This window comes from Oncorhynchus keta, unplaced genomic scaffold (assembly GCF_023373465.1).
Source record: "Oncorhynchus keta strain PuntledgeMale-10-30-2019 unplaced genomic scaffold, Oket_V2 Un_contig_20281_pilon_pilon, whole genome shotgun sequence".
NCBI lineage: Eukaryota > Metazoa > Chordata > Actinopteri > Salmoniformes > Salmonidae > Oncorhynchus > Oncorhynchus keta.
Genome location: NW_026281918.1, coordinates 1 through 57,098, shown reverse-complemented (window position 1 = coordinate 57,098; position 57,098 = coordinate 1). Strand labels below are relative to the sequence as shown.

The 57,098-nt window shown below is 46.8% G+C and overlaps 2 long non-coding RNA genes and 1 pseudogene across 38 annotated transcripts; 1 reads left to right on the top strand and 2 right to left on the bottom strand.

Annotated features, from left to right (window-relative positions):
• The first annotated feature begins 20,126 nt into the window (after window positions 1–20,126).
• Window positions 20,127–21,979, top strand: LOC127920692 (uncharacterized). 37 transcript variants are annotated; one of them, XR_008107043.1, is made up of 7 exons: window positions 20,617–20,641; window positions 20,700–20,839; window positions 20,890–20,927; window positions 20,966–21,288; window positions 21,385–21,422; window positions 21,546–21,566; window positions 21,760–21,839. It is a non-coding gene; the product is annotated as an uncharacterized LOC127920692 (long non-coding RNA). The 37 variants fall into 37 exon arrangements; XR_008107025.1 differs by having other exon boundaries at window positions 20,700–20,927; XR_008107048.1 differs by lacking the exons at window positions 20,617–20,641; window positions 20,700–20,839; window positions 20,890–20,927 and adding an exon at window positions 20,127–20,157 and having other exon boundaries at window positions 21,004–21,288.
• Window positions 21,980–26,626: 4,647 nt separating this feature from the next.
• Window positions 26,627–57,015, bottom strand: LOC127920691 (dual specificity protein phosphatase 16-like; annotated as a pseudogene).
• On the bottom strand, window positions 51,282–52,553 carry LOC127920694 (uncharacterized). Its single transcript, XR_008107052.1, has 3 exons — window positions 52,394–52,553; window positions 51,512–51,553; window positions 51,282–51,385 (listed from the first exon to the last, which is right to left on the bottom strand). It is a non-coding gene; the product is annotated as an uncharacterized LOC127920694 (long non-coding RNA).
• Window positions 57,016–57,098: the final 83 nt, after the last annotated feature.

Below are 57,098 nucleotides of genomic sequence, written 5' to 3'. Positions count from 1 at the left end.
CACAGCATGGTAGCACCACAACATGACAACACAGCATGGTAGCACCACAACATGACAACACAGCATGGTAGCAACACAACATGACAACACAGCATGGTAGCAACACATGACAACACAGCATGGTAGCAACACAACATGACAACACAGCATGGTAGCAACACAACATGACAACACAGCATGGTAGCAACACATGACAACACAGCATGGCAACAACACATCACAGCATGGTAGCAACACATGCACATGACAACATAGCATGGTAGCAACACATGACAACACATGACAACACAGCATGGTAGCAACACATGACAACATAGCATGGTAGCAACACATAACATAGCATGGTAGCAACACATGACAACACAGCATGGCAACAACACATGACAACACAGCATGGCAACAACACATGACAACACAGCATGGCAGCACCACAACATGGCAGCACCACAACATGGTAGCACCACAACATGGTAGCGTTACAACATGCAGCACCACAACATGGTACACAGCATGGTAGCATTACAACATGGCAGCAGCACAACATGGCAGCACCACAACATGGTAGCACCACAACATGGTAGCAGCACTACATGGCAGCACCACTACATGGCAGCAGCACTACATGGTAGCAGTACAACATGGCAGCACCACAATATGGCAGCACCACAACATGGCAGCACCACAACAACATGGTAGCAGCACTACATGGCAGCACCACAACATGGTAGCAGCACTACAGTGCAGCACCACTACATTGCAGCACCATCACATGGCAGCACCACAACATGGTAGCAGCCCTACAGTGCAGCACCACTACATTGCAGCACCACTACATGGCAGCACCACAACATGGCAGCACCACAACATGGTAGCAGCACTACAGGTGCAGCACCACAACATGGCAGCACCACAACATGGCAGCACCACAACATGGTAGCACCACAACATGGCAGCACCACTACATGGCAGCACCACTACATGGCAGCACCACTACATGGTAGCAGTGCAACATGGTAGCAGTGCAACATGGCAGCAACACAACATGGTAGCAGCACAACATGGCAGCACCACAACATGGTAGCACCACAACATGGCAGCACCACTACATGGCAGCACCACTACATGGTAGCAGTACAACATGGCAGCACCACTACATGGTAGCAGCACGAGCATCAAAGCAGCCCAGGACCTTGAAGGAACCCTTGAACACAGCGAAAGAGTAGCAGGACATTCTTAGTCACAATGTAATCTTGCAGTGTGTGTGCAAGGTGTCTGCCACACTGGAGAGGAACGGCTGCAGAAGGTAATGTGTTTTGGTCAGGGTGCAGCGGACAGCATAGAGGTCAAGTGAATGAGGAAGCAGAGACAGGGTGCAGCGGACAGCATAGAGTCAAGTGAATGAGGAAGCAGAGACAGGGTGCAGCGGACAGCATAGAGGTCAAGTGAATGAGGAAGCAGAGGGCAGGGTGCAGCGGACGGCATAGAGGTCAGAGTGAATGAGGAAGCAGAGAGACAGGGGGTGCGGACAGGGTCAGAGTAGAGGAGAGACAGGGTCACAGCAGGAGTGAATGAGGAAGCAGAGAGACAGGGTGCACAGCATGGACAGCATAGACAGGTCAGAATGAGGAAGCAGAGGAGCAGATGCAGCGGACAGCATAGAGGTCAAGTGAATGAGGAAGCGAGAGAGACAGGGTGCAGCGGACAGCATAGAGGTCAAGTGAATGAGGAAGCAGAGAGACAGGGTGCAGCGGACATAGAGGTCAAGTGAATGAGGAAGCAGAGGGACAGGGTGCAGCGGACAGCATAGAGGTCAGAGTGAATGAGGAAGCAGAGAGACAGGGTGCAGCGGACAGCATAGAGGTCAAGTGAATGAGGAAGCAGAGAGACAGGGGTGCAGCGGGCACAGCATGCAGCGGAGCATAGTCAAGTGAATGAGGAAGCAGAGAGACAGGGTGCAGCGGACAGCATAGAGGTCAAGTGAATGAGGAAGCAGAGAGACACAGCAGTGTGAATGTGGAAGCGAGACCATGTCTCAGAAGCGAGAGACAGTGATCTGAAGTGAATGAGGAAGCAGATGCAGCGGACAGCATAGAGTGTGACAGGTCTTGCTTCTAGAGTCGTTAAAGACCATGTTTGAGGAAGCATTCCCAAAGACTGGACAGAGGGGAGCGGACACAAGAATGTCCAGAGAGACGAGTATTGACTTTTCTCTTTAACACTTTGACTTGGACTCAGAATTGACCCACAATGCTTCAACAGCCCATATTCTACATGATTTAAAGCAGAGTATGCCTTTTGTCTTGAATTACTTAGGAAGCAGCAGGGTGCAGCGATCCAAATCAATTCAAAGTGTGTGAAAATATGTTGAAATGACATCCTAGCAGTTTGATTGACATTAGGAAGGAAGGGCTGGATCTCAAAGATATCAACGAGACCTCTGGTCCACCCCGCTATAAAACAGAGAACACCACGTCTACCAACCAGGGAACACCCTCCTACCAACCAGAGAACACCCTCCTACCAACCAGGGAACACGGACCCTCCAGAGAGACAGGGTACCAACCAGGAACACACCTCCTACCAACCAGGGAACACCCTCCTACCAACCAGGGAACACATAGAGGTCAAGTGAATCCTACCAACCAGGAGAACACCCTCCTACCAACCAGGAACACCCTCCTACCAACCAGAGACAGCAACACCCTCCTACCAACCAGGGAACACCCTCCTACCAACCAGGGAACACCCTCCTACCAACCAGAGAACACCCTCCTACCAACCAGACCAGGGAACACCCTCCTACCAACCAGGGAACACCCTCCTACCAACCAGGGAACACCCTCCTACCAACCAAATCAGGGAACACCCTCCTGCCAACCCAGGGAACACCCTCCTACCAACCAGGGAACACCCTCCTACCAACCAGGAACACCCTCCTACCAACCAGGGAACACCTCCTACCAACCAGGAACACCCTCCTACCAACCAGGAACACCCTCCTACCAACCAGGGAACACCCTCCTACCAACCAGGGAACACCCTCCTACCAACCAGGGAACACCCTCCTACCAACCAGGGAACACCCTCCTGCCAACCAGGGAACACCCTCCTGCCAACCAGCGAACACCCTCCTACCAACCAGGGAACACCCTCCTACCAACCAGGGAACACCCTCCTACCAACCAGGAACACCCTCCTACCAACCAGGGAACACCCTCCTGCCAACCAGCGAACACCCTCCTACCAACCAGGAACACCCTCCTACCAACCAGGGAACACCCTCCTACCAACCAGGGAACACCCTCCTACCAACCAGGGAACACCGTCCTACCAACCAGGGAACACCGTCCTACCAACCAGGGAACACCCTCCTACCAACCAGGGAACACCCTCCTGCCAACCAGGGGAACACCCTCCTACCAACCAGGGAACACCGGAACACAGTCCCTACCAACCAGGGAACACCGGAACACCCTCCTACCAACCAGGGAACACCGAACACCCTCCTACCAACCAGGGAACACCGGAACACAGTCCTACCAACCAGGGAACACCGGAACACCCTCCTACCAACCAGGGAACACCCTCCTACCAACCAGGGAACACCCTCCTACCAACCAGGGAACAGCCTCCAACCAGAGACACCCTCTACCAACCAGGGAACAGCCTCCTACCAACCAGGGAACACCCTCCTACCAACCAGGGAACACCCTCCTACCAACCAGGGAACACCGGAACACCGTCCTACCAACCAGGGAACACCGGAACACCGTCCTACCAACCAGGGAACACCGGAACACCCTCCTACCAACCAGGGAACACCGGGAACACCTCCTACCAACCAGGGAACACCGGAACACCGTCCTACCAACCAGGGAACACCGGAACACCCTCCTACCAACCAGGAACACCGGAACACCCTCCTACCAACCAGGGAACACCGGAACACCGTCCTACCAACCAGGAACACCGGAACACCCTCCACCAACCAGGGAACACCACCCTCCTACCAACCAGAACACCCTCCTACCAACCAGGAACACCGGAACACCCTCCTACCAACCAGGGAACACCGGAACACCGTCCTACCAACCAGGGAACACCGGAACACCCTCCTACCAACCAGGGAACACCCTCCTACCAACCAGGGAACACCCTCCTACCAACCAGGGAACACCCTCCTACCAACCAGGGAACACCCTCCCTACCAACCAGGAACACCCCTCCTACCAACCAGGGAACACCCACCTCCTACCAACCAGGAACACCCCGGAACACCCTCCTACCAACCAGGGAACACCGGAACACCCTCCTACCAACCAGGAACACCGGAACACCCTCCTACCAACCAGGGAACACCGGAACACCCTCCTACCAACCAGGGAACACCGAACACAGTCCTACCAACCAGGAACACCCACAGTCCTACCAACCAGGGAACACCGGAACACAGTCCTACCAACCAGGGAACACCGGAACACCCTCCTACCAACCAGGAACACCGGAACACCCTCCTACCAACCAGGGAACACCGAACACCCTCCTACCAACCAGGGAACACCGGAACACCTCCTACCAACCAGGGAACACCTTGGAACACCCTCCTACCAACCAGGAACACCGGAACACAGTCCTACCAACCAGGGAACACCCAGCCCTAGAACACAGTCCTACCAACCAGGAACACCGAACACCGTCCACCAACCAGGGAACACCGAACACCCTCCTACCAACCAGGAACACCCAGAACACAGTCCCCGAACCATAATAAAGGATGGCCAGCCCTGCCTCATCCGGCTGTGTTCACACAAAACACTACTAACCTATTAGAATCTCCAGTAAGGATCAACCATGATGATTCCCGATGCTTAATTGATTGATAATCAATAAAAGGGTATTTCATTGCACTAAGCTGTTTGATTCAGGAATAATAAATATATTTCATCTGATAGAGAACCCTTGGATAAGACTACCATCATTCATCACTGTGAATATATTTTACTACAACAGTTAACATTCTGACAGCTATTCTGAACAACCCTTTAGCATCCTAAGCACCTATAGCTATGACAGAGAACCCTTTAGTAATGAGTTCCCCAGCCCTAGTTACAGACAGCAGACAACCCTTTAGTAATGAGTTCCCCAGCCCTAGTTACATACAGCAGACAACCCTTTAGTAATGAGTTCCCCCCTAGCCCTAGACAACCCTTTGTGTGGGTTACAGACCCTTTAGCAGACAACACCCTTTAGTAATGAGTTCCCCAGCCCTAGTTACAGACAGCAGACAACCCTTTACATACAGCAAACCCTTTAGAGTTCCCCAGCCCTAGTTACATACAGCAGACAACCCTTTAGTAATGAGTTCCCCAGCCTTTAGTAATGAGTTCCCCAGCCCTAGTTACATACAGCAGACAACCCTTTAGTAATGAGTTTACAGACAGAGCAACCTAGTAATAGTTCATTACAGACAGACAACCCTTTAGTAATGAGTTCCCCAGCCCTAGTTACATACAGCAGACAACCCTTTAGTAATGAGTTCCCCAGCCCTAGTTACAGACAGCAGACAACCCTTCAGTAATGAGTTCCCCAGCCCTAGTTACATGCAACCCTTTAGTAATGAGTTCCCCAGCCCTAGTTACATACAGACAACCCTTTAGTAATGAGTTCCCCAGCCCTAGTTACATAGAGCAGACAACCCTTTAGTAATGAGTTCCCCAGCCCTAGTTACATACAGCAGACAACCCTTTAGTAATGAGTTCCCAGCCCTAGTTACAGACAGCAGACAACCCTTTAACCCTTTACATACAGCAGACAGCCCTGAATGAGTTCCCCAGCCCTAGTTACATACAGCAGACAACCCTTTAGTAATGAGTTCCCAGCCCTAGTTACAGACAGCAGACAACCCTTTAGTAATGAGTTCCCCAGCCTAGTTACATACAGCAGACAACCCTTTAACCCCAGCCCTAGTTACAGACAGCAGACAACCCTTTAATGAGTTCCCCAGCCCTAGTTTGTGTTTACAGCAGACAACCCTTTAGTAATGAGTTCCCCAGCCCTAGTAACATACAGCAGACAACCCTTTAGTAATGAGTTCCCCAGCCCTAGTTACATACAGCAGACAACCCTTTAGTAATAGTTCCCCAGCCTAGTTACAGACAGCAGACAACCCTTTAGTAATGAGTTCCCAGCCCTAGTTACAGACAGCAGACAACCCTTTAGTAATGAGTTCCCCAGCCCTAGTTACATACAGCAGACAACCCTTTAGTAATGAGTTCCCCAGCCCTAGTTACATACAGCAGACAGCCCTTTAGTAATGAGTTCCCCAGCCCTAGTTACATACAGCAGACAACCCTTTAGTAATGAGTTCCCAGCCCAGACAACCCTTTAGTTACATACATACAGCAGACAACCCTTTAGTAATGAGTTCCCCAGCCCTAGTTACAGACAGCAGACAACCCTTTAGTAATGAGTTCCCCAGCCCTAGTTACAGACAGCAGACAACCCTTTAGTAATGAGTTCCCCAGCCTAGTAACATAGCCCTAGTTACAGACAGCAGACAACCCTTTAGTAATGAGTTCCCCAGCCCTAGTTACATACAGCAGACAACCCTTTAGTAATGAGTTCCCCAGCCCTAGTTACAGACAGCAGACAACCCTTTAGTAATGAGTTCCCCAGCCCTAGTTACATACAGCAGACAACCCTTTAGTAATGAGTTCCCCAGCCCTAGTTACATACCCTTTAGCAGACCCCAACCAGCAGACAACCCTTAGTAATGAGTTCCCCAGCCCTAGTTACAGACAGCAGACAACCCTTTAGTAATGAGTTCCCCAGCCCTAGTTACATACAGCAGACAACCCTTTAGTAATGAGTTCCCCAGCCCTAGTTACAGTTACAGACAGCAGACAACCCTTTAGTAATGAGTTCCCCAGCCCTAGTTACAGACAGCAGACAACCCTTTAGTAATGAGTTCCCCAGCCCTAGTTACATACAGCAGACAACCCTTTAGTAATGAGTTCCCCAGCCCTAGTTACAGACAGCAGACAACCCTTTAGTAATGAGTAGTTACAGACCCAGTAATGAGTTTCCCAGCCCTAGTTACATACAGCAGACAACCCTTTAGTAAGTTACAGAGTTCCCCAGCCCTAGTTACATACAGCAGACAACCCTTTAGTAATGAGTTCCCAGCCTAGTTACAGACAGACAGACAACCCTTTAGTAATGAGTTCCCCAGCCCTAGTTACATACAGCAGACAACCTAGCAGACAACCCTTTAGTAATGAGTTCCCCAGCCCTAGTTACAGACAGGTGACAACCCTTTAGTAATGAGTTCCCTCAGCTACCTAGTTACAGACAGCAGACAACCCTTTAGTGGGAATAGTTACAGTTCCCCAGCCCTAGTTACATACAGCAGACAACCCTTTAGTAATGAGTTCCCACAGCCTAGTTACAGACAGCAGACAACCCTTTAGTAATGAGTTCCCCAGCCCTAGTTACATACAGCAGTACAACCCTTTACCTACAGTTATAATGAGTTCCCCAGCCCTAGTTACATACAGCAGACAACCCTTTAGTACAGGTTCCCCATCCTAGTTCCCCCCTTTAGCCCTAGTTACATACAGCAGACAACCCTTTAGTAATAGGTTCCCCAGCCCTAGTTACAGACAGCAGACAACCCTTTATTCCCCAGCCCTATGAGACAACCCTTTATACAGGTATCCCCAGCCCTATGCACCTTTATACATCCTCACTACCTACGTTATACAGGTATGCACCTCATCTACCTACGTTATACAGGTATGCACCTCATCTACCTACGTTGTACAGGTATGTACCTCATCTACCTACGTTATACAGGTATGCACCTCATCTACCTACGTTATACAGGTATGCACCTCATCTACCTCGTTATACAGGTATGCACCTCATCTACCTACGTTATACAGGTATGCACCTCATCTACCTACGTTATACAGGTATGCACCTCATCTACCTACGTTATACAGGTATGCACCTCATCTACCTACGTTATACAGGTATGTACCTCATCTACCTACTACCTATACAGGTATGCACCTCATCTACCTACGTTATACAGGTATGCACCTCATCTACCTACGTTATACAGGTATGCACCTCATCTACCTACATTATACAGGTATGCACCTACACCTACGTTATACAGGTATGCACCTCATCTACCTACGTTATACAGGTATGCACCTCATCTACCTACGTTATACAGGTAGCCCTCATCTACCTACGTTATACAGGTATGCACCTCCTCTACCTACGTTATACAGGTATGCACCTCATCTACCTACGTTATACAGGTATGCACCTCCTCTACCTACGTTATACAGGTATGCACGGTAGCTTTGACATCGGTTTTAACATCTGCGTTAAACTAGACATCTGGCCGATACCGATGTTGGCATTTTTTAGCTAATATCGTCGATTCCGATATGTTCACCGATATATCGTCCGATATGTTCACGATATATCGTCGATTCCGATATGTTCACGTTCGATATGTTCACCGTCCGATTCGATATGTTCACCGATATATCGTTCATCCCTAGTTAAGACACATTATGACATGGTTATAACCGTGTTATAGTGACGCTGCGTGGTGTCAAGTAGTGGGACTTTCTAATGCTTAGCCAATAATAACGCTACAAATCATCACATGGTTTGGCTATCAAATACAAATCACATGGTTTGGCTACAAATCATCACATGGTTTAGCTACAAATCAATGGTTTGGTTTCATGACAAATCATCACATGGTTTGGACAAATCATCACATGGTTTGGCTACAAATCATCACATGGTTTGGCTACAAATCATCACATGGTTTGGCTAAAATCATCACATGGTTTGGCTACAAATCATCACGCATGGTTTGGCTACAAATCATCATTTAAAATCATCACATGGTTTGGCTACAATCATCACATGGCGCATTTTGGCTACAAATCATCACATGATGGCGCATGGTTTGGCTACAAATCATCACATGGTGGTTAGATGGCGCATGGTTTGGCTACAAATCATCACATGGTTTGGCTACAAATCATCACACATGGTTTGGCTACAAATCATCACATGAGGCGCATGGTTTTGGCTACAAATCATCACATGGTTTGGCTACAAATCATCTCATGGTAGCATTTTTGGCTACAAATCATCACATGGTTTTGACAAATCATCATGGTTTGCTACAAATCATCATGATGGCGCATGTTTTGGCTACAAATCATCACAGGTTTACAAATCATCACATGGTTTGAGCAGGTCATCCTAGTGGTTTGAGCTACAAATCATCACATGGTTTGCTTCAAAATCATCACATGGTTTGGCTACAAATCACCACATGGTTTAGCTACAAATCATCACATGATGGCGCATTTTTGGCTACAAATCATCACATGGTTTAGCTACAAATCATCACATGGTTTGGCTACAAATCATCACATGGTTTGGCTACAAATCATCACATGGTAGCTACAAATCATCACATGATGGCGCATGGATTTGGCTACAAATCATCACATGATGGCGCAGGTTTGCTACAAATCATCACATGATGGCGCATGGTTTGGCTACAAATCATCACATGGTTTAACCAAATCATCACATGGTTTTGGCTACAAATCATCACATGATGGCGCATGGTTTGGCTACAAATCATCATGATGAATGGTTTGGCTACAAATCATCACATGGTTTGCTACAAATCATCACATGGTTTTTGGCTACAAATCATCTCATGATGCGCATGGTTTGGCTACAAATCATCACATGGTTTAACCAAATCATCACATGGTTTTGCTACAAATCATCACATGGTTTGGCTACAAATCATCTCATGATGGCGCATGGTTTGGCTACAAATCATCACATGGACTACAAATCATCACATGGTTTGGCTACAAATCATCACATGGTTTAGCCATCACATGGTTTGGCTACAAATCATCACATGGCGTTTTGGCTACAAATCATCACATGGTTTAGCTACAAATCATCAGGTTTAGCCAAATCATCACATGTGGTTTTGAAATCAGGTTTAGCTATCATCACATGGTTTGGCTACAAATCATCACATGTTTAAGCATCATCACATGGTTTAGTAAAATCATCACATGATGGCGCATGGTTTGGCAGGGTAGCATCACATGATGGCGCATGGTTTGGCTACAAATCATCACATGATGCGCATGGTTTAGCTACAAATCATCACATGATGGCGCATGGTTTGGCTACCATCACATGATGGCGCATGGTTTGGCTACAAATCATCACATGGTTTGGCTACAAATCATCACATTTGGCTACAAATCATGAAATAACCCAGCAGCCGACAAGTAGAAAAATAGAACTGAAATGAACATGACATTCATTTAAATATTGGGGATGGCAGGTAGCCTAGTGGTTAGGACTAGTAACCGAAAGGTTGTAAGTTCAAATCCCCCGAGCTGACAAGGTACAAAATCTGTCGTTCTGCCCCCCGAACAGGCAGTTAACCCACTGTTCCTAGGCCGTCATTGAAATAAGAATGTGTTCTTAACTGCCTTGCCTAGAGGTAAAATAAATTAATTATTTCAATAGGCTACTGTTTTTATTTTATTCAGTCATCTCGGATTGAATTTGAAGCATCTGTTTATACTTCACTTGTTTGCATTAATGGCAAAAACCTTGTCAACTTTGTTTGTTGAAGTTATCTGCGGTCACAGAGACACGGATAAACCGTGTGGTTCCATGTTCAGCAGAGATCTTCTGTGTTTAAAACATGCAGGAGAGGAAAAGCATCTAACGACGCTCTTACAGTAGCCTTTCAATAGGTGGGGAAACAGCTCAGAGATTGACCGATGTTCCTACGAAGATTCTAACGATTAACTTATTAGCCTTAAGACGCTTTTGGAAAAACCGGGCCCAGGTCGCTACGGTGCAACGGTCTAAGGCTACGGTCTATACGGGTACGGTGATCGAGTTCAATACAGCGCTTTGAATAATAGTAAGTCAACACGTTCAATTGAATGTCTTGTCAGCGATGCAGGCTATGGATAGGATTCATATTACCTGGTTTTGTAAATAATCAAAGGTGAATTCACCAATCGAGAGTCAATAGGTTACTGTTTTCATACACAGATAGGACCATATATATATATATATATATGGTGTTTATTTAGTGGGAAAAAGCGAGAGAAGTCTGCACTTACCTGCTGAAAATGTCTTCACAAACCCTCTGTATTAGCGCATGGCACAAGCAGACCCCTATTATTTCTGGGAAGAATACAATAGCCCCGAAGTAGAGTATTAGTTGACTTCTATCACCTTGGACGTCCGAGCGGCGCGTCGCCGTATCCAGACCGCCTCGTCCTCTGCGACGCACCTGGCGTCAAAAGGTCACGCACAGGCTGGCAAAAGTGGAAAGTCGCAGGACCGTAGAAAACAGCGTTTGAACTAAACGGTTACGGTACTTCCATTGCAAATGTGTGGTCTGTTTCATCAAACTAAGATCCGCCTTTACCTCCCTCCCTCTTCCCCTCTCTCTCTCCCCTCCCCTCTGGTCTGCAGGCACCGTTGCCGCTATGGCACCGACGCCCTCTACCGCAATCAGGCCGTTTACGCACGAGCCGTACCGTATTCGGATTGTGTGCAGCCCATGGACCTTGCTACAGGTCCTGAACCGGGAATGCGGAACCGTGGACCCACCGGGTGTGCAGGTTTTCCAGTGGAGGATGCTTAGTGGAGGAGGGTTTATAATAATGTCTGGGACGGAGTGGATGGAATCTAACTAAGAATGGTATTTGATACCATTCCACAAATTCCGCTCCAGCCATTACCAGGAGCCCGTCCTTCCCAATTAAGGTGCCACAAACCTCCTGTGGTTCCAACCCAACAACAAACATGTTCCAGCCAATGAAGAACTGACTGGCTGAATCAGGTGATCAGAAGAAATAGAATGGTTTTCGTTGAATCAACGTTGTTTTCACATCATCATTTCAATTAAATGTCGTTGAACCAACGATGAATAGACGTTGTCTTGACGTCTGTGCCCAGTGGACTAGATGAAACATGTCTCTACGGCTGCATTTACACAGGCAACTTCCCAATGAACGTTATGGGCCCAATTTCCCAGAAGCAATTTAATTTAATGTATCGCTAAATGTACCTTTATAGGAGAATCGTTTAATCTCTGCGCTGTTTCCTAAACCATCTTTATTAATGTTGCACTTGAAAACGCGCATCTGCCTCCACTTGTAGAACAGCTAAATGCGTCTTTAGATTTTTTTGTGTGCCGCGTCACTTTATACACAAAGCCTCCGATAAACATTGGTTTATCCGTCTCTCTGTGACCCCCAAAACTTCAGAACAAAGTTAACTACAAATACAATTTTGTCTTTGAACATACTAACACGTGACATAAACACAACGCTTCAAATTAAAACCGAGACGACTGCATTCAAATATATGTTCAACTAATTGACTTACCCTGGGTTACTCTGTCATTTGTTGCAATTTATTTCGTGTGTAGCAATGACGTGTCAAATCTGGGATTTAGTGATTTTTATTGGGGAGCCGAAAGATGAAAATAAACCACCTCGGTATTTTCGAACATAGGTGGTAATATCTCTCTAGGCGCAGATCCGTCTTCAGTTTATTTTCATTTGAACATTATTTAACTAGGCAAGTCAGTTAAGAACAAATTATTATTTACAATGACCACCTACCGGGGGGGAACAGTGGGTTTAACTGTCTTGTTCAGTAGCAGGACAGATTTATACCTCGTCAGCTCAGGGATTCGATCCAGCAACCTTTCGGGTTACTGACCCTCTAACCACTCGGCTACCTGCTGCCCCAAAATATTGTCTAATAATGATATTTATATTATGTATAATAATTATATAAGATTTGAATGGAGATGGCTGATCCGAGAGGAGCACTGGCTTTCTTTCAATCCTTTCCGTCTGGTCACATGATCCAATGGCGCCCTTGGCGACGGGTATTTACCCTTGGCAACGGGTAGTTCAGTCTGGACACATGACCCAATGGCGCCCTTAGCGACGGGTAGTTACCCTTAGCAACGGGTAGTTCAGTCTGGACACATGATCCAATGGCGCCCTTAGCGATGGGTAGTTACCCTTAGCAACGGGTAGTTCAGTCTGGACACATGATCCAATGGCGCCCTTAGCGACGGGTAGTTACCCTTTGCAACGGGTAGTTCAGTTTTTCACATTTGATTTGGCGCCCTTAGCGAAGTTTGAAATAGCAACAAATAGTTCAGTTGGACTTCATGATTGTGTCCCCTTAGTTGATTCTTCCAAAAATGGCAGTTTTCAGTCTTTACATGATTGAAGCCTTAGAATGTGGCAAAAGGTTGCAAAGTCTAGTTCAGTCTGGACACATGATCCAATGGCACCTGTACATAAATGAATAATGTTATTTGTCACATTCACATTTATAGATTTTGCTTTAGTTTAAATGGCTTGATAACCAACAAGTATCTAACTAACAATTCCTAAACTACTGTCTTAAACAGTGGCCATAAGGAGTTACATAAGGATATAGAATGAGTGATGGTACAGAGCAGCCATACAGTAGATGGTATTGGAGTGCAGTATATACATATGAGATGAGTATGTAAACAAAGTTTTAACCAGTCTGATTACATAAGGATGCAGTGATGATATAGAAGTATATACATATGAGATGAGGCCCACATAGTGGCATAGTTAAAGTGGCTAGTGATACACTGTGTTACATAAGGATGCAGTCGATGATGTAGAGTACAGTATATACATATGCATATCAGATGAATAATGTAGGGTAAACAACATTATATAAGGTAGCATTGTTTAAAGTGGCTAGTGATATATTTACATCACCATCAATTCCCATTATTAAAATGGCTGGAGTTGGGTCAGTGTCAATGACAGTGTGTTGTAGAGCCACTCACTGTTAGTGGTGGCTGTTTAACAGTCTGATGGCACTTAATAGAAGCTGTTTTTCAGTCTCTCCCAGCTTTGATGCACCTGTAGGACCTCCCTTCTGGATGATATCAACAGGCAGTGGTTGTGGTTGATGTCCTTGATGATCTTTATGGCCTTCCTGTAACAACGGGTGGTGTAGAGGTCCTGGAGGGCAGGTAGTTTGCCCCGGTGATGCGTTGTGCAGTCCTCACTACCCTCTGGAGAGCATCACAGTAGAGGGCGGAGCATCTCAGTATGAGCGGTGAACAGTTTGCCAGGATGGCTCGATTGTGCATCTGTAGAAGTTTGTCAGTGCTTTTGGTGACAAGTCCTCTTCAGCATCCTGAGGTAAAGGCGCTGCTGCGCATCTTCACGACGCTGTCAGTGTGAGTGGACCAATCAGTTTGTCTGTGATGTGTATGCCGAGGAACTTAAACTAGCTACCCTCTCCACTACTGTTCCTCATCGATGTGGATAGGGGTGTTCCCTCTGCTGTTTCACAGTAAATCATCTCCTTAGTTTTGCACGTTGAGTGTGAGGTTATTTTCCTGACATCACAGTAAGAGGGCCCTCACCTCCTCCCTGTAGGCCTTATCACAGTTGGTAATCAAGCCTACCACTGTTGTGTCATCCGCAAACTTGATGATTGAGTTGGAGGCGTGCGTGGCCACGCAGTAAGTGGGTCCTCACAGGGAGTACAGGAGAGGGCTCAGAGGCACCCTTGTGGGGCCCCCGTGCTGAGGATCAGCGGGGAGGAGATGTTGTGCCTACCCTCACCACCTAAGTAGAGGTCCACATCAGGAAGTCCAGTACCCAGTTGCACAGGGCGGGGTCGAGACCCAGGGTCACATCACAGTTGAGACCTTGGAGGGTACTCATAACTGTTTGAATGGGCTGTAGTCCCAGGGCATTCTCACATAGGTATTCCTCTTGTCCAGGTGGGTTAGGGCAGTTTGCAGTGTGGTTGAGATTGCATCGTCTGTAGACCTATTTGGGCAAGCAAATGGAGTGGGCTAAGTGTCAGGTAGGGTGGAGGTGATATGGTCCTTGACTAGTCTCTCAAAGCACTTCATGATGAGGAAGGAGTGCAACCATCGTTTATCATTACCTTAGCTTTTTGGGAACAGGAACAATGGTGGCCCTCTTGAAGCATGTGGGAACCCAGACTAGGGTTGATTGAATATGTCCGTAAACACACCGCCAGCTGGTAGCGCATGCTCTGAGGGCGCGGCTGGGGATGCCGTCTGGGCCTGCAGCCTTGCGAGGGTTAACACGTTTAAATGTCTTACTCACCTCGGCTGCAGTGAAGGAGAGACCGCATGTTTCCCATGCAGACCTGTCAGTGGCACTGTATTGTCCTCAGAGGCGGGCAAAAAGATTTAGTCTGCCTGGGAGCAAGACATCCTGGTCCGTGACTGGGCTGGATTTCATCTTGTAGTCCGTGATTGACTGTAGACCCTGCCACATGCTCTTGTGTCTGAGCCGTTGAATTGAGATTCCACTTTGTCTCTGTACTGACGCTTAGCTTGTTTAATAGCCTTGCGGAGGGAATAGCTGCACTGTTTGTATTCAGTCATGTTGCCAGACACCTTGCCCTGATTAAAAGCAGTGGTTCGCTTTCAGTTTCACCATGCTGCCATCAATCCACGGTTTCTGGTTAGGGGAAATGTTTTTATCGTTGACTATGGGAACGACATCTTCGACGCACGTTCTAATGAACTCGCACACCTTCAGCGTATTCGTCAATATTCCCATCTGACGCAAGGGCTAGGGTGTCCCAGTCCACGTGATGGAAGCAGTCTTGAGTGTAGAGTCAGCTTGGTCTGACCAGCGTTGGACAGACCATCGTGGGACCTCTTGTTTTAGTTTCTGCCTGTAGGCAGGGATCAGCAAAATGGAGTCGTGGTCAGCTTTTCCGAAACTGGGGGCGGGGCAGGGCCTTCATACCAAGTTAGAGTAACAATGATCCAACTTTTACCACCCCTGGTTGCGCTATCGATATGCTGATAAAAGTTAGACCAGTCTTGTTTTCAGTAGATTGGCTTTGTTAAAATCCCATCACAATGAATGCAGCCTCCGGATCAAATGTTTTCCAGTTTGCAACCAGAGTTAAATAAAGTTCGGGTTCAGAGCCATCATCATAACTGTAGAGGGCTAGAAGCAGGGTTCAACCATAGACCATGTCAACTGTAGAGGGCTAGAGGCAGGGTTCAACCATCAGACCATGTCAACTGTAGAGGGCTAGAGGCAGGGTTCAACCATAGACCTAACATAACTGTAGAGGGCTAGAGGCAGGGTTCATCCATAGACCATGTCAACTGTAGAGGGCTAGAGGCAGGGTTCAACCATCACCATGTCAACTGTAGAGGGCTAGAGGCAGGGTTCAACCATAGACCTAACATAACTGTAGAGGCTAGAGGCAGGGTTCAACCATAGACCATGTCAACTGTAGAGGGCTAGAGGCAGGGTTCAACCATCGACCTATCATAACTGTAGAGGGCTAGAGGCAGGGTTCAACCATAGACCTATCATAACTGTAGAGGGCTAGAGGCACCAACCATAGACCTAACATAACTGTAGAGGGCTAGAGGCAGGGTTCATCCATAGACCATGTCAACTGTAGAGGGCTAGAGGCAGGGTTCAACCATCACCATGTCAACTGTAGAGGGCTAGAGGCAGGGTTCAACCATAGACCTAACATAACTGTAGAGGCTAGAGGCAGGGTTCAACCATAGACCATATCATAACTGTAGAGGGCTAGAGGCAGGGTTCAACCATAGACCTATCATAACTGTAGAGGTCTAGAGGCAGGGTTCATCCATAGACCATGTCAACTGTAGAGGGCTAGAGGCAGGGTTCAACCATAGACCATCATAACTGTAGAGGGCTAGAGGCAGGGTTCATCCATAGACCATGTCAACTGTAGAGGGCTAGAGGCAGGGTTCAACCATAGACCATGTCAACTGTAGAGGGCTAGAGGCAGGGTTCAACCATAGACCTATTTTAACTGTAGAGGCTGGAGGCAGGGTTCAACCATAGACCTAACATAACTGTAGAGGGCTAGAGGCAGGGTTCAACCATAGACCATGTCAACTGTAGAGGGCTAGAGGCAGGGTTCAACCATAGACCATGTCATACTGTAGAGGGCTAGAGGCAGGGTTCAACCATAGACCTAACATAACTGTAGAGGCTAGAGGCAGGGTTCAACCATCACCTATCATAACTGTAGAGGGCTAGAGGCAGGGTTCAACCATAGACCTATCATAACTGTAGAGGGCTAGAGGCAGGGTTCAACCATAGACCTATCATAACTGTAGAGGGCTAGAGGCAGGGTTCAACCATAGACCTATCATAACTGTAGAGGGCTAGAGGCAGGGTTCAACCATAGACCTATCATAACTGTAGAGGGCTAGAGGCAGGGTTCAACCATAGACCTATCATAACTGTAGAGGGCTAGAGGCAGGGTTCAACCATAGACCTATCATAACTGTAGAGGGCTAGAGGCAGGGTTCAACCATAGACCATGTCAACTGTAGAGGGCTAGAGGCAGGGTTCAACCATAGACCATGTCAACTGTAGAGGGCTTGAGGCAGGGTTCAAATCCATAGACCATGTCAACTGTAGAGGGCTAGAGGCAGGGTTCAACCATAGACCTGTCAACTGTAGAGGGCTAGAGGCAGGGTTCAACCATAGACCATGTCAACTGTAGAGGGCTAGAGGCAGGGTTCAACCATAGACCATGTCAACTGTAGAGGGCTAGAGGCAGGGTTCAACCATAGACCATGTCAACTGTAGAGGGCTAGAGGCAGGGTTCAACCATAGACCATATCATAACTGTAGAGGGCTAGAGGCAGGGTTCAACCATAGACCTATCAACTGTAGAGGGCTAGAGGCAGGGTTCAACCATAGACCATGTCAAACTGTAGAGGGCTAGAGGCAGGTTCAACCATAGACCTATGTCAACTGTAGAGGGCTAGAGGCAGGGTTCAACCATAGACCATGTCAACTGTAGAGGGCTAGAGGCAGGGTTCAACCATAGACCAACTGTAGAGGGCAAGAGGCAGGGTTCAACCATAGACCAACTGTAGAGGGCTAGAGGCAGGGTTCAACCATAGACCTATCATAACTGTAGAGGGCTAGAGGCAGGGTTCAACCATAGACCATGTCAACTGTAGAGGGCTAGAGGCAGGGTTCAACCATAGACCATGTCAACTGTAGAGGGCTAGAGGCAGGGTTCAACCATAGACCTATCATAACTGTAGAGGGCTAGAGGCAGGGTTCAACCATCGACCTATCATAACTGTAGAGGGCTAGAGGCAGGGTTCAACCATAGACCATCATCAACTGTAGAGGTTAGAGGCAGGGTTCAACCATAGACCATGTCAACTGTAGAGGGCTAGAGGCAGGGTTCAACCATAGACCTATCATAACCATGAGGCAGGGTTCAACCATAGACCTATCATAACTGTAGAGGGCTAGAGGCAGGGTTCAACCATAGACCATGTCAACTGTAGAGGGCTAGAGGCAGGGTTCAACCATAGACCATGTCACTGTAGAGGGCTAGAGGCAGGGTTCAACCATAGACCATGTCAACTGTAGAGGGCTAGAGGCAGGGTTCAACCATAGACCAAACTGTAGAGGGCTAGAGGCAGGGTTCAACCATAGACCAACTGTAGAGGGCTAGAGGCAGGGTTCAACCATAGACCAACTGTAGAGGGCTAGAGGCAGGGTTCAACCATAGACCAACTGTAGAGGGCTAGAGGCAGGGTTCAACCATAGACCTATCACTGTAGAGGGCTAGAGGCAGGGTTCAACCATAGACCAACTGTAGAGGGCTAGAGGCAGGGTTCAACCATAGACCAACTGTAGAGGGCTAGAGGCAGGGTTCAACCATAGACCAACTGTAGAGGGCTAGAGGCAGGGTTCAACCATAGACCATGTAGAGGGCTAGAGGCAGGGTTCAACCATAGACCAACTGTAGAGGGCTAGAGGCAGGGTTCAACTATAGACCAACTGTAGAGGGCTAGAGGCAGGGTTCAACCATAGACCAACTGTAGAGGGCTAGAGGCAGGGTTCAACCATAGACCAACTGTAGAGGCTAGAGGCAGGGTTCAACCATAGACCAACTGTAGAGGGCTAGAGGCAGGGTTCAACCATAGACCAACTGTAGAGGGCTAGAGGCAGGGTTCAACCATAGACCAACTGTAGAGGGCTAGAGGCAGGGTTCAACCATATCCAACTGTAGAGGGCTAGAGGCAGGGTTCAACCATAGACCAACTGTAGAGGGCTAGAGGCAGGGTTCAACCATGCCTTCATACTGTAAGAGGCAGTTGTTCAACCATAGACCAACTGTAGGATGGCTAGAAGAAAACCATCCAACTGGAGGGCTAGAGGCAGGGTTCACACCATGTCACTGTAGAGGGCTAGAGGCAGGGTTCAACCATAGACCAACTGTAGAGGGCAGAGCGGGTTCAACCATTGACAAACACTGTGACTAGAGGCAGGGTTCAGCCCATAGACCTATCTAACTGTAGAAGGGCAGGGTTCAATCCATCACCTAAACTGTAGAGGGCTAGAGGCAGGGTTCAACCAAACCATCATAACTGTAGACTTCAGAGGCAGGGTTCAACCATAGACCATGTCACTGCTTAGGGCTAGCTTCAACCAAATGACCACATTGTCTGGGTAAGGGTTCAACCATAGACCATGTTCTGTAGACAGCAACAACCAAGACCCATAACTGTAGAGGGCTCATCTCAACCACAGACCACATGAGGGCTAGAACCTGGTTCAACCATAGACCACTGGTCTCAGGCAGGGTTCAGGTCTAGACCGGTCATGTCAACTGGTCTAGAGGCAGGGTTCAACCACTGGACCAAGGTCAGGGTTCAGGGCAGGGTTCAGGACCATAGACCAATTGTAGGGGCTCAGGTCAGGGTTCAACCACTGGTCTTAGGTCAGGGTTTCAGGGTTCAAATAGACCATCATAACTGTAGTCTAGAGGCAGGGTTCAACTGGGTAGACCATGTCAACTGTAGAGGGCTAGAGGCAGGGTTCAACCATAGACCAGGTTCACTGTCAGGGCTAGAGGCAGGGTTCAGGTCTGGGTCAGGACCACTGTAGAGGGCTAGGGCAGGGTTCAGGTCTGGGCAGGACCACTGGTAATCAGGTCAGGGTTCAGGTCTGGGTTCAACCACTGGACTCAGGTCAGGGTTCAGGTCTGGGTTCAGGACCACTGGTCTCAGGTCAGGGTTCAGGTAGACCAACTGTAGGTCAGGGTTCAACCATAGACCATGTCAACTGTAGAGGGCTCAGGTCAGGGTTCAGGACCAACTGTAGTCTCAGAGGTGCTGGGCTTCATACTGTAAGGGTTGTTCCAGGCCTGTACTGGTCTCAGGTTCCTGGACATTCATGTCTGGGATCAGGAATCACAGGTTAAAGTCAGCGTGTCAGGTTAGGTAAACCACATGGTCTACCTTTTTCAGGTTTAGGGTCAACATACATCTACTGCTTATCAGCTTCATCCAAATGACCACTTGTCTGTTGTAAAACAGGGTTCATTCTGGGTCACAGGACCAACAACCCCAGGTCAGGGTTCAGGTCTCTCACACCACTGGTCCAGGTCAGGGCTTCAGGTCAACCACTGGTCTCAGGTCAGGGTTCATGTCTGGACCACTGGTCTCAGGTCAGGGTTCAGGTCTGGGTCAGGACCACTGGTCTCAGGTCAGGGTCAGGACCACTGGTCTCAGGTCAGGGTTCAGGTCTGGGTCAGGACCACTGGTCTCAGGTCAGGGTTCAGGTCTGGGTCAGGACCACTGGTCTCAGGTCAGGGTTCAGGTCTGGGTCAGGACCACTGGTCTCAGGTCAGGGTTCAGGTCTGGGTCAGGACCACTGGTCTCAGGTCAGGGTTCAGGTCTGGGTCAGGACCACTGGTCTCAGGTCAGGGTTCAGGTCTGGGTCAGGACCACTGGTATCAGGTCAGGGTTCAGGTCTGGGTCAGGACCACTGGTCTCAGGTCAGGGTTCAGGTCTGGGTCAGGACCACTGGTCTCAGGTCAGGGTTCAGGTCTGGGTCAGGACCACTGGTCTCAGGTCAGGGTTCAGGTCTGGGTCAGGACCACTGGTCTCAGGTCTGGGTCAGGACCACTGGTCTCAGGTCAGGGTTCAGGTCAGGGTCAGGACCACTGGTCTCAGGTCAGGGTTCAGGTCTGGGTCAGGACCACTGGTCTCAGGTCAGGGTTCAGGTCAGGGTCAGGACCACTGGTCTCAGGTCAGGGTTCAGGTCAGGGTCAGGACCACTGGTCTCAGGTCAGGTTCAGGTCAGGGTCAGGACCACTGGTCTCAGGTCAGGGTTCAGGTCTGGGTCAGGACCACTGGTCTCAGGTCAGGGTTCACTGGTCTCAGGTCAGGGTTCAGGTCTGGGTCAGGACCACTGGTCTCAGGTCAGGTTCAGGTCTGGGTCAGGACCACTGGTCTCAGGTCAGGGTCAGGTCACCACTGGTCTCAGGTCCACTGGTCTGGTCTCAGGTCAGGGTTCAGGTCTGGGATGGGACCACTGGTCTCAGGTCAGGGTCAGGACCACTGGTCTCAGGTCAAGGTCTCAGGTCAGGGATCAGGACCACTGGTCTCAGGACAAGGTTCAGGTCTGGGATGGGACCACTGGTCTCAGGTCAGGTCAGGGTTCAGGTCTGGGTCAGGGCCACTGGTCAGGTCAGGGTTCAGGGGGTCAGGGACCACTGGTCTCAGGACAAGGTCAGGTCTGGGATCAGGACCACTGGTCTCAGGTCAGGGTTCAGGTCTGGGTCAGGACCACTGGTCTCAGGTCAGGGTTCAGGTCTGGGTCAGGACCACTGGTCCTCAGGTCAGGGTTACATCACTGGTCTCAGGAAGGTTCAGGTCATTACATCAGACCACTGGTCTCAGGTCAGGGTTCAGGTCTGGGTCAGGACCACTGGTCTCAGGTCAGGGCTTTACAGGGTCTCAGGTCTGGGTCAGGACCACTGGTCAGGTCAGGGGTTCATTAGGTCATCCACTGGTCCTTTCTGGTCACCACTGGTATCAGGTCATTGGTCTCACAGGGTCATTCCTTTACCACAGGTATCAGTCATTACATCATTCCTTTACCACAGGTATCAGTCATTACATCATTCCTTTACCACAGGTCAGTCATTACATCATTCCTTTACCACTGGTATCAGTCATTACATCATTCCTTTACCACAGGTATCAGTCATTACATCATTCCTTTACCACAGGTATCATCATTACATCATTCTTTACCACAGGTATCAGTCATTACATCATTCCTTTACCACAGGTATCAGTCATTACATCATTCCTTTACCACAGGTATCAGTCATTACATCATTCCTTTACCACAGGTATCAGTCATTACATCATTCCTTTACCACAGGTATCAGTCATTACATCATTCCTTTACCACAGGTATCAGTCATTACATCATTCCTTTACCACAGGTATCAGTCATTACATCATTCCTTTACCACAGGTATCAGTCATTACATCATTCCTTTACCACAGGTATCAGTCATTACATCATTCCTTTACCACAGGTATCAGTCATTACATCATTCCTTTACCACAGGTATCAGTCATTACATCATTCCTTTACCACAGGTATCAGTCATTACATCATTCCTTTACCACAGGTATCAGTCATTACATCATTCCTTTACCACAGGTATCAGTCATTACATCATTCCTTTACCACAGGTATCAGTCATTACATCATTCCTTTACCACAGGTATCAGTCATTACATCATTCCTTTACCACAGGTATCAGTCATTACATCATTCCTTTACCACAGGTATCAGTCATTACATCATTCCTTTACCACAGGTATCAGTCATTACATCATTCCTTTACCACAGGTATCAGTCATTACATCATTCCTTTACCACAGGTATCAGTCATTACATCATTCCTTTACCACAGGTATCAGTCATTACATCATTCCTTTACCACAGGTATCAGTCATTACATCATTCCTTTACCACAGGTATCAGTCATTACATCATTCCTTTACCACAGGTATCAGTCATTACATCATTCCTTTACCACAGGTATCAGTCATTACATCATTCCTTTACCACAGGTATCAGTCATTACATCATTCCTTTACCACAGGTATCAGTCATTACATCATTCCTTTACCACAGGTATCAGTCATTACATCATTCCTTTACCACAGGTATCAGTCATTACATCATTCCTTTACCACAGGTATCAGTCATTACATCATTCCTTTACCACAGGTATCAGTCATTACATCATTCCTTTACCACAGGTATCAGTCAAAACATCATTCAACCACAGGTTAAGTCATTATCATCATTTAGCCTTTAATCCACAGGTATCAGTCATTACATCATTTTTATTTCAGGTATCAGTCATTACATCATTCCTACAACCCTGGTATCAGCATTACATCATGCTCTACCACAGGTATCAGTCAACTGTTCCTTTACCACAGGTATCAGCTGTTCATTCCTTTACAGGTACTGTTTACGGGATTCTGTTCCACAGGTTCAGTCAACTGTTCGGTAGCTGTTCGGTATCTGTTCGGTACTCATTCCTTTACCACAGGTATCTGTTCATTACATCATTCCTTTACCACAGGAACTGTTCATTAGCTGTTCCTTTACCACAGGTATCTGTTCATTACTGTTCCTTTACCTGTTCAGGTATCTGTTCATTACTGTTCCTTAGCTGTTCAGGACTGTTCCTTTACCACTGTTCGGGAACTGTTCGGGAACTGTTACCACAGGTTCAGCTGTTTGGTATTCTGTTCGGTATCTGTTCATTAGCTGTTCCTGTTACCACAGGAGCTGTTCGGTATCAGCTGTTCGGAACTGTTCAGGATTACTGTTCAGTACCTGTTCAGTCATCTTTTCTTGCTGGTATCAAATAAGACCTGAGATTTACCACAGGTATCAGTCATTACAAGACAGAGGAACATTACACAACTCACCTCTAATAATGTATCATATTTAGCTGTTTGGAACTGATTTACTATCATGGATCTCTGATCCCGTTCTTCATAAGGCTTCGAACCTAAAGACCTGGGGTACTGACTTCATAAGGCTTCATAAACTGAGCTGTTAGAACTGTTCGGGCTGTTCGGGAGACTGTTCAGCTGTTCGGGAGCTGTTCGGGAACTGTTCATAAGGCTGTTCTTCATAGAGCTGTTCGGGAGCTGTTCATAGAGCTTCATAGCTTCATAAAGCTGTTCATAAGGTTCATAAAGTTCATAAAGGAACTGTTCATAAAGACTTCTTAAGGCTTCATAAATGTTCGGTAGCTGTTCATAGCTGTTCGGAAACTGTTCGGGAACTGTTCGGTAGCTGTTCGGGAACTGTTCGGGAACTGTCCGGTAGCTGTTCGGTAAAGCTGTTCATAACTGTTTGGGAACTGTTCATAGCTGTTCATAGCTGTTCGGGAACTGTTCGGAAACTGTTCGGTAGCTGTTCATAACTGTTTGGGAACTTCATAAGGCTGTTCATAAATGTTCGGGAACTGTTCATAAACTGCTTCATAGCTGTTCGGGAACTGTTAAGCTTCATCGGAACTGTTCGGGAACTGTTCCATAAAGCTGTTCGGGCTGTCATGGGAACTGTTCGGTATCTGTTCGGGAACTGTTCGGTAGCTGTTCATAACTGTTCGGTAGCTGTTCATAAACTGTTCGGTAGCTGTTCATAGCTGTTAAAGAACTGTTCGGGAGCTGTTAAAGGGAACTGTTCGGTAGCTGTCATAACTGCTCATAGCTGTCATAAAGAACTGTTCATAACTGTTCGGGAGGCTGTTCGGTAACTGTTCGGGAAAAGGCTGTTCATAACTGTTCAAAAGACTTCATAACTGTTCGGTAGCTGTTTGGGAACTGTTTCATAAGGTTCATAAAGATCTGTCATAAGGAACTGTTCGGTATCTGTCTCGTCATAGAACTGTTCATAACTGGCTTCATAAAGAACTGTTCATAGGCTTCATAGGAACTGTTAAAGCTGTTCATAAACTGTTCATAAGCTGTTCATAACTGTTAAGACTGTTCAGTTGTTCCAGCATCTTTTCTTGCTGCTCAAATAAGACCTGAGATTTGGTGTCAATCAGAAGAAGACAGAGGAACAGGAAAAGCCTCTAATTTGGATGTGTGAGGTATTGGATGATTTGACACAGGGCTATCAAGGCTTCATAAAGACTTCATAAGGCTTCATAAAGACTTCATAAGGCTTCATAAATACTTCATAAGGCTTCATAAAGACATTCATAAGAATTCTTAAGCTTCATAAAGACTTCATAAGGCTTCATAAAGACTTCATAAGGCTTCATAAAGACTTCATAAGGCTTCATAAAGACTTCTTAAGGCTTCATAAAGGCTTCATAAAGACTTCTTAAGGCTTCATAAATACTTCATAAGGCTTCATAAATACTTCATAAGGCTTCATAAAGACTTCATAAGGCTTCATAAAGATTTCATAAGGCTTCATAGAGAATTCTTAAGGCTTCATAAAGACTTCATAAGGCTTCATAAGACTTCATAAGGCTTCATAGAGACTTCTTAAGGCTTCATAAAGACTTCATAAGGCTTCATAAAGACTTCATAGAGACTTCTTAAGACTTCATAGAGACTTCATAAAGCTTCATAAAGACTTCATAAGGCTTCATAAAGACTTCATAAGGCTTCATAAAGACTTCATAAAGACTTCATAGAGACTTCTTAAGGCTTCATAGAGACTTCATAAGGCTTCATAAAGACTTCATAAGGCTTCATAAATACTTCATAAGGCTTCATAAATACTTCATAAGGCTTCATAAAGAATTCTTAAGGCTTCATAGAGACTTCATAAAGCTTCACAAAGACTTCAGAAAGACTTCATAAGGCTTCATAAAGACTTCATAAGGCTTCATAAAGACTTCATAAAGACTTCTTAAGGCTTCATAAAGACTTCATAAAGACTTCATAAGACTTCATAAAGACTTCATAAGGCTTCATAAAGACTTCATAAGGCTTCATAAAGACTTCATAAGGCTTCATAAAGACTTCATAAAGACTTCATAAGACTTCATAAAGACTTCATAAGGCTTCATAAAGACTTCATAAGACTTCATAAAGACTTCATAAGGCTTCATAAAGACTTCATAAGGCTTCATAAAGCTTCATAAAGACTTCATAAGGCTTCATAAAGACTTCATAAAGCTTCATAAAGACTTCATAAAGACTTCATAAAGACTTCATAAGGCTTCATAAAGACTTCATAAGGCTTCATAGAGACTTCATAAGACTTCATAAAGACTTCATAAAGACTTCATAAAGACTTCATAAAGACTTCTTAAGGCTTCATAAAGACTTCATAAGGCTTCATAAAGACTTCATAAGGCTTCATAAAGACTTCATAAGGCTTCATAAAGACTTCATAAGGCTTCATAAAGACTTCATAAGAGACTTCATAAGGCTTCATAAAGACTTCATAAGGCTTCATAGAGACTTCATAAGGCTTCATAAAGACTTCATAAGGCTTCATAAAGACTTCATAAAGACTTCATAAAGACTTCATAAAGACTTCATAAGGCTTCATAAGACTTCATAAGACTTCATAAAGACTTCATAAGGCTTCATAAGACTTCATAAGCTTCATAAAGACTTCATACGGCTTCATAAAAGCTCCATGAATCCAACGTCAGACAGACATCTACTGCTCCTTGACGACGATCATCAACATTCAGAAATAAATGAAAACGATGAACACTCATCCAAACCAAAGACTCAGTCCTCTCAGAGTTCACCTCTTCATCACATTCATCATCGTCACACAGCTGCTTTCTGCTTCCAGGTCAAAGTTCAACTACATTAATGCCAACTGTCGCGACACAAGTACACATAGAGCCGCTTAGATCAGTTCAAGGTTCAAGTCCCTAGTGGGACAATAAGATGGGTCCATAACAAGTCTTTCCCCTCAACATGGGTCTGATCTGAGGAGGTTATACTCCCTAGAACGGACGTCTCCATTCAAATCAATGATTCCGTAAGGGGTGGCCTGGAGGCCATATTGAATGTCCCTCTCAGGACACCTCTATGACCTCCATGCTTCCTGAGAAGCTGCTGTGACTCCCCATCTCCTCCCTGGATCTAGTCTCGCCTCCTCCTCTCATCCTGTCTCCGAGTTCCATCTGACAGCTCCGGCTCTTCAGCTGCTTCTCCAAGGTGCTCTCCTCGTGCCAGCTCCTCCGTGAGTCCCCGTGGTCGCCGCTCCTCTGCCGCCCGCGCCGCACCTCCTCCAACCCCTGACTCACGCTGTACGCCGCCACGCTGCCACCCCCAGAATGTTAGCCCCGCCTCCCAAGATGGCGGAGGTGGAGTAGAAGTGGTGTGACTCGGAGAGGTACCATCCCCCGACGACACGGTGACGGGACCCAATAGGATGTCAGAGTGCCAGCCCTTCAGGGCGGAGCCTAGGTTAGGGCGGGCTTGGACAGGTGCTGCTGGGAACGCGATAGGCCGAACAGGAAGCCGGTGGTGTGAGGGGTGTTGTTAGAGCTCTCCTCCATACTGCCACTACGGTGGAGCTGCTGGGAACAGGAGAGGGGAGGTGGAGGAGGCTTAGCCTGGCTGGGCTGCTTCATGCTGGGCTGGTTGGAGGTGGTAGTGGTGCTGGTTGTGGTGGAGACGACAGGAGCAGCAGTGGGAGCTGCAGACGTAGCAGCAGGGTCTGCGGGACCGTCGTCCTGCTCCTTGTCAGGGCTCGGCTCAGGTGTAGACTGCTCTGACATCTCCTTCACAGGAGAGAACTGATACGGTTTCCCTGCAGGCTCCTTGAAGCTCACGGATGGGTTATAATACTCCTGGGCTCCGGGGTGGGATGTAGGGTGGGGGTACGGCCTCATGGGGGCGCTGCTGCAGCCTCCTGGCTCCCTGTACGACTTGATGTCCAGAGAGAAGGACCTTTTCAGCCGGGCAGCGCTGTCCTCCGTCCCCTGGTCCAGCTGAAGACCTTGGAGCCCCTGGAGAGCCTGGGCCAGGAGCCTCTCCTCTGGAGGCCAGGGGGCCAGGACACACGGCAGGGTCAGGGGCTCCAGCAAGGCCAAGGCAGGGTCTGGGAGGCTGGGGGTAGGGTTAGGGGGGTCGTGCTCTAGTGGGGGGTGGAGGAGAGGAGAGGGGTTGACCCCGGTGGTTTCTCTGATCTCCGACCTTCCAGGAGTCGTGATCTTCTTCTCAAAGTCCAGCAGCTGACCCAGGAAGTTGAAGTTAGGAGAGATGGTGGGTCTCTTCTCCTTCACGAACCTGGAGAGGAAAGACAGAAACACACAGGACATCAGTAGAGACACACTGGGTTGTTACAGAGTTGGGAAAACCTAGAGGGTCAAGACAGGGGTCATTTATAACTATAGAGACACACTGGGTTGTTACAGAGTTGGGAAAACCTAGAGGGTCAAGACAGGGGACATTTATAACTATAGAGACACACTGGGTTGTTACAGAGTTGGGAAAACCTAGAGGGTCAAGACAGGGGTCATTTATAACTGTAACACAGGACATCAGTAGAGACACACTGGGTTGTTACAGAGTTGGGAAAACCTAGAGGGTCAAGACAGGGGTCATTTATAACTATAGAGACACACTGGGTTGTTACAGAGTTGGTGTTAATCCTAGAGGGTCAAGACAGGGGTCATTGTATAATATAGAGACACACTGGGTTGTTACAGAGTTGGGAAAACCTAGAGGGTCAAGACAGGGTCATTTATAACTATAGAGACACACTGGAAGTTGTTACAGAGTTGGGAAAACCTGAGGGTCAAGACAGGAAGGTCATTTATAACTATAGAGACACACTGGGTGTTACAGGGTTGGGAAACCTACAGGGTTAATCAGGGGTCATCATTATACACTATAGATGGTCACACAGTTGTTACAGGGTCATCTGACCTGTAAATCAGGGTCATTATGGTCCTACAGGGTCAATCATCTTATACCTGTAAATCTATAGAGACACACAGGGTTCAATCAGGGTCACCTGTAAATCCCTAGAGGGTCAAGACAGGGGTCAATCATGTAAATCCTTATTATGGTCATAGAGACACACAGGGTTCAATCAGAGTCACCTGTGAACCTAGAGGGTCAAGACAGGGGACATGTTATAATCCTTAGAGACACACTGGGTTGTTACAGAGTTTAAAACCTAGGGTCATGTCAAGACAGGGTACATTTATAACTATAGAGACACACAGGGTGTTACAGAGTTGTGACAAAACCTAGAGGGTCAAGATCAGGGGTCATTTATACACTATAGAGTTACATCACTGGGTTGTTACAGAGTTGGGTTCATTAGAGGGTCAAGACTGGAAGAGGGGGTATCCTTTATAACTATAGAGAACATGGGACCTGAGGGTTGTTGACAGTGGTCAAAACCATAAGCAGGGTTCACATCATCTCACCTGTAAACACACTGGGTATGGTCCTACAGGGTTCAATCATCTCACCTGTAAATCCTTATTATGGGTCCTACAGGGGAATCATCTCACCTGTAAATCCTTATTATGGTCCTACAGGGTTCAATCATCTCACCTGTAAATCCTTATTATGGTCCTACAGGGTTCAATCATCTCACCTGTAAATCCTTATTATGGTTGTTACAGGGTTCAATCATCTCACCTGTAAATCCTTATTATGGTCCTACAGGGTTTAATCATCTCACCTGTAAATCATTATGGGACATCAGTTCAGACATCTCACCTGTAAATCCTTTATTAGAGTTGGGAAATCATCTCACCTGTAAATCATTTGGTAAGGGTTCAATCATCTCACCTGTAAATCCTTACAGAGTCCTAAAACCCAGAGGGTCAACATCTCACCTGTAAATCCTTAGAGATGGTCCTACAGGGTTCATCTCACCTGTAAGAGCTTATTAAACCTAGAGGTTCAAGATCTCAGGGGTAATTATTATAACTACAGGGTTCAATCATCACCTGTAAATCCTTATTATGGTCCTACAGGGTTCAATCATCTCACCTGTAAATCTTATTATGGTCCTACAGGGATTTCAATCATCTCACCTGTAAATCATTGACGTGGTCCTTCAGGTTCAATCATCTCACGCTGTAAATCTCATTATGGGTTCAATCACTTCCTGTAAATCCTTAATCAGGTCCTACAGGGTTCAATCAGCTCACCTGTAAATGCTTTTATGGTATCTACAGGAAATCATCTCACCTGTAAATCTTACTTTGGGACCTCTGTTCAATCATCTCAGACCTCCGGCTATGGTCCTACATTCAATCATCACATGTAGATCCTCCTACTCAATACATCTCACCTGTAGTTCCTTATTATGGTCCTACAGGGTCACGCATCTCACCTGTAGGTCCTTACCATGGTGGGGTTCAATCATCTCACCTGTAACGCCTTATTACTGGTGTCCCCAGGGCTCTGTTCTCACCTGTACTTCCTTATTCTCGTCTATACAGCTGGTTCAATCATCTCACCTGTCACTTCCTCATTATGGTCCTACAGGGTTCAATGCATCTCACCAATAAATTCCTTATTATGGACCAGGTGGTGAATCATCACCTGTAAATGTCTTACAGACATATCAGTGTAAATCCTTATTATGGTCCTACGGGTTCAATCATCTCACCTGTAAATCCTGAAGGTCCTACAGGCAATACTCAGGTAAATGCTTTTATGGGTCCTCCATCAATCACTGCCCCTGTTCCATGATCTCGTAAATCACGGTCCTAAGAACAACTCCATTGTGGGAGCACACAGAGGGAGGCTTTGGCCTCTATCCTCCTCCTACAGAGGTTCAATCACTCACCTGTATCCTGGTTAACATGCTGTTACAATCATCACCTAACATCCTGCAAGGAGGTGGCCCGTACAGCTGGTTCATGCTCTACAACATCACTTCCTGTAGAGGGGAGGAATACAGCTGGTTAGAATGCTCACACAGGAAATCCTTATTATGGCGCAGGTTCTGCATCACTTCCACTTGTTATCTCCTTTTCTGATTACTGCTGTTATGGCTGGGCTCACTTCCTGCCTGTGCCTGGTTAAATGCTACAACAATCATCTTCCTGAGACGAGGGAGGAATACTGGTGTTCAATGCTTCCCAAGTCACTTCATGTCACCCCGCTCCTCAGCTGGTCCACTGGCTTCCTGTAGTTGAAGAATACAGCTGGTTAGAATGCATGGTGCTTGCTGTAGTCTGGTTCACTCACCTGTAACGGCACCTCAGTACCTACAGGCTCTGATCACTTTACACCCAAACAGAGGGCACTGGGTTAGATCTTTTACACCATGTCGCCTGTAGAGGACCACTGAGGAAGTACAGTTCACCCTGCTCAGCCCAGTTTGGGAATGTGTTACTGGCATTCACACTGTCACTTCCTGCAGAGGGCTCCCCACAGCTGGTTAGAATGCACTTTACACACATCACTTCCTGCAGGGAGGAGCGGAGTCAATCACCACCTTCCGGAGACACCTACTCCCACCTGCATCACTTCCTAGAGGATAGGATAAAGCTGGTAATCCTTCTCACCTGGTTTAGATGCACTATTGTAAAGTGAGGAGTTCCACTGGTTATGTCATAAGGTGAATGCATCACTTGTAAGTCCTCTGGATAAGTCTGGTTTGGGACATACTGAAATGTAAATGTAAATGTAATGTAATGAGACAGGGTTCAATCATCTCAATGTAAATTTTATTATGGTCCTACAGGGTTCAATCATCTCACCTGTAAATCACTTATTATGGTCCTAGGGGGAATACATCTCACCTGTAAATGCTTTTATGGGTGAGACAATCATCTCATGTTTGGGACATCATCTCACCTGTAAATCCTTATTATGGGAATACAGCTGGTTAGAATCATCTCACCTGTCAATCCTTATTATGGTCCTACAGGGTTCAATCATCTCACTGGTTAGCTTGCTTTAGTGACACTTCCTGTAGAGGAGGGAGGATGTACAGCTGGTTAGCGATGGTTTTACCGAGCGGGAGATGCCAGCCAGACAGTGGACCAGCACACAGGCTGTTGGAGGCTTTGGCCTACCTGGTTATGAATGCTTTACTACATCACTGTCTAACCAGGGGAGGGATCTTCTCACAGAAGCTGTCGTTGAATGCTTTCACAGGAAGTGAGACTCGGGGATGTAGTCTGGTTTGGGACATGTGTTACTGGCATTCAGGACGTACGCTTTCTCATTCTGCTGCATCACTTCCTGCAGAGGAGGGAGGAATACAGCTGGTTAGAATGCTTTTACACAGGAAGTGAGACTCGGGGATGTAGTCTGGTTTGGGACATGTGTTACTGGCATTCAGGACGTACGCTATCTCATTCTGCTGCATCACTTCCTGCAGAGGAGGGAGGAATACAGCTGGTTAGAATGCTTTTACACAGGAAGTGAGACTCGGGATGTAGTCCGGTTTGGGACATGTGTTACTGGCATTCAGGACGTACGCTATCTCATTCTGCTGCATCACTTCCTGCAGAGGAGGGAGGAATACAGCTGGTTAGAATGCTTTTACACAGGAAGTGAGACTCAGGGATGTAGTCTGGTTTGGGACATGTGTTACTGGCATTCAGGACGTGGTTATCTCATTCTGCTGCATCACTTCCTGCAGAGGAGGGAGGAATACAGCTGGTTAGAATGCTTTACACACATCACTTCCTGCAGAGGAGGGAGGAATACAGCTGGTTAGAATGCTTTACACACATCACTTCCTGTAGAGGAGGGAGGAATACAGCTGGTTAGAATGCTTTACACACATCACTTCCTGCAGAGGAGGGAGGAATACAGCTGGTTAGAATTATTTTACACACATCACTTCCTGCAGAGGAGGGAGGAATACAGCTGGTTAGAATGCTTTACACACATCACTTCCTGTAGAGGAGGGAGGAATACAGCTGGTTAGAATGCTTTACACACATCACTTCCTGTAGAGGAGGGAGGAATACAGCTGGTTAGAATGCTTTACACACATCACTTCCTGCAGAGGAGGGAGGAATACAGCTGGTTAGAATGCTTTACACACATCACTTCCTGTAGAGGAGGGAGGAATACAGCTGGTTAGAATGGTTTTACACACATCACTTCCTGCAGAGGAGGGAGGAATACAGCTGGTTAGAATGCTTTACACACATCACTTCCTGCAGAGGAGGGAGGAATACAGCTGGTTAGAATGCTTTACACACATCACTTCCTGTAGAGGAGGGAGGAATACAGCTGGTTAGAATGCTTTACACACATCACTTCCTGTAGAGGAGGGAGGAATACAGCTAGTTAGAATGGTTTTACACACATCACTTCCTGCAGAGGAGGGAGGAATACAGCTAGTTAGAATGGTTTTACACACATCACTTCCTGTAGAGGAGGGAGGAATACAGCTGGTTAGAATGGTTTTACACACATCACTTCCTGTAGAGGAGGGAGGAATACAGCTGGTTAGAATGGTTTTACACACATCACTTCCTGCAGAGGAGGGAGGAATACAGCTGGTTAGAATGCTTTACACACATCACTTCCTGCAGAGGAGGGAGGAATACAGCTGGTTAGAATGCTTTACACACATCACTTCCTGCAGAGGAGGGAGGAATACAGCTGGTTAGAATGCTTTACACACATCACTTCCTGCAGAGGAGGGAGGAATACAGCTGGTTAGAATGCTATAATATACCAGGCAGGACGTATATCTTACCTTCATAGACCTTGTTGGGAGGCTGACGAAACTCTCTGACAGCCACAGGTAGAGGTGAGGCAGGATGCTGTTGGCCCAGAGGTGTTGAGGGGCAGGATACTAGGGCTGAGAGAGGCAGGTGGGGACCATTAGGCAGGACGTGGCCAGAAGAGCCTGTATTCACATAGACCTGGAAACAGCTGGGAAAAGGCTGAGAAACACACCTGATGACAGACACAGAGGTTACTGTATTAGAGAACAGGTTACTGTATTAGAGATAGAGGAATTAGATACTAGAGGTTACTGTATTAGAGATACCAGAGGTTACTGTATTAGAGACACTGAGGTTACTGTATTAGAGATACTAGAGGTTACTGTATTAGAGATACTAGAGGTTACTGTAGAGGTTACTGTATTAGATACTAGAGGTTACTGTATTAGAGATACTAGAGGTTACTGTATTAGAGATACTAGAGGTTACTGTATTAGAGATACTAGAGGTTACTGTATTAGAGATACTAGAGGTTACTGTATTACTAGAGACTACTAGAGGTTACTGTATTAGAGACACTAGAGGTTACTGTATTAGAGATACTAGAGGTTACTGTATTAGAGATACTAGAGGTTACTGTATTAGAGATACTAGAGGTTACTGTATTAGAGATACTAGAGGTTACTGTATTAGAGATACTAGAGGTTACTGTATTAGAGACACTAGAGGTTACTGTATTAGAGACACTAGAGGTTACTGTATTAGAGACACTAGAGGTTACTGTATTAGAGACACTAGAGGTTACTGTATTAGAGACACTAGAGGTTACTGTATTAGAGATAGAGGTTACTGTATTAGATACTAGAGGTTACTGTATTAGAGATACTAGAGGTTACTGTATTAGAGATACTAGAGGTTACTGTATTAGAGATACTAGAGGTTACTGTATTAGAGATACTAGAGGTTACTGTATTAGAGATACTAGAGATACTATATTAGAGATACTAGAGGTTACTATATTAGAGACACTAGAGGTTACTGTATTAGAGATACTAGAGATACTATATTAGAGATACTAGAGGTTACTATATTAGAGACACTAGAGGTTACTGTATTAGAGATACTAGAGGTTACTGTATTAGAGATACTAGAGGTTACTGTATTAGAGACACTAGAGGTTACTGTATTAGAGACACTAGAGGTTACTGTATTAGAGACACTAGAGGTTACTGTATTAGAGACACTAGAGGTTACTGTATTAGAGATAGAGGTTACTGTATTAGAGATAGAGGTTACTGTATTAGATACTAGAGGTTACTGTATTAGAAACACTAGAGGTTACTGTATTAGAGACACTAGAGGTTACTGTATTAGAGATACTAGAGGTTACTGTATTAGAGACACTAGAGGTTACTGTATTAGAGATAGAGGTTACTGTATTAGAGATACTAGAGGTTACTGTATTAGATACTAGAGGTTACTGTATTAGAGATACTAGAGGTTACTGTATTAGAGATACTAGAGGTTACTGTATTAGAGATACTAGAGGTTACTGTATTAGAGATACTAGAGGTTACTGTATTAGAGATACTAGAGATACTATATTAGAGATACTAGAGGTTACTATATTAGAGACACTAGAGGTTACTGTATTAGAGATACTAGAGATACTATATTAGAGATACTAGAGGTTACTATATTAGAGACACTAGAGGTCACTGTATTAGAGATACTAGAGGTTACTGTATTAGAGATACTAGAGATTACTGTATTAGAGATACTAGAGGTTACTATATTAGAGATAGAGGTTACTGTATTAGAGATACTAGAGGTTACTGTATTAGAGATACTAGAGGTTACTGTATTAGATACTAGAGGTTACTGTATTAGAGATACTAGAGGTTACACATCAAACTTCGGTGTGAATGATAGATGCGTCAAAATCGGAATATGTATTTTTTTTAACAGAGTTCGGACGAAAACATTGGTAAAAAAAAAGGCCTTTCGTAACAAACTCTAATCTCACAAAGAAGACCTGCACCACCATAAACCAATACAAGCAGGCTCTGATATTGTACACTAAACCTGCCTAGCAACAGCAGCCAAACTGAATGGTTGTGTTGTACATTATTATCTAGTAGTATTTATAGAGGACCAACCTGACCTGCTGAGTCCATTACACAATACTGATACACTGCCTTCTGCACCCAGCGACACACACACACACACACGGACACACACACACGCACACACACACCAGCCACCTGTACCAGCCGACCCTCAGACAAGCCCAGTCCTAGTTGCTTGGCACTGTGTACCCATGGCTCTCCAGCCTCTGCTTCAGATCTGTTCGTCCATGGATCCATCCTAAACGGAACCCCGTTCCCTGCATAGTAAGTGCACTACAGTTGAACTGAGCCCCTGGGCTATATAGGATATAAGGTGCCATTCTGTTCCCTGCATGGTAAGTGCACTACAGTTGAACTGAGCCCCTGGGCCATATAGGGATAGGGTGCCATTCCGTTCCCTGCATGGTAGTAGTGTACTACAGTTGAACTGAGCCCCTGGGCTATATAGGATAGGGTGCCATTCCGTTCCCTGCATGGTAAGTGTACTACAGTTGAACTGAGCCCCCTGGGCTATATAGGGATAGGGTGCCATTCTGTTCCCTGCATAGTAAGTGCACTACAGTTGAACTGAGCCCCCTGGGCTATATAATAGGTGCCATTCCGTTCCTGCATGGTAAGTGTACTACAGTTGAACTGAGCCCCCTGGGCTATATAGGGGATAGGGTGCCATTCCGTTCCCTGCATGGTAAGTGTACTACAGTTGAACTGAGCCCCCTGGGCTATATAGGGGATAGGGTGCCATTCTGTTCCCTGCATGGTAAGTGTACTACAGTGGAACTGAGCCCCTGGGCTATAGGGGATAGGGTGCCATTCCGTTCCCTGCATGGTAAGTGTACTACAGTTGAACTGAGCCCCCTGGGCTATATAGGGGATAGGGTGCCATTCCGTTCCCTGCATGGTAAGTGTACTACAGTTGAACTGAGCCCCTGGGCTATATAGGGGATAGGGTGCCATTCTGTTCCTGCATGGTAAGTGTACTACAGTTGAACTGAGCCCCCTGGGCTATAGGGATAGGGTGCCATTCCGTTCCCTGCATAGTAAGTGTACTACAGTGGAACTGAGCCCCTGGGCTATATAGGGATAGGGTGCCATTCCGTTCCCTGCATGGTAAGTGCACTACAGTTGAACTGAGCCCCCTGGGCTATATAGGGGATAGGGTGCCATTCCGTTCCCTGCATGGTAAGTGTACTACAGTTGAACTGAGCCCCTGGGCTATATAGGGATAGGGTGCCATTCCGTTCCCTGCATAGTAAGTGCACTACAGTTGAACTGAGCCCCTGGGCTATATAGGGGATAGGGTGCCATTCCGTTCCCTGCATGGTAAGTGCACTACAGTTGAACTGAGCCCCCTGGGCTATATAGGGATAGGGTGCCATTCTTCAAGCTCACACTCAGCCCAGGAGGACTTCATGTGGAAATGTTCTTCAAGCTCACAGAAACAACCACTCCCTGCATACTGTCCTCAGTAACTCCCCCTCTCTCATAGCCTCCATTCCGCCTCTCTCCACCTCCTCTCAGTTGAACTCCTCTCTCCTCCTCCTCTCCACCTCTCTTCCCTCACTCATCGTCTCTCATCGCCTCTGCTCTCAGCTCATCGTCACTCATCGTCACTCTGCCTCTCGTCCTCACCTGCATCTCCTCTCTCATCGAACTGACTCCGCTGAATCTAGGGTGCCTCTCTCCTCTCCTCTCTCATCGTCACTCTTGCCTCTCATCGTCTTTCTGAATGCTCTCCTCCTCAGCTCCTCTCTCATTGTCAATGTCTCTGCCTCACCTCCTCTTTCCTCCTCTGAATCTCATCTCCTCCTCCTCTTCATCGTCACTCTGCCTCTCTCCTCCTCTTTCCTCCGTCATCGTCCTCTGCCTCTCTCCTCCTCTCTCCTCCTCTCTCCTCCTCTTTCCTCTCCTCCTCTCACCATCTCCTCTCTCTCCTCTCATCGTCACTCTGCCTCTCTCCTCCTCTCTCCTCCGCTCTCATCTCACCTCTCTCTCTCCTCCTCTCCTCCTCTCTCTCTGCTCTCTCTTCCTCCTCTCTCATCGTCACTCTGCCTCTCCTCCTCTCTCCTCTCCTCCTCCTCCTCCTCTCTCATCGTCACTCTGCCTCACTCCTCCTCTCTCTCGTCACTCTGCCTCTCTCCTCCTCTCTTTCCTCCGCTCTCTCATCGTCACTCTGCCTCTCCTCCTCTTTCCTCCTCTCTCATCGTCACTCTGCCTCTCTCTCCTCTTTCCTCCTCTCTCATCGTCACTCTGCCTCTCTCCTCTTTCATCGTCACTCTGCCTCTCTCCTCCTCTTTCCTCCGCTCTCATCGTCACTCTCCTCTCTCCTCCTCTCCTCCTCCTCTCTCATCGTCACTCTGCCTCTCTCATCTCCTCTGCCTCTCCTCTCTCTTTCATCGTCACTCTGCCTCTCCCTCCTCTTTCCTCCGCTCTCATCGTCACTCCCTCTCTCCTCCTCTCTCCTCCTCTTCACCTCCTCTTCTCCTCTCTCATCGTCACTCTGCCTCTCTCCTCCTCTCTCCTCTCTCATCGTCACTCTGCCTCTCTCCTCCTCTCTCCTCTCTCTCATTCTGCCTCTCTCCTCTCTCTCCTCTCTCATCGTCACTCTGCCTCTCTCCTCTTTCCTCCTCTCTCATCGTCACTCTGCCTCTCTCCTCCTCTCTCCTCCGCATCTCACTCATCCTCTTGAACCCATCTGCCTTTATAACATTTCCTCCTGGATGTACAGCTGTGTCTTGTATCCAGGGTCAGGAACTCTTCCTCTGTGGGAAATAAACAGGGACTCCTCTCTCCTCCTCTCTCTCCTCTGCTCTCTCCTCCTTTGAGTGACACAGTTTGATCCTCTCTCATTTCAACACTCTGCCTCTCTCACTCTTTCCCTCCTCTCAGTCAACTCTGGGAGCTCTCCGGATCAATCCTCCATACTGCAACGTCACTCTGCCTCTCTCCTCCTCTTTCCTCCTCTCCTCTGTCCGATAAAGTCAATGTTACAGGTGTCTCCCTCTCTCCCTCTTCTCTCCTTCTCTCGAAGTCTCTCAACTCTGCATCTCTCATCCTCTTTCCTCCTCTCTCATCACTCTGAAGCTCTCCTCTCTTTCCTCCTCTCTCAGGAAACAACTCTCCCTCTGAGGTTTGAGACAGGAACTCCAGAAAGCGGATCGAGGTCTCTTTTAAATCGTCATCTGGGACTCTCCTCCAGCGGTCCAGAATCTGCCTCTCTCCTCCTCTCTCCCTCCGCTCTCCTTCGACTCTCCCTCTCTCCTTCTCGGGTGTAAATACATCTGCCTTTAATCCATTCAATCTCTCTCCTCTCTGCCTCTCTCAACCTCTGAATCTCTCCCCTCCTCTCTCCTCCTCATCAAACCCTCTCTCCTCCTCTTTCCCTCTCTCCATCGTCACTCTAAACTCCTCCTTCTTTCATCCTCATTAAACCCATTCACATCCTCTTTCATCTAATGCATCTCTCATCCTCATTAAAACCTCATTCGCATCCTCATCCTAAACCCATCTCTCATCGTCATCCCTCATTCCTCCCATTCACATCCTCATTCCTCTTTCATTCCATGCCTCACATCCTCTCATCGTCACTCTGCCTCTCCTCCTCTTTCAACCTCTTCATCTCCTCTGCCTTTAACCCATCTCATCTCTCATTTAACCTCTCCTCTCTCGTCCTCTCTCCTCTCTCATTAAATCACTCTGCCTCTTTAACCTGCCTTCTCCACCTCTCTCCTCCTCTCTCCCTCCGCTCTCATCGTCATCCTCTCTTCCTCTCCCTCTCATTCACATCCTCATCTCCTCTCTCCCTCCCTCCTCCTCTCTCATCATCCTCATTAAACTCCTCTCTCATCGTCATCCTCACTCCTCTCTCACATCTCCCTCTCTTCTAACCCATTCTCATCGTCACTCTGCTCTCTTTAACCCTCCTCTCTCATACTCTTTTCTCTCCTCTCTCATCTGCCTCTCTTTAACCTCCGCTTCATCATCCCCCATTCCTCCCATTCACCTCCTCATTAAAAACTCTCTCCTCTCTCTCATCCCGTCACTTCACTCTCCTCATTAAAACCCTCTCTTCCTCTTTCCTCCGCTCTCATCCCTCATTTAACTCCATTTTCACCTCCTCATCATTTCTTCTCTTTCCCTCCTCTCCTCCCTTCGTCACCTCTCTCCTCATTTAACCCATTCATCATCTCTGCCTCTCTCCCCTCTTTCCGGATCTCTCATCGTCATCCTGCCTCTCACATTTCCTCCTCTCTCATCGTCACTCTGCCTCTCTCCTCCTCTTTCCTCTCTCATGTCCTGCCTCTCTAAACCTCTCTCATCTCTCCTCTTTCCCTCCCTCTCATCCTTCGTCAAACTGTTCTTCACCTCTCTCCTCTCTCTCATCGTCCTCTGCCTCTCTCCTCTCCTCCTCTCTCATTCACATCCTCCTCTTTCCTCCCGCTCTCAAACTGCCTCTCTCCTCCTCTCTTTCATCTCTCATTCAAACCCTCATCTCCTCATCCCTCATTTAACCCTCTTCCTCCTCATTTAACCCTCTCTCATCGACATCTAATCCTCTCTCATCCGGATCTAAACTCTCCTCATCCTCACATGCCTCTCTCCTCCTCTTTAAATTCTGCCTCTCTCCTCTCTCCTCTCTCTCTCGTCCTCTGCCTCATTCCCTCACAGCACTCTCCTCTCTCTCCTCTTTCAACCCATTCTCCTCCTCATTAAACCCATTCACATCCTCATTAAACCCATTCACTCTGCCTCTCTTCAAATCTCTCCTCCTCTCATCTCATTAAACCCATTCACTCCTCCTCATTAAACCCATTCACATCCTCATCAAACCCATTCACGCCTCTTAAACCCATTCACATCCTCATTAAACCCATTCACACGCCCTCATCTAAACCCTGCCTCTCCTCCTTCCCCTCCTCTTTCCCTCATTAAACCTGCCTTCTCCTCCTCATCTCCTCCCATTCACATCCCTCATTAAACCCATTCACATCCTCATTAAACAAACCTCATTCACGCCCTCCTCTCTTTAACCCATTCTCTCCTCTCTCATCAAACCCATCTCAAATTTAACCCATTCACATCCTCATTAAACCCATTCACGCCTCCTCCTCTCAAACCTCTGCCTCTCTCACGCCTCTGAATCAAACCTCATTCACGTCCTCATTAAACCCATTCACATCCTCATTAAACCCATTCACATCCTCATCAAACCCATTCACGTCCTCCTCTTTCCCCTCTCTCATTCACTCTCCCTCTCTCCTCTCTCCCATTCACGTCCTGCCTCTCTCCCATCATCACTCTGCCCCTCTCCTCCTCATTCACGTCCTCATTAAACACCATTCCCCATTCACGTCCTCATTAAACCCATTCACGTCCTCATCAAACCCATTCACGCTCTCCCTTTCCCTCTCTCATCGTCATTAAACCCATTCACGTCCCTCATTAAACCCATTCACGCCCTCATTAAACCCATTCACATCCCTCATTCTCAACCCCTATCCTCATTCCTCCGCTCTCATTCATCACTCTGCCTCTCTTAAAACCCATTCATTCGTCCGTCCTCATCAAACCCATTCACATCCTCATTAAACCCATTCACGCTCCTCATTAAACCCATTCACATCCTCATTTAACCCATTCACGCCTCATCAAATTCTCTCCTCCTCTCTCCTTCACATCAGCCTCTCTCCTCCCATCATTAAACCCATTCACTGCCTCTCTCCTCATTAAACCTCTATTCACATCCTCATTTAACCCATTCACATCCTCATTTAACCCATTCTCATCCTCATTAAACCCATTCCATCCTTCATCAAACCCATTCACATCCTCATTAAACCCATTCACATCCTCATCCTCATCCCAAACCCATTCACGTCCTCATTTAACCCATTCACGTCCCTCATCAAACCCATTCACGTCATTAAACATCCTCATCAAACCCATTCACATCCTCATCAAACCCATTCACATCCTCATCTAACCCATTCATCCTCATTAAACCCATTCTGATCCTCATTAAACATTCAGGATCCTCATCCCCATTCACGTCCTCATTAAACCCATTCACGTCCTCATTAAACCCATTCACATCCTCATTAAACCCATTCACCCATCCTCATTTAACCCATTCACATCCTCATTAAACCCATTCATCCTCATTTTCAATCCTCATTCCCATTCATCCTCATTAAACCCATTCACATCCTCATTTAAACCCATTCACATCCTCATTAAACCCCATTCACGTCCTCATTTAACCCATTCACATCCTCATTTAACCCATTCACATCCTCATTTAACCCATTCACATCCTCATTAAACCCATTCACATCCTCATTAAACCCATTCCATCCTCATTTCAATTTAACCCATTCACATCCTCATCAAACCCATTCACATCCTCATTAAACCCATTCACATCCTCATTTAACCCATTCACATCCTCATTTAACCCATTCACATCCTCATCAAATTAAACCCATTCACATCCTCATTAAACCCATTCACATTTAACCCATTCTCCTCATTAAACCCATTCACATCCTCATTTAACCCATTCACATCCTCATCAAACCCATTCCCATTCATCCTCATCTTCAACCTCATTCCATTCATCCTCATTAAACCCATTCACCTCATCCTCATTCACGTCCTCATTAACCCATTCAACCTCATTTAACCCATTCACGTCCTCATTAAACCCATTCACATCCTCATTAAACCCATTCACATCCCATCAAACCCATTCACATCCTCATCAAACCCATCCTCATCTAACCCATTCATCAAACCCATTCCGAACCCATTCATCCTCATCATCCTCCTCATTAAACCCATTCACATCCTCATCAAACCCATTCACATCCTCATTAAACCCATTCACATCCTCATTTTAAACCCATTCACATCCTCATTAAACCATTCACATCCTCATTAAACCCATTCACATCCTCATTAAACCCATTCACATCCTCATTAAACCCATTCACATCCTCATTAAACCCATTCATCCTCATTAATCCATTCATCCTCATTAAACCCATTCACATCCTCATTAAACCCATTCACTCCCATTCACGTCCTCATTTAACCCATTCCATCCTCATTAAACCCATTCACATCCTCATTAACCCATTCACGTCCTCATTTTAACCCATTCATTAAACCCATTCACATCCTCATTTAACCCATTCACATCCTCATTAAACCCATTCACATTAAACCCATTCCATCCTCATTTAACCCATTCACATCCTCATTTAACCCATTCACATCCTCATTTATTCACATCCTCATTAAACCCATTCACATCCTCATCAAACCCATTCACATCCTCATTAAACCCATTCATTTAACCCATTCACATCCTCATTTAACCCATTCACATCCTCATTAAACCCATTCACATCCTCATTACCCATTCACATCCTCATTAAACCCATTCCCATTCATCCTCATTAAACCCATTCACATCCTCATTAACCCATTCACATCCTCATTCCCATTCACATCCTCATTAAACCCATTCACATCCTCATTAAACCCATTCACATCCTCATTTAACCCATTCACATCCTCATTTAACCCATTCACGTCCTCATCTAACCCATTCACATCCTCATTAAACCCATTCACGTCCTCATTAAACCCATTCACATCCTCATTAAACCCATTCACATCCTCATTTAACCCATTCATCCTCATTTAACCTTCAATTTAACCCATTCACATCCTCATTAAACCCATTCATCCTCATTTAACCCATTCATCCTCATTTAACCCATTCACATCCTCATTAAACCCATTCACGTCCTCATTTAACCCATTCGTCCTCATTAAACCCATTCAACCTCATTCCCATTCGTCCTCATTAAACCCATTCACGTCCTCATTAAACCCATTCACGCCCTCATTAAACCCATTCACGTCCTCATTTTAACCCATTCACGTCCTCATTAAACCCATTCACATCCTCATTAAACCCATTCACGCCCTCATTTCCGTCCTCATTTAACCCATTCACGTCCTCATTAACCCATTCACGTCCTCATTAAACCCATTCACCTCACCCATTCACGTCCTCAATTAACCCATTCACGTCCTCATTAAACCCATTAACCCATTCACGTCCACAATTAACATTTTAACCCATTCACGTCCACATTTTCAGTTAGCTGTCCTATCACCAGCAGCCATTTTCAGTTAGCTGTCCTATCACCAGCAGCCATTTTCAGTTAGCTGTCCTATCACCAGCAGCCATTTTCAGTTAGCTGTCCTATCACCACCTCACTGGCCAGTGATTAATGAGTGAATGAGGGGAAGAGAGGAAAGGGAGAGAGAGAGAGGCAGTGAGGAAGTTGAAGGGCTGGAGGGGAGGGAGGGGGGAAGAGAGGAAGGGGAGAGAGAGAGAGGCAGTGAGGAGGATGAAGGGCTGGAGGGGAGGGAGGAGGGAAAGAGAGGAAGGGGAGAGAGAGAGAGGCAGTGAGGAGGATGAAGGGCTGGAGGGGAGGGAAGAGAGGAAGGGGAGAGAGAGAGAGTCAGTGAGGAGGATGACAGGCTGGAGGGGGAGGGAGGAGGGAAAGAGAGGAAGGGGAGAGAGAGAGGCAGTGAGGAGGATGAAGGGCTGGAGGGGAGGGAAAGAGAGGAAGGGAGAGAGAGAGAGAGTCAGTGAGGAGGATGACAGGCTGGAGGGGAGGGAGGAGGGAAAGAGAGGAAGGGGAGAGAGATAGGCAGTGAGGAGGATGAAGGGCTGGAGGGGGAGGGAGGAGGGAAAGAGAGGAAGGGGAGAGAGAGAGAGGCAGTGAGGAAGATGACGGGCTGAGTGAGTGTGTCTAACCTGAGAGCAGGTGTACGGAAGGGAAGCTCCTCTCCAGCTTGTCCAATAGGACGGTAAGGAAGGCCTCCGAGGGAAGAGTCAAGGGGTCAGATGAACTTTGGTCATACACCACCACTTCCTGACCGCCCACTCGCTCCAACTAGGAGAAAAAGAGAGAGAGGGGAAGATGAAGAGTTAACAGAAACATTCAGAGAGAGGAGGAAGATGAAGGGTTAACAGAAACATTCAGAGAGAGAGAGAGGAAGATGAAGAGTTAACAGAAACATTCAGAGAGAGAGGAGGAAGATGAAGGGTTAACAGAAACATTCAGAGAGAGAGAGAGGAAGATGAAGAGTTAACAGAAACATTCAGAGAGAGAGGAGGAAGATGAAGGGTTAACAGAAACATTCAGAGAGAGAGAGAGGAAGATGAAGAGTTAACAGAAACATTCAGAGAGAGAGAGGAGGAAGATGAAGGGTTAACAGAAACATTCAGAGAGAGAGGAGGAAGATGAAGAGTTAACATAAACATTCAGAGAGAGAGGAGGAAGATGAAGGGTTAACAGAAACATTCAGAGAGAGAGAGGAGGAAGATGAAGGGTTAACAGAAACATTCAGAGAGAGAGAGGAGGAAGATGAAGGGTTAACAGAAACATTCAGAGAGAGAGGAGGAAGATGAAGGGTTAACAGAAACATTCAGAGAGAGAGGAGGAAGATGAAGAGTTAACAGAAACATTCAGAGAGAGAGAGGAGGAAGATGAAGGGTTAACAGAAACATTCAGAGAGAGAGAGGAGGAAGATGAAGGGTTAACAGAAACATTCAGAGAGAGAGAGGAGGAAGATGAAGGGTTAACACAAACATTCAGAGAGAGGAGGAAGATGAAGGGTTAACAGAAACATTCAGAGAGAGAGGAGGAAGATGAAGAGTTAACAGAAACATTCAGAGAGAGAGAGAGGAGGAAGATGAAGAGTTAACATAAACATTCAGAGAGAGAGAGAGGAGGAAGATGAAGAGTTAACAGAAACATTCAGAGAGAGGAGGAAGAGTTACTCAAACAGTCTTGTAATCTAATCTAATCATTGATTATGTATTGCTGGTCTAAATATTTTAGTGATCAGACAATCACAAAGTCAACACTCAGATCACTGGCTGCCCCGGCAACACAATCCCAAAGCAGAACCTGTCATGCTGTCTCTCTGAACCAGGAGGAGCTGTCATTCTCCCTCTGAAACACAACATCATGAATAAACAGAACCTGTCATGCTGTCTCTCTGAACCAGGAGGAGCTGTCATTCTCCCTCTGAAACACAACATCATGAATAAACAGAACCTGTCATGCTGTCTCTCTGAACCAGGAGGAGCTGTCATTCTCCCTCTGAAACACAACATCATGAATAAACAGAACCTGTCATGCTGTCTCTCTGAACCAGGAGGAGCTGTCATTCTCCCTCTGAAACACAACATCATGAATAAACAGAACCTGTCACGCTGTCTCTCTGAACCAGGAGGAGCTGTCATTCTCCCTCTGAAACACAACATCATGAATAAACAGAACCTGTCACGCTGTCTCTCTGAACCAGGAGGAGCTGTCATTCTCCCTCTGAAACACAACATCATGAATAAACAGAACCTGTCACGCTGTCTCTCTGAACCAGGAGGAGCTGTCATTCTCCCTCTGAAACACAACATCATGAATAAACAGAACCTGTCACGCTGTCTCTCTGAACCAGGAGGAGCTGTCATTCTCCCTCTGAAACACAACATCATGAATAAACAGAACCTGTCACGCTGTCTCTCTGAACCAGGAGGAGCTGTCATTCTCCCTCTGAAACACAACATCATGAATAAACAGAACCTGTCATGCTGTCTCTCTGAACCAGGAGGAGCTGTCATTCTCCCTCTGAAACACAACATCATGAATAAACAGAACCTGTCATGCTGTCTCTCTGAACCAGGAGGTTTGGTATAACTAGTTGGAGACGTTGTACCAGTCATGTTGATATGTCCTGTACCAGTCAGGTTGATATGTCCTGTACCAGTCAGGTTGATATGTCAGGTTGATATGTCATGTACCAGTCATGTTGATATGTCCTGTACCAGTCATGTTGATATGTCCTGTACCAGTCATGTTGATATGTCCTGTACCAGTCATGTTGATATGTCCTGTACCAGTCATGTTGATATGTCCTGTACCAGTCAGGTTGATATGTCATGTACCAGTCATGTTGATATGTCCTGTACCAGTCAGGTTGATATGTCATGTTGATATGTCCTGTACCAGTCATGTTGATATGTCCTGTACCAGTCAGGTTGATATGTCAGGTTGATATGTCCTGTACCAGTCATGTTGATATGTCCTGTACCAGTCATGTTGATATGTCCTGTACCAGTCAGGTTGATATGTCCTGTACCAGTCAGGTTGATATGTCATGTACCAGTCATGTTGATATGTCATGTACCAGTCATGTTGATATGTCATGTACCAGTCAGGTTGATATGTCATGTACCAGTCATGTTGATATGTCCTGTACCAGTCATGGTGATATGTCCTGTACCAGTCATGGTGATATGTCCTGTACCAGTCATGTTGATATGTCATGTACCAGTCAGGTTGATATGTCCTGTACCAGTCATGTTGATATGTCATGTTGATATGTCCTGTACCAGTCAGGTTGATATGTCCTGTACCAGTCATGTTGATATGTCATGTACCAGTCATGTTGATATGTCATGTACCAGTCATGTTGATATGTCCTTTACCAGTCATGTTGATATGTCATGGTGATATGTCATGTACCAGTCATGTTGATATGTCCTGTACCAGTCAGGTTGATATGTCCTGTACCAGTCAGGTTGATATGTCATGTTGATATGTCAGGTTGATATGTCATGTACCAGTCAGGTTGATATGTCCTGTACCAGTCAGGGTGATATGTCCTGTACCAGTCAGGTTGATATGTCCTGTACCAGTCAGGTTGATATGTCCTGTACCAGTCAGGCTGATATGTCCTGTACCAGTCATGTTGATATGTCATGTACCAGTCATGTTGATATGTCATGTTGATATGTCATGTACCAGTCATGGTGATATGTCCTGTATAACCGGTTGGAAACAGAGTGATCGTGTGGTTTATAGTTCTATGGTCCTATTCTAGGGTGGAAAGTACCGCTGCGGTGCCCTTGAACACACACACACACACACACACACACACACACACACACACACACACACACACACACACACACACACACACACACACACACACACACACACACACACACACACACACACACACACACACACACACCTGACCTGACCTAAATAGCTTGTTGATATCCAGTTTCCACTGCTATGAATAGATATGATTTGAGTCCTCCTGTAGACTAAAGCCTGATGTACATTGTCCCCAACTGCAGGCTACCATCAGCTCATGGAGATGTTTTCCAAATGGGAAGAAATCGGAGCAAACCTAACCTGGAAGCACATAGCCCATTTCAGGTTGATGGGCTCCCGAGAACTCTACTGGCACTTAAGGCACCCCAATAACTTCTATACATGTTGAATATTTTATTTAACGAGGCCAGTCAGTTAAGAACAAACACTTATTTACTATGACGACCTAGGAACAGTGGGTTAACTGGTCTAGGAACAGTGGGTTAACTGGTCTAGGAACAGTGGGTTAACTGGTCTGGGAACAGTGGGTTGACTGGTCTAAGGAACAGTGGGTTAACTGGTCTAAGGAACAGTGGGTTAACTGGTCTAAGGAACAGTGGGTTAACTGGTCTAGGAACAGTGGGGTTAACTGGTCTAGGAACAGTGGGTTAACTGGTCTAGGAACAGTGGGTTAACTGGTCTAGGAACAGGGGGTTAACTGGTCTAGGAACAGTGGGTTAACTGGTCTAGGAACAGTGGGTTAACTGGTCTAGGAACAGTAAGTTAACTGGTCTAGGAACAGTGGGTTAACTGGTCTAAGGAACAGTGGGTTAACTGGTCTAGGAACAGTAGGTTAACTGGTCTAGGAACAGTGGGTTAACTAACTGGTCTAGGAACAGTGGGTTAACTGGTCTAGGAACAGTAGGTTAACTGGTCTAGGAACAGTGGGTTAACTGGTCTAAGGAACAGTGGGTTAACTGGTCTAAGGAACAGTGGGTTAACTGGTCTAGGAACAGTGGGTTAACTGGTCTAGGAACAGTGGGTTAACTGCCTAGGAACAGTGGGTTAACTGGTCTAGGAACAGTGGGTTAACTGCCTTGTTCAGGGGCAGAAAGACAGATTTGTACCTTTCATCTCAGGGATTCTATATTGCAACCTTTCGGTTACTAGTCCAACGCTCTAACCACTAGGCTACCTGCTGGTTACTAGTCCAACGCTCTAACCACTAGGCTACCTGCTGGTTACTAGTCCAACGCTCTAACCACTAGGCTACCTGCTGGTTACTAGTCCAACGCTCTAACCACTAGGCTACCTGCTGGTTACTAGTCCAACGCTCTAACCACTAGGCTACCTGCTGGTTACTAGTCCAACGCTCTAACCACTAGGCTACCTGCTGGTTACTAGTCCAACGCTCTAACCACTAGGCTACCTACTGGTTACTGGTCCAACGCTCGAACCACTAGGCTACCTGCTGGTTACTGGTCCAACACTCTAACCACTAGGCTACCTGCTGGTTACTAGTCCAACGCTCTAACCACTAGGCTACCTGCTGGTTACTAGTCCAACGCTCTAACCACTAGGCTACCTGCTGGTTACTAGTCCAACGCTCTAACCACTAGGCTACCTGCTGGTTACTGGTCCAACACTCTAACCATTAGGCTACCTGCTGGTTACTAGTCCAACGCTCTAACCACTAGGCTACCTGCTGGTTACTAGTCCAACGCTCTAACCACTAGGCTACCTGCTGGTTACTAGTCCAACGCTCTAACCACTAGGCTACCTGCTGGTTACTAGTCCAACACTCTAACCACTAGGCTACCTGCTGGTTACTAGTCCAACGCTCTAACCACTAGGCTGCCTGCTGGTTACTGGTCCAACGCTCTAACCACTAGGCTACCTGCTGGTTACTAGTCCAACTCTCTAACCACTAGGCTACCTGCTGGTTACTAGTCCAACGATCTAACGACTAGGCTACCTGCTGGTTACTGGGCCAACGCTCTAACCACTAGGCTACCTGCTGGTTACTGGTCCAACGCTCTAACCACTAGGCTACCTGCTGGTTACTAGTCCAACTCTCTAACCACTAGGCTACCTGCTGGTTACTAGTCCAACGATCTAACGACTAGGCTACCTTCTGGTTACCGGTCCAATACTCTAACCACTAGGCTACCTGCTCTTACCACTAGGCTACCTGCTGGTTACTAGTCCAACGCTCTAACCACTAGGCTACCTGCTGGTTACAAGCAATACGCTTGTCCTCATCTTTACTAGAGGCTGCTCACCTACTCACCTCACTGCAACACCTCTCCAGGTCTCTCTCTGATCACTACTTTGTTCTCCTTTCTGTCTCCCTTTCCAACTCTAACCACTCACCCTACACAGTCACGCACCGACTGACACACTCTCCCACTACCCCCTCTACTATCCTATCATCTCTAACCACTCAGCCCCTACCCAGATGGTCTCTCTCTCTCTCCTACTACTCTCTCATCTATCCTATCATCTCTAACCACTCAGCCCCTACCCAGATGGTCTCTCTCTCTCTCCTACTACTCTCCTCTTCTATCCTATCATCTCTAACCACTCAGCCCCTACCCAGATGGTCTCTCTCTCTCTCTCCTACTACTCTCCTCTTCTATCCTATCATCTCTAACCACTCAGCCCCTACCCAGATGGTCTCTCTCTCTCTCCTACTACTCTCTCATCTATCCTATCATCTCTAACCACTCAGCCCCTACCCAGATGGTCTCGCTCTCCCACTACTCTCTCCTCTTCTATCCTATCATCTCTAACCACTCAGCCCCTACCCAGATGGTCTCTCTCTCTCTCCCACTACTCTCTCCTCTTCTATCCTATCATCTCTAACCACTCAGCCCCTACCCAGATGGTCTCTCTCTCTCTCCTACTACTCTCCTCTTCTATCCTATCATCTCTAACCACTCAGCCCCTACCCAGATGGTCTCTCTCTCTCTCCTACTACTCTCTCATCTATCCTATCATCTCTAACCACTCAGCCCCTACCCAGATGGTATCTCTCTCCTACTACTCTCTCATCTATCCTATCATCTCTAACCACTCAGCCCCTACCCAGATGGTCTCTCTCTCTCCCACTACTCTCTCCTCTTCTATCCTATCATCTCTCCCTTCTGCTAAATCCTTCTCCTTCCGGTCTCCTAATTCTGCCTCTTCGACCTCACTCTCCTACCTTTTCGCATCCTATGTCTCACACTGTCCCAGTCCAAGCTCTTCTCTGTCCTGGTACCACAATGCTGGAACCAGCTTCTCCGTGAAGCTAGGACATCTTCTGAAAACATCTGAAACCTCTTCAAAGAGTATATTAAATAATCCCCTCCCACCCTTACTAGCTCTAACTTAGCTGACAGATACTTTACTGACTATGACTGGTCCACCTAGCTATCTGAAGATGAATGTACTGACTATGACTGGTCCACCTAGCTATCTGAAGATGAATGTACTGACTATGACTGGTCCACCTAGCTATCTGGAGATGAATGTGCTGACTATGACTGTGATATGTGGTTGTCCCTCCTAGCTATCTGAAGATGAATGTGCTGACTATGACTGGTCCACCTAGCTATCTGCAGATGAATGTCCTGACTATGACTGGTCCACCTAGCTATCTGGAGATGAATGTACTGACTATGACTGGTCCACCTAGCTATCTGAAGATGAATGTACTGACTATGACTGGTCCACCTAGCTATCTGATGATGAATGTACTGACTAGGACTGGTCCACCTAGCTATCTGCAGATGAATGTCCTGACTATGACTGGTCCACCTAGCTATCTGGAGATGAATGTACTGACTATGACTGGTCCACCTAGCTATCTGAAGATGAATGTCCTGAATATGACTGGTCCACCTAGCTATCTGGAGATGAATGTACTGACTATGACTGGTCCACCTAGCTATCTGAAGATGAATGTACTGACTATGACTGGTCCACCTAGCTATCTGGAGATGAATGTACTGACTATGACTGGTCCACCTAGCTATCTGAAGATGAATGTACTGACTATGACTGGTCCACCTAGCTATCTGGAGATGAATGTACTGACTATGACTGGTCCACCTAGCTATCTGGAGATGAATGTACTGACTATGACTGGTCCACCTAGCTATCTGAAGATGAATGTACTGACTATGACTGGTCCACCTAGCTATCTGAAGATGAATGTACTGACTATGACTGGTCCACCTAGCTATCTGGAGATGAATGTACTGACTATGACTGGTCCACCTAGCTATCTGGAGATGAATGTACTGACTACGACTGGTCCACCTAGCTATCTGGAGATGAATGTGCTGACTATGACTGGTCCACCTAGCTATCTGGAGATGAATGTACTGACTATGACTGGTCCACCTAGCTATCTGGAGATGAATGTACTGACTATGACTGGTCCACCTAGCTATCTGAAGATTAATGTGCTGACTATGACTGGTCCACCTAGCTATCTGGAGATGAATGTACTGACTATGACTGGTCCTCCTAGCTATCTGAAGATGAATGTACTGACTATGACTGGTCCACCTAGCTATCTGGAGATGAATGTACTGACTATGACTGGTCCACCTAGCTATCTGGAGATGAATGTACTGACTATGACTGGTCCACCTAGCTATCTGAAGATGAATGTCCTGACTATGACTGGTCCACCTAGCTATCTGAAGATGAATGTCCTGACTATGACTGGTCCACCTAGCTATCTGTAGATGAATGTGCTGACTATGACTGGTCCACCTAGCTATCTGCAGATGAATGTGCTGACTATGACTGGTCCACTGAGCTATCTGCAGATGAATGTACTGACTATGACTGGTCCACCTAGCTATCTGAAGATGAATGTACTGACTATGACTGTGATATGTGGTTGTCCCTCCTAGCTATCTGAAGATGAATGTCCTGACTATGACTGGTCCACCTAGCTATCTGCAGATGAATGTACTGACTATGACTGGTCCACCTAGCTATCTGGAGGTGAATGTACTGACTATGACTGGTCCACCTAGCTATCTGGAGATGAATGTACTGACTATGACTGGTCCACCTAGCTATCTGGAGATGAATGTACTGACTATGACTGGTCCACCTAGCTATCTGGAGGTGAATGTACTGACTATGACTGGTCCACCTAGCTGACTATGACTGGTCCACCTAGATATCTGGAGATGAATGTACTGACTGTAAGTCTCTCTGAGGGCGTCTGCTAAATGACTAACATGTCAAAGTAAATTTATTTTTCGGAGCATAACAATGCCCATACATGGAACGCGGTACCTTCCTCGGTTGCCACGATGATTTCCTTACTGAACATGCGCAAACCTGCACAGCAAATATAGCCCGATTCTCACCCAATTGTCCAATCGTACCGCCCGGAGGTGCCACCAGGTGTGTGTACTACACCGATTACTAGTTCACTAGGATTTGGCTGGACTGAATCGCTCAATGGGATAGTATCTCCAATGGTTCAAATCCTGTAGTGTGTTTCAGCCTCAAGATGTGTCTTGACAACAGTAAAGGAGAGATGATGATGAGGAGGAGGAAGAGGAGGAGGAGCAGGTGGAGGAAGAGAAGGAAGAAGAGGAGGAGGAAGATGAGGAGGAGGAGAGGCAGGTGGAGGAGGAGGAAGAGGAGGAGGGGAGGAGGTTGCAGGTGGAGGAGATGGAGGAGGAGCAGGTGGAGGAGGAGGAAGAGGAGGAGGAGCAGGTGGAGGAGGAGGAAGAGGAGGAGGAGCAGGTGGAGGAGGAAGAGAAAGAAGAGGAGGAGGAAGGGGAGGAGGAGGAGGAGGAAGAGGGAGAGAAAGAGGAGGAGGAGGAAGAGGGAGAGAAAGAGGAGGAGGAGGAAGAGGGAGAGGAGGGGAGAAGGAGAAAGAGGGAGAGGAGGGGAGGAGGGAGAGGGAGAGTAGGAAGAGGAGGAAGAGGAAGAGGAGGGGGAGGAGGGAGAGAAGAGGAGGAAGAGGAGAGGAAGAGGAGGAAGAGGAAGAGGAGGGGGAGGAGGAAGATGAGCCATCCAGATACTGAAACAGTTTCATCTGTATCTGGCTCTTTGACTTTGGTCTGAAGTCTGAGAGCTGCACCGACACAGTGAAGACCCCTCACAACTTCAGCCTTAATGACGTGATTGTTGAGTATATTGTCTGTCTGTCATGTTGCTAACTGGAGGCAGAACACAGACCTAAAGAGCCCTGTTTGAGCAGATGGAAATGGAAGTGTGTAAGTACCTGTCTCTCTCAGTCCCTGAGCCTCAGATGACCCTCAGACTATTTCCACTCAGGACCTCTGTGGCTTGGCAGCAGCTCAGAATTCAACACACTCAAGGCTCTACTTTCCCTACCGCGTTAAGAAGCTCTTTCCCTACCGCGTTAAGAAGCTCTACTTTCCCTACCGCGTTAAGAAGCTCTACTTTCCCTACCGCGTTAACAAGCTCTACTTTCCCTACCGCGTTAAGAAGCTCTACTTTCCCTACCGCGTTAAGAAGCTCTACTTTCCTACCGCGTTAAGAAGCTCTACTTTCCCTACCGCGTTAAGAAGCTCTACTTTCCCTACCGCGTTAAGAAACTCTACTTTCCCTACCGCGTTAAGAAGCTCTACTTTCCCTACCGCGTTAAGAAGCTCTACTTACCCTACCGCGTTAAGAAGCTCTACTTTCCCTACCGCGTTAAGAAGCTCTACTTTCCCTACCGCGTTAAGAAGCTCTACTTTCCCTACCGCGTTAAGAAGCTCTACTTTCCCTACAGCGTTAAGAAGCTCTACTTTCCCTACCGCGTTAAGAAGCTCTACTTTCCGTAACGCGCTAAGAAGCTCTACTTTCCCTACCGCGTTAAGAAGCTCTGCTTTCCCTACCGCGTTAAGAAGCTCTACTTTTCCCTACAGCGTTAAGAAGCTATACTTTCTCTACCGCGTTAAGAAGCTATACTTTCCCTACCGCGTTAAGAAGTTATACTTCCCCTACCGCGTTAAGAAGCTCCTACTTTCCCTACCGCGTTAAGAAGCTCTACTTTCCCTATCGCGTTAAGAAGCTCTACTTTCCTACCGTGTTAAGAAGCTCTACTTTCCCTACCGCGTTAAGAAGCTCTACTTTCCCTACAGCGTTAAGAAGCTAACTTTCCCTACCGCGTTAAGAAGCTTAACTTTCCCTACCGCGTTAAGAAGCTCTACTTTCCCTACCGCGTTAAGAAGCTCTACTTTCCTATCGCGTTAAGAAGCTCTACTTTCCCTACCGCGTTAAGAAGCTCTACTTTCCTACCGCGTTAAGAAGCTCTACTTTCCCTACAGCGTTAAGAAGTTAACTTTCCCTACCGCGTTAAGAAGCTTAACTTTCCTTACCGCGTTAAGAAGCTCTACTTTCCCTACCGCGTTAAGAAGCTCTACTTTCCTACAGCGTTAAGAAGCTATACTTTCTCTACCGCGTTAAGAAGCTATACTTTCCCTACCGCTAAGAAGCTATACTTCCCCTACCGCGTTAAGAAGCTCTACTTTCCCTACCGCGTTAAGAAGCTCTACTTTCCCTATCGCGTTAAGAAGCTCTACTTTCCCTACCGTGTTAAGAAGCTTAACTTTCCCCTACCGCGTTAAGAAGCAACTTTCCTACCGCGTTAAGAAGCTCTACTTTCTCTACCGCGTTAAGAAGCTATACTTTCCCTACAGCGTTAAGAAGCTCTACTTTCCCTACACCGCGTTAAGAAGCTCTACTTTCCCTACCGCGTTAAGAAGTTCTACTTTCCGTAACGCGTTAAGAAGCTCTACTTTCCCTACCGTGTTAGAAGCTCTACTTTCCCTACCGCGTTAAGAAGCTCTACTTTCCTTCCGCGTTAAGAAGCTCTACTTTCCCTACAGCGTTAAGAAGCTATACTTTCTCTACCGCGTTAGAAGCTATACTTTCCCTACAGCGTTAAGAAGCTTAACTTTCCCTACCGCGTTAAGAAGCTTAACTTTCCCTACCGCGTTAAGAAGCTTAACTTTCCCTACCGCGTTAAGAAGCTCTACTTTCCCTACAGCGTTAAGAAGCTCTACTTTCCCTACAGCGTTAAGAAGCTCTACTTTCCCTACCGCGTTAAGAAGCTCTGCTTTCCCTACCGCGTTAAGAAGCTCTACTTTCCCTACAGAGTTAAGCAGCTCTACTTTCCCTACAGCGTTAAGAAGCTCTACTTTCCCTACCTCTTTCTAGAAGTTGTTATTTCTCTACCTCATTGCACAGAGTTAACTACAGCTTACAATCATAGGAAAATGTTGCCTTAGTCGTAAAACAAGCAGACAGACGTCCTTAAAACTTGTTATTCCAAACTGTCGCCAAACCACGAGAGGGGAGTGACTGGATTCTACAACATCACTCAGTAAATATCTTTGTAAAATATAATAATGCCCTCTGATTCAGACAACTGATTCCTGGATTATGTCAGTCTGAAGTCAGTGAGAGTGTGTCAGATCTCCTCCTGGCTCTGCATGTGAAACTCCCTGTCTCTCCTAGACTCCTGGCTGATCAGTGATCTGGGTTAGAGTTAGTTAAAGAGAAACTCCCTGTCTCTCCTAGACTCCTGGCAGATCAGTGATCTGGGTTAGAGTTAGTTAAAGAGAAACTCCCTGTCTCTCCTAGACTCCTGGCAGATCAGTGATCTGGGTTAGAGTTAGTTAAAGAGAAACTCCCTGTCTCTCCTAGACTCCTGGCTGATCAGTGATCTGGGTTAGAGTTAGTTAAAGAGAAACTCTCTGATACAGGAACTCACCTTCTTCTTAGCAGAGTGTTGCAGCAGTTCGTTGATCTGAACCTTGTCCTGTTGCAGCCGTCTCTTCATCAGTTTTGAACAGTTCACATGGACCGCCTCCAGGATGTGGGAGGAGTTAAATTCTACGAAGGGCCGGCTGTCAATCAACAACACGCTGTCCAGACCCCCTCCAGCAGGGCGACCAGCCCCTCGGCCCCGATGGGACGCACCGAGCCCTGCCTGGTCCCGATGCCGGGCCTGATACAGGCCCTGAACCTTGACTCCAGTCCCAGCTCGGGTCCATTCCCCACCCCAGGTCCAATCCCAGTCCCTCCAGTCCCAGCTCGGGGTCCATTCCCCACCCCAGGTCCAATCCCAGTCCCTCCAGTCCCAGCTCGGGTCCATTCCCCACCCCAGGTCCAATCCCAGTCCCTCCAGTCCCAGCTCAGGGGTCCATTCCCCACCCCAGGTCCAATCCCAAACCCCCAGTCTCAGCTCCAGTGCAGGCTCCCACTCCCACGGGACGTTCCGACATGATGACCCCTTCTTTGTATCCCTTTCTCACAGCCCCTCCTCCTCTTCCTCTCTCCTCCTCCCTCTTCCCCTTAGGTGGGTGGG